The sequence below is a fragment of the Macadamia integrifolia genome, unplaced genomic scaffold (genome assembly GCF_013358625.1).
Source record: "Macadamia integrifolia cultivar HAES 741 unplaced genomic scaffold, SCU_Mint_v3 scaffold275, whole genome shotgun sequence".
Classification (NCBI taxonomy): domain Eukaryota; kingdom Viridiplantae; phylum Streptophyta; class Magnoliopsida; order Proteales; family Proteaceae; genus Macadamia; species Macadamia integrifolia.
This window is the reverse complement of record NW_024868933.1, coordinates 19,195-91,283: the sequence shown is the minus strand read 5'-3', so window position 1 is coordinate 91,283 and position 72,089 is coordinate 19,195. Positions and strand designations below refer to the sequence as shown.

At 37.7% G+C, this 72,089-nt stretch overlaps 3 protein-coding genes and 1 pseudogene across 3 annotated transcripts; 3 read left to right on the top strand and 1 right to left on the bottom strand.

The window, feature by feature from the left end:
* The first annotated feature begins 1,364 nt into the window (after positions 1 to 1,364).
* LOC122067189 (copper transport protein CCH) lies at positions 1,365 to 3,076 on the top strand. Its single transcript, XM_042631033.1, has 3 exons — positions 1,365 to 1,546; positions 1,660 to 1,735; positions 2,606 to 3,076. The coding sequence occupies exons 1-3, from the start codon at positions 1,538 to 1,540 to the stop codon at positions 2,731 to 2,733; spliced, it is 213 nt and encodes a 70-aa protein (XP_042486967.1). The 5' UTR covers positions 1,365 to 1,537; the 3' UTR covers positions 2,734 to 3,076.
* Positions 3,077 to 17,124: 14,048 nt separating this feature from the next.
* LOC122067181 lies at positions 17,125 to 28,560 on the top strand (annotated as a pseudogene).
* Positions 28,561 to 37,396: 8,836 nt separating this feature from the next.
* On the top strand, positions 37,397 to 40,182 carry LOC122067170 (WRKY transcription factor WRKY24-like). Its single transcript, XM_042631014.1, is given in 7 exon segments — positions 37,397 to 37,751; positions 37,882 to 38,070; positions 38,229 to 38,842; positions 38,952 to 39,113; positions 39,550 to 39,894; positions 39,896 to 39,947; positions 39,949 to 40,182. Coding segments are annotated over 7 exon segments (1,749 nt in total). The 5' UTR covers positions 37,397 to 37,415; the 3' UTR covers positions 40,000 to 40,182.
* Positions 40,183 to 63,390: 23,208 nt separating this feature from the next.
* LOC122067172 (protein EARLY RESPONSIVE TO DEHYDRATION 15-like) lies at positions 63,391 to 64,119 on the bottom strand. Its single transcript, XM_042631015.1, has 2 exons — positions 63,817 to 64,119; positions 63,391 to 63,732 (listed from the first exon to the last, which is right to left on the bottom strand). Exons 1-2 carry the CDS (start codon positions 64,052 to 64,054, stop codon positions 63,578 to 63,580), a joined length of 393 nt encoding a protein of 130 aa, XP_042486949.1. The 5' UTR covers positions 64,055 to 64,119; the 3' UTR covers positions 63,391 to 63,577.
* Between the last annotated feature and the right edge of the window lie 7,970 nt (positions 64,120 to 72,089).

Here is a 72,089-nt window from a genome sequence, read left to right as displayed (position 1 = left end):
TTTTGTGTATGCGTGAGAGGGTTGAAAATTTCATGCTTTTTATTCTCTGACAGCGAGTGATGAAACCATAACTGCCGTTCTTTAACAAAGCCATTTTTTTATTATTATAGAGAGAGAGAGAGATGGGACCTACAACATTGCAGCTGGAAGCACGAGCATCACACAGTGAGTATAACAATATGGAAAAGGAAATTTGCATGGCTAAGCTACATGGCTTATGGCTCAGTTGATATAATCGAATTTTCTTTTTCTTGATTGCTTTGTTCCTAGATTTTTTTTTTTTTTTTTTCCATCTATGTGATGCTTGTCTGGCTTTTTATTAGACTATGTGACAAATAATGAAAATTATCTTTCACTAGGTACAGCATCTGGAATGAAATCTTTAACAAGGAATGAAGAATGTTAATTAGTCATGTTATTTACAGCCTCCAATGGGAAAAACACACATAAGTATCCACCAGAGAGCACATTAGGGGCAGGGGTTATTTCACGAAATCCTATGAGAGGCGTAAGGAACATGACCAATTAGAGTTTTTTTCCCTTAATTAATATAAGAATATTATAATATTATTAGATTAATATGAGGCATAGCTCGCTCATTTCTTAGTCCTCAAGAAGAAGATGTTTACCAATTATTTATTTATCAATGGACCCTTAAATTCCAATGACTGAAGAAACTGTCATTGCGTAAATGTTAGTAGATCAAACAGCAATCTTAAATTCATATCAAACCCTCAGCAAATTTGAAACCATGAAGAGGAAAATATTTGACAAGTGCTTAAAAATTAAGAATATTCTTTATAACAACAACTGCCTGGTTGCTGAAGCTTTGGTGCACTAAAATCCATGCTCATCAAGAGGTTTCGAGTTCGAGTATCTAGACAGTTACCTCCCTCCTCCTCCTCTTCTATAGATTAGGTATTGATCAAAAATATATTTATACATATATATATATATATATTCATAAATTCTTCATATGAAAAATGAAAATGGCATTAAAGAAGAATGATGAAGACTAACCCTGAGGTGGTAGCCGAGTTGGTAAGGGACCTTCGTCTCAAGAAATGTGTAATTCTGAGTTCGACTCCTCTTAACACCATGAGGTCACTCGCACGAGGTGTTTAGTACTCTTCATTGCATTTAGTGAAAATTGAATGATTCTCATTCAATCTCAGTTTGAACCCACAAAAAAAGATGATGCAAAAGAAAGAGTCAAGCCAAGAGCAAAGCTAGAGCCAAGCATCCAATGATTATCACAACAAAGTGGCATCAGGTCGGTGCCCTTTAGGACTTTACCTTCTCCCTATGAAATTAATTGTGGACTACTTTTTGCTCATCAACAAAAGAAAGAATTTGGAAGGGACCTTTCCTTTGGTTTTTTCTATTGTGTATATAAATCAATTGGTAAAGGTCTTTCGAGACCCAAGCAAACACCAGAGATCTGTTTCAATTCCTCTAAAATTCTTAGCTTCAAAGGGGTCTTCCAGACAGCTCTTCAAATTGAAGCTTTCATTTTCTCCCCAAATCATTAATCTCAATGGCTACTGTAAGTTATCCCTCTTGTGAAGTTGTTCACTTCATTTTACCTCTCTCTCTCATTCAATCAAAAGTTCTAAAAGAAAATAATTAATGAGTGAATAATCTCTTGCTCTGAATTAGGTGGTGGAACTGAAGGTAGGTTTGCATTGTGACGACTGCATCAAGAAGATCTTGAAAGCCATTAAAAAGATTGAAGGTATTCTCAAGTTTCTCTCCTTTTATTCTCTTCCTTGTTTTGTCCTTATATAGTTGCAGTAGGCACCTCAAAGATCTTTATAGCCCCCTCTTTCTGATTCATTTGTTTCTTTCTGATCCACATATTGTGAATACCACCATTTTCCTCTTCTTGCTTTGCATTGAACTTCCAATGCGCTTAACCCAATAGAATAACATGAAGCTTCTCTCTCTCTCTCTCTCTCTCTCTCTCTTATGTTGGGGTATGATGTCTTGAATTCGATTGTTTGCATTTGTGGGCTGATGCTGAAGGGCCATTAAGAGGTTGTAGGCCTTGAGTCTGGAAGAATCCGCCCATTTTGCATCTTTATTTTCATTATTGAGGCCTTGACGAACTAGTGGGTCCATAATAGGGGTTTGGGGGCAACAACCTCCGAGAAAATCTTTTTTAGGGTTATATGAGTATTTTGGTAATTACTTGTATAGGGTTTTGCGATGCAAAGGTTATTTCTCTGTAATCAATCTGAGAGAGGTGTGAGGATGAACTACTGTAACCCTATTCTCCATTGATAGTGAAGTATATCTCATCTCATCATGGATGTAGGAAATCATGTATAGTATATCTCATCTCATTGTGTAGGGTTGCGCTATGCAAAGGTTATTTCTCTGTATTCAATTTGAGAGAGGTGTGAGAATGAACAACTGTAACCCTATTCTCCATTCATAGTGAAGCATATCTCATCTCATCATGGATGTAAGAAATCATGCCAAATCATGTATCTCTTTGTGTGCATTATATGATTTTGAGTTCATTTTTTCTGCATTATTTTAAATTCTCGTTTTTTACATGTGTGTTCCTATTTAAAAAAGTTGATTTTTTTTTGGGTGACAGATATTGAAACCTACAATATTGATACAAAGCTGAACAAAATCACTGTGACGGGTAATGTAACAACAGAAGAAGTGATGAGGGTCCTCCAAAAAATTGGGAAGACCCCAAGTTGTTGGGAAGAAGAATAGAGATACCTTACATTGGGATAATAACTGAAGATCACATTCCATGGCCAATGGATCAAAGTTGTATTAATTGGACCAGAACAGGGGGCAATGGCTATGTTTGAATTCATTGTCAGCTGAGAAAGGAAAGATTACAGAGAATCATGATTCATCAAGGTGTAAAGAAAGCACTGGTCTTACATTTCTTAATGGAAGTCTTTTAAGTATCCTCTGTTCTGAAGTTGTAATAAGAATTAGCAACTACTTGTACTGAAGCAGCCATGGCTGTACTAAGTGGCAATGGTGGACATGAACCCAGTCACTTTTGGTGTATGTACTAAATCAGAGTTCTCAAAATTTTCGCCAATCGAGCATGTTGTGTAGGGGGGCATCTGAGGGGTTTGATTTCCAAAATACTTCATAACCTTGGGATTTTAAAATGTACAGGTGTCGCACAGAGAGAGAGAGAGTTGGGAAAGAATTGGACAATTAAGAATATTGGAGAGGAGCCGGATCCTCCCTTTTCCCTTGAGTAAATATGAGAAGGGTGCAGATTTTATTTGGATTCCAATCTGACAGTTAGAATATTGATGGGACTGTATTAGTCCCCACCCACCACCTTTGGGTAAAGGAAATCCATCCATTCAAAGAAATGGAAAATGACAAATACAACCATCTATAAATGGTTCGATATTGGTTGATTTGATCAAAAGTTTGAGGAAAGGAGTTAGATAGAGCAATAGAAAATAGGAAAATTTATAGTGCCACCTCCTGATGTATGCTACTATTAATGAAACACCCTTTTCGGCATTACTGACAGTTAAACCTGAACCTCCTATCCTTAGTCTCCATTAGGGAATATCTGTTAAGGTATGACAAATCAGTTGATTAATATTTTTTAAAAATACCAAAAATATTCTTATAAAAACATACACTTTTATTAATGGGAAGAAGAAGTAATGGGATGGATATTTTATGAACAAAATGTAATCAGCCAATGTCTTGTGCTCAAAGAAATGTGGCAAACATCTCCATTAATGAATCAAGTAAAACAACCTCTCCATCGATCTCTGTTGTTCCTTCATTTTCAGAATAAGTGATTGATACAGAGATCAAAGACTATCAATTCAATGGCTGAGGTTGTCAGTAGTTAGGGTTCTTTCGTAGGTTGATGCATCTTTAGGTGGCCAGAGTGAGTTGCAACGATGGGTAGTAGCTCACTCCAGAGAAAAAGATTGCTCGATGGTCCTTTGGTCTTCATGGTAGGAGGGTTAGGATAGTTTAGGTTGAGTTTTGTGTTTTATGCAAAATGGTAAGATAGTTAATTCAACTTTACACTTGACAGCTACCCGATGATAGGGGGTTCGAGTTTAATTGTCAGTAATGTAAAGAGTGTTCTATTAATAATGGCATACACATCAAGGAGTGACACAATATAATTGCCTAGTGGTTGCTCATTTGGCATTAAAAATTTGACGCACAAAAAAGAGAAAAGAATATAAACATGGTTAATCCTATACAATGAAGGTTGTGGATCATAAGATGTAGTCCAAGAAGGGGCATTGGAAATGCTCAAATTTTGCACTCAATTTGGAGGATTGAAAGAATGTGAAATACCAAAAATATTGTTTTACCTTTTACCTGGAGTCACAATCATGGATTTAGTTCTCGGTATTGGTATTGGTATCTATCTCTGTTGATAACGATCTAATTCGGATTGGTATTGGAGAGGATTGGTGCGTATCATTCATTTTTATCTCTTGCTTTTAAGAAAAAGTATGTTTTCTTTTACTATTTCACTCCTAAAACAATACAAATAATCAATTCGGATCGGTTTCAGCCAATACTTAAAACCATGGCCACGAGAAACCCAATGGTTTTGCTTAGGAATACCACTAGGACCTAAGTTCCGCTCCTAGGTGGCACCAAACCTAGCTATTTCAATGACAATAACTATTCTTTTAAGTACTTAGGACTTCTATTGATTTTTGCAAACTCAAGATCATGATTTTTTAGTTCAAGGTATCAAGTACGGGGTTGTTAATCGATCGGGCGGGGTCGATCTTGGTCGATCCTAGTCAGTTTTCCCCACTTTAGGACCTTACCCCGTAACCTGCCCATTTAAGATATCAATCATCATATGCTAGGCATGATCTCATTTATAAATGATTTATCATGTATCGATCTTTTATCGGGTTAAACGGTTCTTAGATGGACTTTAAATGAGTTAATGATACATTTATCCCTAAACGGGCTTTAAATGTGTCAAGCTCAATAAATGAGTTATGAATAAGCTCTAAGTGGACTCTAAATAGGATTTAAAGGTGCCTGACTATTAATCCATTGGTCCCAATTAGGCGTCCATTGGATACCACCTTGTACTGAGAACGTGCGTTTACTATCGAACTAGGTTAGAGCTCAATACATTTATTAATCGGGCAGAGTTAATTCAAACTTTAAATGGTCAAGCCCTCAACCTAGAGCCCCTTGTAAGAAAATTTTAGCAATAAACGCTATAAAGGGTCTTCGGTGCCATTTGATAACACTTTGCGAGAATGTTTCTGGTGTTCTTTTATCTCTCTATCTCTCTCCTTTTTCAATCATATCCAGTCCGAACCCTCAATGTCTATCGCCATCTCCACCGTCGGAGCTGTTAACAGAGCACTGTTACTGTGTTTTTACAACCCTTTTCACCCTTTGTTCCAAGCCTTGCTTTCTTTCCTTCTTTCTTTCACTTGAATCGTTGAGTTACTGTCCCTCTTATATTCCTTACCTACCCTTTTCATATTTTTGTTCTTCTGGTTATTTCATTTTCTCTGCAATTTAATGTATACGAGATCGGAATTACAGACGATTTCCACCCGTCCCTCTTATATTCCTTACCTGAGGGGGGGGGGGGGGGTAACATGGGAGCTGGTCGTGAAGTTCAAATCTCATTGGACGGGGTGAGAGATAAGAACTTGATGCAATTGAGGAAGCTTAACACATCTCTGTCCCTGTTCGCTACAATGAAAAGTATTATGTGGATGCCCTCGCTTTTGGTGAATTTACAAAGGTTCGAATACTCTTCTAGGATTTTACTATTTCTTTTGCCTCGTTCTGTTGTTGCTTTCCTTCGGTTCGTTTCCAACTGTACTTGATGGATCTTTAGCTCAAATTGGTAGAGCATTTAATATATGGCATGTGTCAAGCATGTTCCACCTTTTTAACATTAGCATGACTACTCTTGCTGACATGCTAAATAATTTGTTTGTCGTGCTAAGATTCTCATGATGCTTCACTATTTTTAACCACATGGACAATTGGTTTTGCCAATTAAACTGTCCATTTTATTAATTGTACAATTAATAAATTAGTCACATAATAAATTTGTGACTCTAAGTCAATCAAATAATTATAGGGTAATTTATAACGCCACCCTTAGAGAATGTCATTATTAGAGAGACACCCCCTGCATAATACCAAATTATATTTAGACCATCTGCCGTTACGAAATATACCTTATATACTGATATCAACTAATATATATATTTTTAAATACCAAAACACCCTTGCAAAAGGTGAAGTACCTAATATACCCTCTCTCTCTCTCTCTCTCTCTCTCTCTCTCTCTCTCTCTCTCTCTCTCTTTCGTCTCCTTTCTTTGAGTTTGCCCAGACCACTCCTCCTCTGCCGGAGATCTCACTCTCCACCTCCATAAACGTGACCCTCCAAGTGCTCCCACCATCGTCGCCCCTGACAACTCTTGGTGTTGCGTTGCTTCCAAACCCAATCCCTTCTCCTCTGTTTCTCCTCCACCCTCAACTCAGCAACGTTGTACGATTGCCACAACTGTTGCTACTACTCCCAAAATCCCTCCTCCATATCAGATATTTGAAGCTAGCCGATTTCATCGAGGCCGGCATTTAGGGCGGCCTCTTAAACTCCATGTTGCCTCCCCGCCACCACTCCAAAACATATGTTGTCTGCCATGTGTTGCTTTTGGATTTAGGGGAATGTGAAATTTTTATCATTCAATGCGTCATGTCAGTGAAACTCTATAAACTACCCTTAGTAATTTGAACTTCCAAGGTCAAAATGAAATGCGAAACTAAGAAATACAAGTCAGAAAATTATGACAGTAGAAATAGTTCCACAATTTGAAACGGAGTTGGAAGTCATACCGATTGAAAAAGGCAAGGACTCAAAATGTTCACAATGCACAAGCTCGCCTCAAAAGGAGTCGAAGAAAAACAAACAAAAACTCGAAAACTTACAAGTGTGGTTTCAGATAAGACTCAAGAGCAACAAGGGGGCAGAAAGACACTCGGAATCGAGAAGCTATTCTTCAAAAGGAACTGCATGTTACAAAATTCAGAAATTTCCTCAGAGAATGCAAAAAATCATCGACTGGAGACCTTAGATCTACTATTAGAAGGCCGGAGTCCGGAAAGTTGAATCTTAAAACTAAGCGAAGCTTGACGAGGAATACAAAGACACCAAAATTGAAAACATCAGGGAGGGGAGAGGAAATTGATGCCCACGATTGAAGAGGAGCTGGAGAGGAGATCCTTGCTGTACAGCCTTCTGATGCCGGTGATAGACCAATTCTATCCTGCGTTAGAACATGGCAAAGGAGCGATAGGGGCAAAAGTTCAATTGGACATGTGTTCAATCAAAAGGTTACAATAGTCATTTCAACTCTTCACTTAATGAATGATGACAGGGGGTTTGAGTATAATTTGGTATTATGCAAGGGGTGTCTCTCTAATAATGACATTCTCTAGGGGGTGGCGTTGTAAATTACTCATAATTATAATCTCTATATGTTTAGAACTTTATTTTTTTTCATTTGGTGAACTATGCTTGGCTGAAACTTAACATGTATCAGAGAACCCTAAGATTCACCATTCCATAAAATTTGGATTGTCATGAGAAACTTATTAAAACATTGTCATATGAGATAGCTTAACTATTTGCTATATCATTATTAGGGTAATGTTTTTTGTGGAGGGAGTGAGTTCCCAGACTTTCATAAGGGCCAACGGGACTGCACAAAGATACATCTACGGAAGAGCCCTTTTTTCTTTTTATGGAGGCAGTTCGGATCATTTTGTCCTCTATGTGTCTAGACGTAGAGGCCACACTTCCCCATAGAGAAAAGTTTCTCATTATTATTTCATAGATAACTACATAAAGCAATCAACATCAATAAGTGTAACTATGAGTTATTTCTAGAAAAAGTAATTCTTTAATCCAAATATTAAATCATATTATCATTTCGTAAAAGCTTGGGAATACTGACCTATTTAGTTGAATGATGAAATATGTTTTGTCTTTTGTTGAAATAAGTTTAGTTATAATTAATTTTTTTAACAAAATAAAAATAGTTTTAAGTTGATAATTATATCCCTTAGAGCTAGAGAGGTTCAACTCGACTGCCTTTGCCCAGTATCATTAGTGCACATCTGTGGTCAACTTTAATGATATGTATATAGAAAGATATATATTATTTTCATTTAATTTTCAAAACGAATTTAGTTTCAAGTTGATAATTGTACCTCTTAGCTATTACAAATAAATTTCTAAAAAAATAGATTTATTTTTATTGAATGTATAAAATGGCAAAAAATGTAAAAAGGGCGTATTCAGTGCATTAGGTTTCCACCATTGTGGGCTCCGGGGAAGGTATTATGACTCTTATTATGCTTCGCGGAGAGATTGTTTTTCGACTTGAACCTATGACCATTAGATCGCAATGGAACAATCCTGACATTTTGCCACACAAACAATATTTATAAATATGCAATTTAATTGACTTGCACATGTAAAACATTGCTTCAAAATAATTTTTAGCATATCTATTATTTGCGGAAGTGGCTTATCTATTGTTAATCAGGATTTTATGTTTCTAATATGGATTCTTTTAGGTATCACTCTGCCTAATGAAATATAATGCTTCACTATTTGTCACATGGTAGTACAAGATTAATCCATGTGATAGAGGACCCTATATACATCTTAAAAGCCAAATTTAGTCAAAAGTAAGCAATGAAAGTTACTCAAACTATGATTGAAAGTTTTAATAAAATTACTAAAATGGCATCAAATGGAGATGAATATAAAATACAAAATGGCATCTTTTGTAATTTTTTCTTTTACTCATTTTAAGCTGAAAATTGTACCAATGAGATGCTTGTTAAATTGGACCTCTATCACAAGACTAACCCATGTGCTACCATGTGGCACAAAGTGAAGCATTCTACTTCACTAAGCATGGTGACGAGAAAGAAACAAAACTTTTCTAATATACATACGGGGAAAAAATTCTCCAACTAGAAGTGCAGCTAGTGGATAGGTCAATCGAAACACACTTGAAAACATCAACAAGGTGAGCATTTTAACCCATGGAAATGGGGTGCTAATTTCACCGTCCCTCTATGTCTGTGCACAGACCCTACGGTACCCGACAGAATCTATTTTCTCTATATATATTTGCATCAACTTTTCATTTTTTTGATTATTTTCTTAAAATTTTTCATGCTCTTAAGTTGAGGTAACTAGTGGCATCTCTTTTTTTTTTTTTTAATTTAACGGGGGAAAATGAAAAGTATGTGAGAGAGAAAGAGGGAGAATTTCCTACAACGGCTTCCCATCCCAGAAATTCTTTTTGCTACTTGGAAGTGACTGATGGGCCCAAATTAATCTTTTCAAAATAAAGCTAGAAAAAAAAATCGATTTCTATCGAAAAAATAGGGATAACTTTGTGTGATATGAACCAATATAAATTGAAATATTGGTTGAAATCAATCTCAATCCTGATATTAATTACTAAAATCATGCCCCGAATTAGAGGAAGTTAATAATCAAGTGACGAGAGACAATGTAGCGATCCATATAACTATTTTAAGGTAAAAATTAAGTATTGACAAAATGAACTATGTCTAGAAGCACAATGTATGCTAACGTTTCCCTGAATCTACCTCTTTCCTCTTCCAGGTAGACTCAGGGAAGTGCTAAGCTTACACTCGTTCTTGGATAGAAAATTACTTCCCTTAAAATATTATAAGATTAAAGATTTTATTAACAACTATGGTGCAACACAAAATGTTGATGACGATAATAGGGGGTTAAAATGACCAAAAAACTCCTTCATCTATTTGAGGAATGGTTCTTTACCCCTGCACGACCGTGGATGAACCCCTTTCCAGTGTAGCCGTCCCTGCACTAGCGTGAGGGCCTATGAGAGCACGCATCGAGACATACATGGATTGGATTTTGATTTCATAAGGAGTGGGGTGATAATTTCTTTTTTCTGATAAGAAGGGGGTAATTAAATGCGTTCATATATCTAGGTGCATAGACTACAACCAGAAAACCTTCTTTTTCCTTGTAAGAAAAATATAAGGGACTCTCAGCCATTAGCGGCTCACTGTATCAATGTAGTGGCTGCAGAGGATCTAGAGGAGTTAAAGGTTGCCCTAAATCAAAATGTGCTTGACGGAAGATTTCGTTGGAGAGAGGATCTAACATAAAATCATACTTCTTAGGAACAAGTATAATATGTGATTTAGGAAGTGAAATTCAAATTTCGTAAAGTTTTTAAGGGAAGAGTTTCCCACTGGGGGAGGCCATGCAATGGGAGCACATGCAAAAGCATCATGGGGTAGTCATTTTGCATTTCTTACGGGTGGGGCAGTACTCTCTTTTCGCCCCCTCCTGTGTCTTGGTGCAAGCACCACGCTCCCCCATAGAAACCGTTTCCAATTTAAAAAAAAATCATTATATTCTATTAGGGAAACAAAACTTTGTCAAGGAGCGTGGGCTATTTCAATACTCTCATGAGTCTACATCTCTCTTCTTTCTATTAAAGATAGGGAGAATTAAGTGATTACCCACTTTTGAGTTTCCTTTTACAAAATTATCCATTTTATGTTTTAGTTAACAACAATACCCAAAATCGAGTTTGGGTTTACAAAACTACGTAAAACAGTAACCTTGACCCAATTAATGATATATTTTTCCATTTTTACTCCCAACAATCCACCACCTCCCCTTTCCCCTATCACCCTTCCCTATAACCATTAACCACCATGCCAAAATCCCCCTGCATGTCTCTATTCTACCTAATACCTCATCCGCTACCCATTGTCTTACGCATCATCACCAGCCGTCGCTAACACCAGCCAGCCCTGTGCAGTGCCGCCTCTACCCCTGCGCATCGTACATATGATGAGAATCTCTCAATCTTCACTTATTTATTCTTTTTTAAATATAAGTGTTCAACTTAATGCCCCTCAAAATTTGAAGATCTCTGGAGAACGAAACCTCGGCAACAACATATGGATTTGTTTCGAAAAGAATGTTCAGATTCATTAAATCCCACCGAGTCATAAACCCGAGACCATAACTTTTATTTTATTTTATTTTATTTTATTTTCCTTCCTTTGTAATTTCATTAAATCTTGCAAAACCCTCTCCCAAGAAGGTCGTCTGAGAAGCCAGCACTCAAAACCCCTTGAACGAACTCACAAGCATCTACACGGCTACACTCACCGCACAAAAAATTGGTGCAAAAATTACTGGGGTAAGTCAATCATTGGTTGAGTGGAGTTACTGTTTTGGATAATTTTGTAAACCCAAACAATAATTGAGTAGTTTGGTAATGAGAAACCCAAATGTGGATAATCAAGTAGTTTTCCTTTAAAGATATCTCTACCCCTTGTTTGAGGGAAGAGAGAAAGAGACAAAGGGAGCATTGATGTAGGTAGCTCTTTCAAACAGAGAACCATTTCTCATTCTATTATCATGAAATGATTTTTATATACTTCTACGAAAACTAAGGTTTGAAGACACCTTTATGGGAGATGGTTTTATTTTTTATTTTATTTTTTCAGTCGAAGGGATGGTTTTTAATTTCAAAGAAACTAGATATTATTCCCTAGTTTGGATATTAATTTGTGCCAAATAAAATGTGGCATAGCAATTTTGACCCTTAGATATCTCGACAATGTTCTAGATTGATTTTTTTTTTTTTCAAAAGCGAACAATATGGGGGGTTAAAAGTAAAAGACTTTCCCATGTATTTCTCTTTTATCTTTTTTTTCCTTTTTCTAGCTATCCATGTATTGACATGCACCATCCCATAGTTTGAGATTTTTCAAATAATTTTTGGCCCTTGGTATGATTTTTAACCATAAACCTTAAAATTTAATCGAAAAGTCTAGTCAAACCATTGGTTCAAATGAATTTCTTGAGAACTCATAAATTTGGATACAAAAATTTGATCCTTGAGAATGGGATCGAATTTCTAACAAAAAAAAAAAGAGAATAGGATCGAATTAATTGACTTGAAATTTAAAAAAAAATGGATACCAATTCAGAATCTTTTCAAAAATATTATAAAAAATGTTAAGGAAAAAAGTAGGCACAAGGCTGTTCAATATATGCCCCCTTCATAAAATCTCCCTCCTCTCTTGCCCATCATATCTTTTTTTCCTCTAGAGTAGGGGTATCAATTGCAGGCCCGCACTGGCAGGGTCAATTAAACCGACTAATAAGAAATTGAACCGACCCAATTAATTTATAACTATGCCAGGTTTAAGAGCCAACTGATTATGAATGGATTGTTCCTGGTGCGTAGTGAGCGACCAACTGTTACTAGACTGACCTGAGTCACCCGATCAATGTCTCACTGAAATTTACTTAAAAAAAACAAAGGGCCAATGTCTACTGAATGATTTTTCAAGTTAAATTTGATTTAACCATTAAGATATTAAACACCATTGGTATTTGGCCCTGTTTTTCAAAAAAAAAAAAAAAAAAATCTTAGCCCGTTGTTCCCTTATATTTTACCAGTGAACCGATATTGAATCAGTCAAAGATTGAGATTGGTTGATCCGATCCGAGTAATCTTTGCTAAAGTTTTAAAACTTGGGCTCGGTCTTCGATTGATCAAGGCCGATTTCAATCCAATATTGATCCGAATTGAACAAATTTACCTTTTACTAAAAAAATAAAATTTTATTATATTTTTTACCTTTGGACTGTATCATTGTATCCGAGTTGAAAATGTCAAGATTGAGAATCGTTAAGGGCTGAGAGGGGAGAGGGCTTGTTCAAAAAACCAGCATGTGAGCCTCTATCTGAATGAAAAGCAAGTATTTTCCATTTACTGATTTTACTCATGCTTCATGCCTTGCATATGCTTCTCGGGGCTTTAAGTCGATTTTTCATCAGAGAGAGCTTATCTTAAAAGGGATGTTTTATCGAGTTGGTCATGAGCATTCTATCAATCCATGGACTGACCCCAAGATTCCCAATTTTTCCCTACCCACTGTTGTTCCCTTTCCCTTGCCAAGAAATTTCTTTCCTCAGTATTAAATTTTATTAATTTTTCTTCTCTATCTTGGAACACCAGTCTTGTCAACTTTTGGTGGCGTTCAGAGATAGCTTCAATCATTCTTTCTATCCCAATTCCTATATCTTCCCTCACCAAAAAAAAAAAAAATCCTATACCTTCCGCATCTAACTCCATCATCTAAAAGCCTACGTCATCTGAAAAATTCTGTCTCTTCAGCTTATAGGGTCTCCTTACATGGTTCAGAGCCTCCCATTAATCCTCTTTGACAGCAGATTTGGCACATTTTTATAGCTCCAAAAATCAAGGTTTTCCTTTGGAAGCTAATGTCAGATAGAGTCCCACATGCTGGTTTTTTGAATTTCAGAGGCTTTCATTTGAATCCAATTTGTCCTCTTTGCCCTCAAGAGGAGATAACAAGTGATCATTTGTTTCTTCTCTGTCCATTCTCTAAATCTACTCGGGATCCTTTTGGTTTCTCTCATCTCGCATGTTCTATCATTCATAATTGGATTACATCCTTACTCAGTCGCAAAGCCCCTTCATTTACCAAGAATTGGATACAAGCTCTCATGGAGAATATCATCTAGCACATTTGGCTATCTTACAATGATAAGATCTTCAGAGATGTATCTAACTTCCCCCATTCTATCTCATCATCTGGCAAGTATGTTGCCCAAGAGTATTTCACTTGTACTCAAAAGCAATTTCGCTCTACTTCTTATCTCCACATTGCCTGGCATTTTCCTCCTGAAATTTTCTTAAAGGCGAATGTGCGGATGATGCTTGTTTGGGGTCTTCAGGCCCTACCGGGATTGGCAGTGTTGTTCGTGATTAGACTGGCCAATTTTCATGGGACTTTTCTGATTATATCGGTTATACTTTCTCTTATGTGGCTAAGGCATTAATTGTTCTTCTTACTATGATCTTGACTATTTCTAAGGGAATTCTTAATCTCATCGTCGAAGGGGACACTCTGATTGATCATTAATCTTCTTCAATGTAATTATCAAGAAACTCCGTAGAGGATTACTTTGATCATTGAAGATTGTCGTATGCTGAAGTCACAGTTTCACAATATTACGTTTATACATACCTTTCGTGAAACCAACTTTGTTTTCAATCAATTAACTTCTATGGAATTCTGGCTGTTTCATTGTTTGGGATTCTTCCCCTCCATCCCCCCCCCCTCTTTTTTGCTGCCAAATCTCAATCATTGACTCGCCCTCGTGTTGGAACTTCCTTCTCTTTAATATGGGGTATCTCTTTCAACCCAAAAGAAAAAAAAAAAACCGTTAAGGGCAATACCTTTGCGATTCAGCCGATAGTGACTGATCCAATCAGCCAATCCGATCCGATTTGATTTTTAACTATGATTGTGATACATAATGTTTCAAGGTGGAAATGATAACGATGAGGCCTTTGATTTTTGTCGAGGAGGGAGAGAGAGAGAGAGAGAGAGAGAGAGAGAGAGAGAGAGAGACAGAGAGAGAAGAAGCAGAAGCGAGGGGGAGTGGACTGATTCGGTGGAGAAAACATACGCGGAAGGGACACCTGTCGTCAAACGTATGTGAGGAAGTACATATTCGAGTGCAGGAAGTACTACGATCACCTTCTCTCTCTCTCTCTCTAATGATATAACTAACTTGTTTCCAATTCTAACGTGACTTGTACTAGAGTGGAAAACGACCTCCTTGCCCCAACCCTATTTTATCTAATACCCAGACTACCCTTTCGTTTCGTCGTCCTCCGTAAGGGAAACTGGGGAAGTAGTGAAGCACCACTGCTTCCCTTCTCAAATGACTATAGTACCCTCTACCAACTATTTCATAAGAATTAGAAAGTATATGCAAGATTAGTAGGAATTAGATCACATAGGAAGTTTCTAGTTTTTAATTTGGAGCTGCGTATTGTGTACTTAGTTTTTAATGCGGAGTTGTCTATTCGAGTTACGGGTGTCAATCCTAAACTCGCACTGGTTAGACCGACTAGGCCCGATTGTTTAAAGATCGGCCCGATTTGCACAGATAATTATACGTGTCTGGTCTAAGCCCAACCCATTTATAAATAGGTAGTATACAATGCAAGGGGTAAGCTTGATGGGCCTCCTGATCGGCTCGGCCCATTTACAAGCTCGACTTGGACCGACACGTTTGGCCCAACCATTTATATGTATATTTTGATTTTTTTGGGATAAAATAGGGTATATATTAATATTTTTATCAATTATTGATTGTAATTAAGTGTAATATCTTTTCAAATTTGTTGATGATTTAAGAAAATGGATTAAAGTGGTGCGTCCCGCTTGGTAGAGTAGCTTAGACGTCCACCCCTGAATCCTGTTGTCAAGACAGTCAAGGAGAAATGAGAAAGCAGCTTGTTTGGATTTGCCAAAAAATAGAGGGAGGCAGTTGAGTTATTGGGTCCTGAATACCTAGTAGTGGAACTCCCATCTTAAATTTTAAAAAAGTAAAGACCGTTTAAGGCTCGTTTTAGGGTTTATTGGTACATTATCTTGTTTGAGACATGATTATAACCCGATTAGGAGATGCTTGATTAAAGCCCGAAACCCGATCGAGCCCAACACTAGACCGACTAAGACTGACTCATTCCTTAAATAGTTAGGTCACGGTTAGAGGACATAGGCCTGGCAGGCCTGGCTAAGCCCAACCAAGATTGACCCGAACCGATCGATTGACACCCCTAGTTTGAGTTGTTATTTTTGTGCTAAACGGGGTTGTCAAGATTTTGATATCTCATTCCTCCTTTGACAAAAGTAAGTTGGGTGATTGATTTTTTGGTGGTGGACATAATGCATTTAGGACGTTTTGGCTTGAACAATCTATATCGTATATTAGGTAGACAGTCGATACTTTATTATAGTCTGTCATTATAAATCTGTGGCAAATTTGTAATGGTGTGTCAGCTTATAGCGGGCACTTATTATAGTTAGTCATAACCCGTTAATCTTTTTGCATGGATCCTTGTGTTTGTCCTTACTTGGAATCTCCATGTAACCTATCCCATTAAGTTGGGATAAGGTTTTGGATGATTGTTGTTGCTGTTATTATATGCAAATTTAGTTGAAGTATTATATTGGACTTACTATTTGATACCCACAGTTAAGACAATTTTACATTGAGATCAACAAATGAATAAAAATTCAAATAAATAAATAAAGGGAGAAGAATAGGCGTTTTTGGTATACGATGTCTTGTATTCCGTTGTAGTTTAATCCAGGGAGCACTGGTGCAAACCCCACTCGAATTTTTTATTTAAAGGTAGTTTTGTACTTTTCGATATTAGGATTTTTTTTGCTATATATTTGTAGCGAGAGTTACTTTCTCTGTAAGAAATTCTAAGAGGTGTGATGACGAGCGTTGTAACCCTATTCTCCATTGATAGTGAAACAAAATCTTATCTCATCGAGGATGTAGGCAATCTTGTTGAAACATCATAAACCTATGTGCATTATTTGTTCTTACTTTTTCATTACTTTCTGCATTGTTTTTAAGATTGCATTTCTACAAGGCACGCTATTCGTATGCCTCACACTAAAAATGGCACCAATGGGTCATGAGAAAGGGGATCATATAGGAAAGGCAAAGAGGTCATTTTAAGTGGAGAGATCGAGATAGATCCATCATACCCAGATTTTTTTCCATTAATTAAATAAAGAGAATATGGCTCCTACATGTATGAGAGGAATCCATTCTTGCACACCCTTAATGATTGTATGTTGGGCCCAGAGTTATCAATTCGGCCGAATTATTCGCGAATAATTCGGCCGAACCGAATTTTAAAGAATTTTATCAAAAATTCGGACCGAATCCGAATTAAAAATAAAATTCTTTAAAATTCGCGACTTTTTCAAAACTGAATATAAATCGCGAATAATTCGGACCGAATCCGAATTAAACCGAATTGTTCGGTTTATTTAAACATATTTAAAAAAAAAAAAATGTACAACAATTTTACCACTGCTTCAATGAGAGATTCTTCCTTAAATAGAATCCAAGGTCCACCCTTCATAATCCATAATGATATACTAAAATATCCACTTTACAAATCATTTATATATATTTAGCAACTTGATACAAAATCATGAATAACGGCCCCTTATGGTCTACAGTGCTTTCTTCCTTGGGTGCTAACCTCCTCGCTATAACCAGAAATGCAAATCATCTTCTTCCCCACCACCCATTGCTTCCCCTGCAATGCAAAACTCAGCTCCTTATCTCCATACTCAAGATCCCAAAATGGATTCTTACTCAGCCTCTGCAAGATATTCTTCTCATTTTAACTCAGTTCGTCCATGGACACGAATCATCAACCCAACAATGAATCTTAATCAAAGTTTCTATCGTTCTAGAGAAAAAGGTAGGAGAAACAGAGAGAAAAGCTTGGATTTGGAATCTATGGAAATACCCAGATACCTGGAAGGCTTGGGCTTCAACCTTTTCGAACTCCTCAATGAAGAAATTCTCTTTACGATTCTTGACTTCCTCGATGAAAACCTTCTCGACAAGAAATCATTCTCTCTGGTCTGTAAATCCTTCTATGAGGCCAAAGCTCGACACCGGAAGACTCTGAAGCCTCTCCGTTCCGAGCTACTCACTACAATCCTTGATCGATATCCGTTTGTTACGCATCTCGATCTCACGCTCTGCCCTCGAGTTACCGACAACTCCCTCATCCTCATCTCTTCGGTCTGTAAATCATATTTGCGTTCCATTGATCTCTCTAGGTCTAAGTGTTTCTCCCACGTTGGACTCTCCAATTTGGTTTTGAATTGCTCGTCTTTGGTTGAACTCGACCTGTCTAATGGTACTGAACTCACGGACTCTGCTGCCGCTTCGATAGCCCAGGCGCGGAATTTGGAGAAGTTGTGGTTGGCGAGGTGTCAATTGATTTCTGATATGGGGATTGGATGCGTTGCGGTTGGATGTAAGTTGCTGAGACTGATCAGCTTGAAGTGGTGTTTGGGTGTTACTGACTTGGGGGTGGGTTTGCTTGCCATCAAATGCAAAGGAAATCTGTAGTTTGGATCTCTCTTACGTTCCGGTAATTCCTCTTCTAATTTCCTTTCTTCTTAGATTTTATTGGGGAAAGTCAATATGTGTCCCTACCCTTACAGATTCTTTGATGCTCCATTTGTGGATTAGATTCCATTTTACCTCTATTTGGACTGATCTGATATAGGGTAAGATGCACTTTTGTTTGTTGAATAGAGTGAGGAGTCCCTATCTTCTTCTATGTAAGTTTAAGGTTCCAACTTGATTGATGCTTTTATCTTTCCTATGGTAAACTATGTTGAACAGTATTGCAGTCACTGGAATACCTGTTTTTTTAGCTTGATGTTATTCCTGTAGCTTTATCTTTAATTGATCAAATGGATTGCTTGTTAGGGTCATACCTGGAGTTGGATGGATGCTTGTGTATGATCACCATCCTTTAGTTTTTGTCATACTTACATCTGTGTATCGGTTTTAATTTCTTGTTGTAACTTTTCATAAAGAATCTTATTTGTTCTGTTGAAATGGCCAAACAGTGTTTAGTTGAAGAAGAAATTGGTCTGAAAGGTACAGTTAGTTGCAAATAGTGCATGGAAGCTTTTAGACAAGTGAATATTTATTATGTTTGCTTTACCTCTTTAATTTGGTTGTTTATCTGAAGATCTACTTTTGAAAGTTAAAACTTGAAGCAGGGTTACTTAGGTGGACCTGAAAAGACTGGGAATATAACAGATGTGTCTGCAAAGAAGTGCTTTCTGATCACTTTATTTTCATTCTAATTTATTTTTTTCCGACTCTCCTGTATGTGGGTCAGAATTGTGTTAGAACTGTGTCTGCACCAATTTCATTTAATTTAGGTTTGAAACATAGTTGAATTTGTGGAATCAATAGAACTGGCCCTTTAGGTAACGGGAAATTCTTGATCCCTTGTTTTTTAACCTGTTCTCTGATGTTGGATGATGCTCACTGAGTTTCTAAGGTTTCTTTTGACTAACTTTATCCACTACAAATCGTTCATTTTACTGGGTGGAAAAAAGTCCTGTTTATTTTCTTTCATCCTTTTTTTCTGCTTCAAAGAAAGCATTTGTCAGTTTAAATCATAATGCTGTTATATTTTGCAGATCACAAAGAAGTGTCTTCCATCTATCTTGAAACTGCAAAAGCTTGAAGATTTGGTTCTTACGGGATGCCTTGGTATTGATGATGGAGACCTTACGACCCTTAGACATGAATGCGCATCATTACAGGTAATTGTAACTAGTGAATTTATTTTGGCTTCTCTGTTATACATCTACCTTTCTCATATTAAGACTGTAAAATAAAGGAAACCGAGAGAGAGAAAGAGAGAGTCAAACTTAGGAAACAGAAGATCCAATCGTGTATTGGATTCTGCCCTAATCCTCTTATTAAATAACTAACAGTCTTGTTAAAATTACAATAGGACAGCTGTCCTACTGTGACTAGGAATATAAAACAGAATAGAAGACTACCTTATTAGTTACTGACTTATAGGAAACTAATATCAGTCCTAGTACAACTAGGACTTCCTATTTACTAGCAATCTTGACTAACGAAGGGAGGAGTCTGCCCAACTTACAGACTCCTCCTTTCTTCTCCTAAGATAACTTATAACACTCCCCCTTAAGCTGGAGGATAGATGTTAATCATGCCCAACTTGTTACAAATGTAGTCCACTCTACTACCCCTTAAGGACTTAGTAAAAACATCTACAAGTTGTTCTCCTATACGAACATGATTTGTCGAAATAACTCCTTGTTGTAGTTTTTCACGAACAAAGTGATAGTCAACTTCAATATGTTTTGTCTTCTCATGAAACGCTGGATTAGAAGCAATATGAATAACAGCTTGGTTGTCACACCATAACTGCATAGCATAAGTACAATTAAAACCAAGTTTAGTCAGGAGCTACTTTATCCACATCAACTCACAAGTAACATGAGCCATGGCTCGATACTCAAATTCAGCACTAGACCTTGCCACAATAGCTTGCTTCTTGCTCTTCCAGGACACAAGGTTTCTACCAACAAAAGTACAGTACCCTGTAGTTGACCTTCTATCAATAGGAGAACCAGCCCAATCTGCATCACAAAAACCTTTAATACGATCATGTCCATGATCTTGATATACTAGACCACGTCCAAGAGCTTTTTTAAGATACCTTAGAATTCTAACAATGACATCCAAATGTGAAGTACGTGGAGATGACAGAAACTGACTCACAACACTGACAGGGAAGGAAATGTCAGGTCGAGTCACAGTTAAATAATTTAGCTTTCCCACCAACCTCCTGTATTTCTCAGGACCATCTAACACATCACCTTCGTCAGGCATAAGCTTCACGTTTGGATCCATTGGAGTATCAACAGGCTTGGATCCTAACATATATGTTTATGAAAGTAGATCTAAAACGTACTTTCTCGGAGATAAAGAAATTCCTTTTCTTAACTGAGCAACTTCGATTCCTAGGAAGTACTTTAATCGTCCTAGATCCTTAGTTTGAAAGTGTTGCTGCAAATGAGCTTTCAAACTTTGGATTCCTTCAACATCATCTCCAGTAATGACAATATTATCAACATAAACCACAAAAAATATCCTCTTTCCTCCGGACTTCCGATAGAACACAGAATGATCACTGTCGCACCTTGATAGTCCAAATGCACATACCACATCAGTGAATCTTCCAAACCACGCCCAAGGAGACTTTTTAAGTCCATAGAAGGACTTCTTGAGCTTGCACACCTTTCCACACTCTCCCTGAGCAACAAACCCTGGCGGTTGTTCCATATACACTTCCTCATGTAAGCCACTATGAAGAAAAGCATTCTTCACATCAAGTTGAAATAACGGCCAATGAGAGGAAGCCGCAAGAGAAATTAGAACACGAATAGAAGCCATTTTGACAACAGGAGAGAAGGTATCCAGGTAATCAATGCCTTAAACTTGGGCATACCCTTTTGCCACTTGCCGAGCTTTCAAATGAGCAAGAGAGCCATCAGGGTTCACTTTAACTGCATATACCCAGTGACAACTGATAGTCTTTTTACCAGGGGGCAACAATACAAGATACCAAGTCTGGTTTGCCTCTAAGGCACACAGTTCCTCAGTTATAGCAGTCTTCCATTCAGGACTAGATAATGCCTCTGCAAGGGTCTTAGGAACAGGATGACAAGAAATAGTGGAAAGACAGGAATGAAAGGTAGACAAAAGACCAGAATAGGACACAAAGTCAGCAATTGGATGTTGGGTACAAATTCGTACACCCTTACGCTGTGCAATAGGGAGGTCTAGGTCAGAAAGAGGAATACCTGGAGGCGGATCCACAGACTAAGATGATAAGGTAGGTGCCGCAGGGAGAGGGGGGGCTGCTGCATCCAGAACACGTCGTGTATACACCTGTAACGGGGGTAGTGGTGGTGGGACCTCTATCTCAGTGGCAACCTACGGATTAGAGTGATGGATAGCATAAAGGGGAAGATCATCATCCAATTTAGACACATTAAATGACTCATTAGGATATGGGGTGGATTCAAAAAAGGATACATCAACAATGACAAAATACTTATGAAGAACTGGGGAATAACAACAGTATCCCTTTTGAGTACGGGAGTAACCCAAAAAGAGACACTTAATGGCTCGAGGATCCAATTTGGACAACCTTGGACGATGATCACGAATAAGGCAAACACAACCAAAAACACGAGGGGGAAGAGCAAAAAGTGGGTAAGACGAAAATAATAAGGAATGGGGAATACTACCACACAAAATAGAGGAAAGCATATGATTAATAAGATAACAAGCAGTGAGAACAGCATCAGCCCAAAAAACTTTGGATTCCTTCATTTCAAAGATAAGGGACCTAGCAACCTCCATCAAATGACGATTCTTTCTTTCAGCCACTCCATTTTGTTGGGGAGCGTTTGAGTAAGAAGACTGGTGTATCATACCACACTTAGCCATAAACTCAGAAAATGGACCAGAAAAGTATTCTTTGGCATTATCACTTCGTAGAATTTTGATAGTCATGCCAAATTGATTTTGCATTTCAGCAACAAAGTCACAAAAGATGGTAAATAACTCGGAATGATTTTTCATTAAATAAAGCCAGGTCGTTCTAGAATAGTCATCTACAAAAGTAACAAAGTACTTAAATTCTAATGTGGATGTAACAGGACAAAGGCCCCAGACATCTGAATGAACCAAAGAAAAAGGAGATGCAGACTATTTATTAACTTGAGGGGAATAACTAACACAATGTAGTTTTCCAAACTGACATGACTCACATTCTAGACTAGAAAGAGAATGAAAACTGGGATCAAGTTTCTGGAGACCCTATAAAGACGGATGGCCCAACCGACAGTGAACCTGATGAGGAGTCAGAGTACCTAAACAAGCTATGGAAGGTGCAGTGTCTTAAAAAAGGTACAGTCCCTCAACCCGACTACCTCTACCAAACATCTTCGTCATAAGATCCTGAAAAACACATAAGTCAGAGAAAAAGGTTATAGAACAATTGTAAGCTTGTGTAAACTTGCTTACAAACAATAGGTTGAATGGAAACTCGGGAAAATAAAGCACAAATGATAATGATAAGGAGACATTAAGACGAATAGTGCCAAAACCATGGACTTTAGCGACTGAGCCATTGGCCAATGTGACAGTAGTAGAGGACTTCTTAAAAAAAGAAAATATACCTAAAATACCAAACATGTGATCTGATGCACCTGAATCGATTATCCAGGGGCGAGAAGAAGCGGAGAGACATAAAATGCCATTACCTGTCTGAACAAGAGTAGCGGTGGGAGGTGAGGGTGCTTGATTCTGAAAGCGTGCAAATTCTTCATTGGTCATCCTGACCATCTTACCCTCAGATTGTCCAGGCTGAGAATGTTCATCAACTGTGGTTGAGTTGGCAAACTGCTTTTGAGAAGGCTTGCGATGATGTTTCCAATGAAATCGTTGGATGTGTCCTGGTTTACCACAATGATGACATGTACATACTACTCCTGAACTGTCTGAAGAGTTCCTAGTAAATTTTCCCTTATTATCACTATTACTTATGCCACATGAAGTTCCTTGATTATTACCTTGTGCTGCAAGTGCGGAGTTTTCCACTGGAAGGAATCCTAAGAATTCTCTCTAGATACCTGTAATACTCGGGAAAAGGTATCTGCAAGAGATGCCACCTTGTCACCTCCAAGGATCTGAGAACGAACAGAGTCATATTCTGTTCCAAGACCTCCCAAAAAACCCATAACTGCTAGTTGCTCTCGCTGGTCTTGCATCTTCTTCACATCACTACTAATAGGGAGAAGAGAATTCAGCTCTTCATACATCCTCTTGAAATCAGCAAAGTACTGAGTTAGAGGCCGACCCTTCCGATCAGTCCGATAAAAGTCTTGAGATAGTTCATAGATACGAGAAAGGTTGTTCTGTCCAGAATACAGAACATTCAAATAGTCCCACAGCTCTTTCACAGTATCAATGTGAGTAACAACATCAACTATGGAGTTAGCCATTGAGTTCAATAGCTGTCCGAGAATACGTGCATCAATCGTATCCCATGTAGTATTAGCAGTTTTTTCCTTTGTTAGGTGATCCTGCTGATCTCGACCAGTAAGAACAAGCTGCCCAATTTTTTTCCATTGGTAGAAATTGACAGCTCCTAAGAGTTTCTTTTTTGTAATTTTATGTGATGATGAAGACATCACCTCAGTAACAACTTTCTTCCCTTCTGTGTCAGCCATTAGTGCACACAGAACGAATTAATCGATCTAACCCCCTTTGTTAGATCACACAAGTTCAAGAAAATAGCAGAAAACAGTACCCAAAAAACAGCAAGATAGTGCTCAAAACAGTGCCCAAATTAGCACCCAAAGCAGTACCAGAATCCACCAAATATAGCCCAACCGAGGAGGAGAGAGAAAAACCTATGCAGGGTTTTAGAGAAATACCTGCGGCTTGCTGTTCTGGGCTCAAAATGGGCTGAGCTTCTGATTGAGTGTAGGTCTTCCCAAGGCGACAAAAACCTACAAATTCGGTTGACTTCTGACAGCCGGTGTGTAAGTTTCTTTAATTTTTGATGTTAGTTCCAGGAGAGACAAATGTCAGCCAAGAAACCAATCTTCAATCCAAAAATCCTAATCCAGAAATTTTCTTCTATCAATTTGAGTCAAATCCCTTCATACATGCGACTGATTTCAACCATCAGTCCTTCATATACATCCAAGAAAAATAGGGGATGAAATCATCCCCTCTAAAAGAGCCGCGACCTTCTTAGGGAGAAACCAGAAACCGAGAGTTAATTTTACCTTCTTTTCTAAACAGTAGGCTATAAAATAGGGCTGGTTATTAATTTAAGGATCAGACCAGCTCTGATACCATGTAAAATAAAGGAATATAGAGAGACCGAGAGAGAGAGAGAAAGAGAGTCGAACTTAGGAAAACAGCAGATCCAATCGTGTATTGGATTCTGCCCTAATCCTCTTATTAAATAACTAACACTCTTGTTACAATTACAATAGGACAGCTATCCTACTATGACTAGGAATATAAAACAGAATAAAAGACTACCTTTTTAGTTACCGACTTATAGGAAACTAATATCAGTCCTGGTACAACTAGGACTTCCTATTTACTAGGAATCTTGACTATCGAAGGGAGGAGTCTGCACAACTTAAAGACTCCTCCTTTCCTCTCCTACGATAACTTCTAACAAAGACAAAAGATCTATTCATATAGTCCAGTCCAATTAAGATCTGGCCTGATATACCTTGTTCCACCCCAATTAAGGCCAATTATATTATATTATATTGTGATATGATGCATACATTTTTATTATTTTAAAGATATAATGTGGACATATACGCATGATACTCTGTAGGGAATTATAACTTAATTGGATCAATTGTATTATAACTTAATTGAATCAATTAAGGCCAAATAAATTATATTATACTATAATATGATGCATACATTTTTATTATTTTAAAGATATAATGTGGACATATATGCATGATACTCTGTAGGGAATTATAACTTAATTGGATCAATTGGCAGACCGTTTAAATGAATTGCCTGGTGTGGATTCATCTGCCAATTGATTGGATTTTGGATAATCTGATTAGAAAATGAATTTCAATATGGATCCTCTATGGTCTGCTCTGAGTTCAACCTGTTTAAAGCCTTTCTCGATAACTGACTAGATATAGCTTATGTAATGGCGGTTATTGAGGGAGAGGGGGATAGAGTGACCTGAATTACCTCGTCAGGGATCTCATATGTGGATGATGAGGCATCTTAATACTGGCTTTCGAGAGCATATCAGCATACAATCATAAGATGGTTATAATGAATTACAGAAAGCAGATGTGTAAAAATTATTTGCAATTTTCACGCTTCTTGAGAAACATGCACGTAGCCATGTAGGTCATATGCAATGTGCTGTATCAGAGATCCAAAAAGTTTCCAGAAACGTTTTGTCATAAACCAATCAATTTCTACCAATCCTATTGAGACAGCTGGAACATTGGTACAGTATAACATATTCTTGGTTCAAACTGTTATCCAACTTTCTGATCTCCAACTGAATTCATAGTTAACCGTGAGCTCATATACATCGGATTTTCTTCTACCCTTCATGGATCGTGAAAGAAAGTGGATGGAGCTCTTAAATGTTTCAAAACCACACATATCAATAATATATGGTATGTACTATATAGCATGAAGTGATAGCACAAGAAAGGAAAAGTAGACTGGTATTTATGGTATATATCAGTTCCGTACACTACCATCAATGGTGGATATGTGCTAGAGATCATATTGTTAGCCTGTACAATGTTTAATCATCATTATACAAATCAAATGGCCCACTAAAGAGATTTTTTTTTGGTCTCTGTTTACCAATTCATTCATGTTGATAGAATTTCCTTTTTTCTGATTGCAACAGACACTCAATATGTCATGTTGTCAAAATGTGACACATGAAGGTTTGTTTTCCCCAACAAATGGAGCTGGAAGTCTTCGCCAAGTAATCATAGCATATGGCTCTCCTGTAAGTCTGCAGATCTTCTGTTAATATCTCCTAATATCTGAATGGTTTCTCTGATGGCTCATTCTTTAGAACCGGTGTTTTTGCTCTCTTTAGGTTACACTTGCTCTGGCTGGAACCTTGCAAAAGTTCTCAAAACTGCAGTCCATCAAATTAGATGGTTGCCTTGTCACTATTGATGGGCTAAAAGCCATTGGGAATTCCTGCAGTTCACTGAGTGAATTGAGCTTAAGTAAGTGCTCAGGAGTGACAGATGGTCTATCTTCCATCATGACAAAGCACAAAGAGTTGAGGAAGCTGGACATAACATGCTGTCGCAAGATAACCCGTGCCTTCATTTCCATCATCACAACTTCATGCACCTCTCTCACTTCCCTCAGGATGGAATCTTGTGGCCTTGTTTCGAAGGAAGCCTTTGTTTTGATTAGACAGCATTGCCCTTTCTTGGAGGAACTAGATGTGACAGCTAACAGCATTGATGATGAAGGTATGTGTTAGAACCTACCTTTACTTGTAGCTTATCTTAATAATTGATGAATGTGACTAATTCATATTATTCATTTTTGCAGGTCTAAATTCCATCTCAAGGTGTTCAAATCTCTGTAGTTTAAAAATAGGGATTTGCTCGAACATCACCGATGAGGGACTTACTTGTGTTGGCATGTCTTGTCCAAACTTAAAGAGCTCGATTTATACAGGTTTGTGAAATTTTGCCATCTTATTTTGTCTCCATATTATTTGTTGTTTATCGCTCAGGTGCATGGTTTATATGCCCCAAGATTTCTGGCATGACCTTCATAATCCTGCATTTTCTAGTATAAAATAAACCACAAGAGATACATTCAGAAAACTGAGAAAAGTATGGTCAGTAAACTAAAAGCATACAAATGATTCAACCTTCATATTGAAACAATCACATTCCACTACTGGTGGTTCCAAAGGCCTTCGATTGAAAAACTCTTAACATGGAATATAAATGGTCGCCCATATCCTGTACACAATGTTAATTACTATGAGAAGTGCTGGCAAAACTTACTCCTTTTGTATCCATGGCTATTTCTCTCTTTCTACTTCAGGATACTTGTATAGAAAAAAAAAATTAATAATCACCGAAGTGATGATAGGTGTTGGGCATCTAACTTGGAAGTCTTCATTTTATGTTTTGCAAGAATTGCTTTCCATAGTCTGCATTGGACAATGAAAAATTTGATACCGAACTTTCACTGGAGCTACTGCATTTTTTGTCTTACTTTTTCACTATCCTTGCCGTGACTACAAATATATGTGCATAGAATAATGATCTAGACATCCCAAATGGTGTGCTCTATATATACAATTTAATGAGGGTTGTGACGAAAAAGTGTCCTGATATTGCGGATCTTGTTCAATAGTTTATAGTTCGTAACTTCATTTCCATTGTGATGTTTGGTTGGATGCTCTCTGTTTCTGTTGTTGCTCTTGCTGTTATTCTTCTCTTTTAGGCGTCGCACTAGCTTCTCCTCTTCTAAGCATTGCACAAGTTTTAACTCATGTATTGTCACAAAATTCTGTTCCTAAATAACCCATCATATTTCTTTTGTTCAGGTCTTTGGGGATAACCAATTTAGGCATTGCAGCAATTGCTTCTGGTTGCTCTAGGCTGGAGATGATTAACATAGCCTATTGTAAAGATATAACCGATCACTCCTTAAGATCATTGTCAAAATGTTCGAGTAAATACACTTGAAATTCGAGGATGCCTTCATATTTCATCATTGGGTCTTTCAGCCATTGCTGTGGGCTGTAAGCAACTGACCAAGCTAGACATAAAGAAGTGCTACAATATTGATGACGCTGGAATGCTTCCTCTAGCTCACTTTTCCCAAAATCTCAGAGTGGTAATTTAATTAACTCTTGTTGCCTTGATCACCTGTTGTTGATACTAAACTTTTAACCATTGACCATGGTAGTACATTATCCTTTGCAGTTAAACTTGTCATATTGTTCCATTATGGATGTTGGACTTTTAGCACTAGCCAGCATCAGCTGTTTGCAGAGCATGACCATCTTGCATCTAAGGGGTTTGACTACAAATGGCTTGGCGGCAGCACTACTGGCATGTGGTGGGCTAACAAAAGTGAAGCTCCATGCATCCTTCAGACCCTTGCTCTCCCAATCTCTTCTCAAACACATTGAAGCTCGTGGTTGTCTTCCAATGGAGGGATAAGCCATTCCTGGTAAATGCTTGCTTCTCCATTACAATCCCAACAACCCCCTTTCCCTCCACTCTCTCTCTCTCTCTCTCTCTCTCTCACACACACACACACACACTCACACACACTCACACACACATGTAATTTACATATGTGGAACATTAACTGGTACTAAGTTGAGCCATGTGTGCTTGGCAGTGTGAAGAAGATGGGAAGGGATGGAAATTTCGGGCATAAATGGAATGGGGAGTTCTGGTGTAGGAAGGATGGGAGCTCCTAAGATGGAGTTGGTCCCAAGCTGTACATATAAAGCAAGTTAGTTATCTCTTTGGGTAATATTCCCTTTATATTCATAATGGCGGATGGCTGGATTCATTTCATTTGCCTAGGTGGTTCTTTCAACAGCTAGTTATCATCTCAAGAATCTGGGAATAGATTTTATGAAGAAGAAAGTTGTGTTCTATTTAATTTTAGGACTAAGTCTTCTTCATCCATGGGGTAGAGAAATCTCTTTCTCATGGGATGTGTTAGGGTAGAATAGTCAATTTATAGGAATATGCACATATGTGTATGCTATGTTGTATAAGGGCATTGATGTAATTTCTCCATTTTAGTTAGTGTTAGTGAATTTTGGCCCTATTCTAATTCTTTATATAATATCATCTTTTATTTCTCCTTCTTTATTCATGAGTGAACCTGGGTTTCTGAAGTTACTTTGTTTATAGAATGGTTATACAATTAGCAATGACTTATGAGGCTAATGTTGGGTAGTAAATAAAAAACATTTAAAGAAACTCAATGTGGCGGAAATGACGATGTTGCAATAGATAAGTGGTAAAACTAAAAAAGATAAAAAAAAAAAAAAAACGAATAAATAAAGAAATAACAAAGTAGTGCCAATTTTGACATTGCCTCTATTCATGATAAGTTGCGAGAAACTCGTATGAGGTGACATGGTTTTGGGTCTTAATCCTTGTTTAGGTGTGTGATAAAGAAAGAGAAATAGAAGATATAGTTAGGTCACCAAACTTAGCATACAAAAGCATATAATAATAATAATAATAATAATAATAATAATAAAAGAGAAGTACAAAATATATTCCAAGTACAGCAATAGTCTAACCGAAATTAAGTTTGCACTTCCCCGACAGAGTTGCCACTATGAGAACGATGGGTAGAACATTATGTTTCCTCCACTTCACCCCTCTTTGGGAAGGAAGGAAGAGAGAGAGAGAGAGAGAGCAAAACTAAAATCACCATATACATTAGGATTTAAGACCCCACATAAAACAGAAAGTTGACTCCACGACTGTCGAATAGGGCCTGATCAAAACATCGATTAAGGTACAGGTCAATGTTATGCTCGGGGAAAGATGTTAAGACTCCTCCAATCTACATGATTACCGCTCTTGCAATTATTTTGTCGAATTAAGTATAACATGCACAAATAAAGTTAATATACAACTAAGACTGCGTTTGATAGTCATTCAAAAAAAGGTTTTTGGTGCTTTTACGTTTTACGGGAACAAGAAATAGAATCTTTCATTTGGTGTCCACGGTTCGTTTTTTTGTTCTTTTGAAATGAACCGGGTAAAAACAAAGTTAGAAATGAGAAATATCAGAACATGATAACCATGCTCCAACATTTGAGTTTCATTCCAAAACAAAAATTTGGCATAGAAACGGAAAATTTTGGTTTTGACACGAAACATTGTTTCTAGAACAAAATGACTACCAAACGTAGCCTAAGAAAATAAAATATAAAAAGGAAAATCTATGGTTTAAAAAACAAATACCTCTGGAACCCAAGGGGGTAGCGCAGTTGGTGAACAATGAACTTGGTATGAGTCGTAAACTCGGATGTCCTAAGTTCAACTTCCACTGAGCACACCTTGGGTCACTCACACAAGAGTGTTTAGTGCTCTTCACTGCTTTCAGTGAAAGTTGACTGGTTCTCATTCAACCCCGATATGACCCGATTTGGTCAATATTGGCTCAAAGAATAGTCAGCCGCAGGCTTAGATACTAAAAAAAAAAAAAAAACAAATACCTCTGGGGTATTTAGCTACAAGACACAATTAGTGTACAAAATATACAACAAAATTTTATAATATAACATTATGTACAAGAAGATTCATGATGAAATAAAACTTAAAAATGTGCAAACCATAAACCCGTAGTGCATGGATGCATGGAAAACCCAAGAAGAATTCTGAAAATGCAAAGATAATCAAATATAATAAATAACCCTAGATACCATGATGAAAAATAAAGGAAAAAAAAAAATTTGAAATTCGTGCACGATAAAACATAATTGAAAATATGAAAATTCCCCTAGGGTAAGAAAACAATTAGGATTTATAGATATATATATATATATATATATTTGAAAATTCCTAAAAATGGGGAGAAAAAAGAAAAAAGAAAAAAAAGAAACACATTTAAACATAGAGCGATGGTGAAGACTCGATGGAAACATGTATTTTGAACATGCAGTTATGAAATCAATATAAGACCTAAGAATCATTGATATAGACACATAATTCAATGGCAAACATGAAACAAAAGAAAACCTCATACAAGAGAAATCATAAGTGGAATCAATGATGTATAAAACATGAAAAATATGCATGTAACATAAGGAATATCATGTGAAGTCCTAAAGCTAAACATAAGAAAACATAAAATAAATCATAAAAACCTATAGTCTATGCATGCATGAAATTATATAGGTGTGTTAACATATATTAAGAATGGTAACAAATCATGACATATCTAAATACAAATATTAAAAGGGATCATCATAACATTACTATGGAAAAGATAAAACTAAGGTTTAATGTGTAATATGAAATATACAACCCTAGAAAAAAAAAAAAAAAAATCATGAATATAGAAATTGTGGGTGTCACCTCTACCTAGAATGGTATATCACACCCTTGAGAAGCTATGCCAAAAACAAAGGTAAAGGAAGAATCTACTTTAACTAACAAAGGAAGGTGCAAGGGACCTTACCTACTTGAAGAACCTTGAATTAAAAAGGTAAAAAATGAGATCATTTCAATTAGAACTAGGTTCGGTCAGGTCCATCTAGGGTATGTTGGTCGTGGAACTTTTGAATGCCCATATATTAGGCTCTGTATGTGAAAGGGATAATTTTAAAGCCTTTTATCTTCGTATTTTAAATACTTTGATTTTGGAAATTGAGGGCAATACCGCTCAATGTGGACTATATGTAGTGTGGGTTCCTACTCAACAAAATAAAATCTTTCCCTAATAAAAGTAAAAAAATGAGATCATTTATTTTCCACACCACAAACTATGACAAAATTATTCCTCATTCCAACTTCCCATAAAATTTTTGGGATGGATAACTACTTCTCATCATATTTTTTCGTCCAAGGGTATTTCAATCATTTTATATGGATGATTTGTGAATGTGTCAAGGACCATGAGAGATTTCTCAAATATATATATATATATATATATATAAGGTCTCCAAGCCTTAAGGGATATAAATCATCTCAGAATAACTTATGCGATAACAAAATGAATCTTATATAGATAATTTTTTTTATATCCTCAATAATGTTAAATGTTATGGGAATATCAGTAGAGCTTCCGGCCAATAGGCCCAAGGCCGGAGCCTAGCATTGAATCTCATATGGGGGTGAGGGGGCGTAGCTCCCGCGGTATGGTTCGACCTGATTGACTACGACTCGATGGATTGATGCGCGACTTGGAGGAGTATCTAATGTACTATCGCCTTGTGGAGCATGTCTTTGGGGATTTTTGAAGCTAGGATTTCATGACAAGTTTTCTCGCCGCTGCTTGGGTGTAATCTCTTTTCTACATAGTGAAACATCTTCTTCTTCACCCGAGAACATGGCACACCATATCGGTGTGTGAACCTCGTTAAATCTCTGTGTTATGTGGACATGTTGGTTGTTTATTTCCGTATTTGTTGATGTTTGCTCTAACATATTCTTCTTCTTCTCCCCCTCCCCCTTTCCCTTTTTTATCTTAAGAATGAGAGGGGGGAGGGGTCTTATTTCTAGGTATGGGAAGTGGGAACTAGGAAGGCATCCACTTGTCCAATTTTTCCGATCTAGGTTCCATTGGAAGGGTCTTGACATGTTCGATCTAAAGTTGTGAGAATTATAGGCAGTAATTGGCAAAAAAAGTATTTAGGAGTAGTCCCAAATTTTAGGTTCAAATAGACAACAAATTAAGCAAAGAATGGCTAGATCAAATCATTGTTGCGCCATTTTTTGGGATATGGTTTATACTGATAAAACACATTGATTTATAAAGTTTAGGGCCAAACTTGGAAGATTCACAGGTCAAACTCAACCTATGGGAATTTTGGTCATTTTACCAAGTGAAACCCTAAAATTTTCCTAAACTGAGATTTCCAAGGAAAGGGTGACGAAGATGGGGTAAGTCGTAAGTTTGTTGATAGGGATGATGAATATTTCTTATTTACTAACTCATCAGCCTTATCCCTACTAAAAAGGGTCCGGTACATAGATCCTATTTTTCTAAGCAGTCCTATTCAAAGCCATAAAAGATTTCAATCCAAAGTTATACAAGTCCTTCTTCACCACTTTAGTTATTTTAGGTCTACCTTTAGCTCTTATGACTCATTTGATTTGCAATAAATCACTTCTCCATATTAGAGCATTCAAAGGCCTTCATTGCATATATCCACGCCATCTCAGATGAGTCTCTCGTTAGTTATCCTAATTAGGGGCATTGCCCAGATTTGCTCTTTTTTTTTTTTGTTTTTTACACATCCATCACAACATGCTCATTTCTACCACATTAATCTTGTTTGGACTTCACACATGTGGGAGTCTCATGCATCGGGTACGTCCATTTTTTTATTCAGCCCCATAACGCAATCGCTAGTCCTATAACCGTTTTATAGAATTTTTCTTTGCTTTGTAAAGGTATACATCAATAACAAAGTAATCATTTTATGATAATTTTTTATTATCAATTTTCACTTCACTCTCTTTGCTATTGTTACATAGGTTACACATTATGTGCTCTGTTTTTGTTCTACTTATCCTAAAACCTTTTGATTCTAGGATTAATTTTCATAAATTTAACTTTACATTTATCCCAACATTTATTGTTTTGTCCACAAAAAACAATATCATCTGTAAAAAGAATACACCATGGAATCTGATCCCTAATATTCTAGTCAACTCATCCATGATTAGTGCAAACAAATACAAGCATAGAGCCAAATATTGGAGTAATCCAATTGTTATTGGGAACTCATTACCTTGTCCCCTTGTTCGCATACGGGTCAATAGATCGTGATACATATCTTTAATTACGTCCAAATGTTTACTCAAAATATTTTTCTTCTCTAAATTTTGCTAAATTAATTCTCTAGCTAGAGACTCTATCATAGGCTTTTTCTAAATCAATAAAGACCATATGAAGATTTTTCTTATATGCTCTAAATCTTTCCATTAGTCTCCTAAGAAAATAGATAGCTTATGTGGTTGATTTTCCTGACATACAATCAAATTGGTTTTCGAAAATATTAGTTTCTTATCTTAGACAAGCTTCAATTGCTTTCTCCCAGAATTTCATAGAATGGCTCATGAGTTTAATTCCAATACAGTTATTATAATGTTGAATATTTTTTATATTTTTATAATCGGCACCACAATGCTTCTTCATTAGTCATCTAGAAATTTCCTTGTAATTAAAGTCTTATTAAATAATTTAGTTAGCCATGATAATCCACAAATTCCTAGACTCTTCCAAATCTATAATGGAATCAAGGGTTTCAATTATGAGTCGGGACGGTTTGTGGTATTTGGGATGGGTCTGTGCCAGTATCGGTACCGATGATCGATGTCCAGTACCGTCCCATTTAATTAACATGATTGGACGATACCGGTTCTGAAACAATTCTAGGCACCATAAATGATTGCTAACATGATAGTTCCATTATTAGTTTTGTAGATTTTTCATTATCATACGATCTAAGGTGTCCCATACTTTAGAAAGCTTATTAGAATACAAAATTATGATGAATTTCATGGTCTTTAAGATCATATATAAGCTTCTAAAAAATATCAACTAAGAATTAATGATAACCTAATAAACATGTCCTTTGTTGTTTTAGTGCTATCATCAAACAAATTTATAGCAACAAAACTAAAGGTCCATCAACTGAAACCTCCACATGAGAAAATATCACTCATATACATCACACTATGGCCATAAAACTTGAAAACGAGAACAAAAAATATATCTTTTGAAGAGGTACTGGCAGTTCCGGTTCCATTCAATACATAATTGGTATTGGTATCATTGGGATTCCAATCTCAGAACCGTCCCCCGTTCCATTTATTATTCGGTACCAAAATCAATACCATTTGGTGTATTAATGAGATGGTCATGTACCGGTTCCTAAACAATTCTAGGCACCGTAAGCATGATGGTTCCGTTATTAGTTTTGTGGATTTTTTATTCTCATGAGATCTAAAGTATCCCATACTTTAGAAAGCAAACAAAGCCGTGATGAATTTCATGGTATTAATTCTTCAAGCTCTCTAAGATCACATGTAAGCTTATAAAAAAACCAACTAAGAATTAATGATAACTAGATAAATAAGCCCAATGTTATTTTAATGTTATCACCAAACAAGTTTATAGCAACAAAACTAAATGTCCATCAACTGAAACCTCCACAAGAAAAAATACTATCCAAATACATCAAACTATAGGCTTAAAAACTTGAACAAGAGAACATGAAATATATCTTTTAGAAAGGTACTGACACTTCTGGTTCCATTCAATACCTAATCTATTTCGGTATTAGTACCATTGGGATTCCTGTCCCAAAACCGTCCTCCGTCCAACCGTCCTCCGTTTATTTATTATTTGGTACTAAGATCAAATTCCAGTAACATCCCATTTTCTAATGGGACAGTTTGGTTCGGTACCAGGTTTTAGTGGGATGGTTCTTAGATGGTTCTTCATTTTGGTTCCTAAATTGATACCCTTAAATGGGATACCATCTGAACTTACTAATTTACTTATTTTCATCTTTTCTGATACTTCTTTTATTTCAACCACCCTATTTCTCAATATATATCTAAGATATATAGGTCCTTGATTGTTATTATAAATTTCTAAAGTACTAGTATTATTTAATTTAGTAAATTATAGTAATATTTAGTCTACCTCTCTCTAATCTCCTCATTATGTATTAAAATATTATCATTTTAACTTTTAATACTCCTAATATAGTTGCAATATCAACTTTTCTTATGAAATAAAAAAATTTATATTTCTTAATAAAAAATATTATTTACTAATATATTTTCTAATTTAAGAAAGCAATTTATAGTGGTCAGCTACTTAGAACAATTGTTAGGAGGTCTTGGGTTTGAAACACTCACTCCACATCTAGTCCCCACCTCCTGTACCCCTTACTTCGCAATCCAAAAAAAAAAAAAAAAATTGTAAAATGGAAGCTTAAAAGGCAGACATGACACTTCTACGCTTATACACTAGTGGTGAAAGTTTGGCCCTAACAACCTGAACCTACCATGAACTCGAATAGGGCTTGGGCCAAGTTTTTTTACTCTAAGGGCGGGTTAGGGTTGAAAAACCTCAATCCTAGGTCAAGGTTGGGTCGGGCTCGAGTTGAAGCCTTAGCCCGGCCCAAAATTTAACCCTGAATTTTTATATTAAAATTTAGGATTCCTATTGGTATTTTATTTCTTTATAATTTTTTAATGTATAAGATATGAATGGCAAAAACATGTCAATCAAGGTTAATCCAACAATTGCAGAAGTCATGTCAACCCAACCCAAACTGGTCCTGATAGGGTCAATTAGGACTGGGTTGGGCTGTATAAACCCAGTAGGATTAGGCTTGAACATGAACCCAACAGAATTGAATTGGGCCTTGTTGAATTTTGAGGAACTAGAATTGGGTTAGAATTTTAAGAAACCCGTCAAACCCGGCCCTATTTCACCCCTCCTAGAGACTGGTGAGAGGCCCATCCTCTATGAAAAATAAAATTATCACCTTCATTGATGCTTTTATTAATACTAGCATTGGACCCACATTAATGTAGGCCATGCTACCTTCTAGAAACCCTAATCCTTGATCATCCAATGATAATAAACACATGGATAATAATGTATTAATTGCAATGTTCTTTTCTATGTAAAATATTAATGGGAAAATTACTTGATTACCCACTTATGGGTTTCCCTTTACAAAATTACCCACCAAAAGTTTCAGTTAACAAAAATACCCAAAATTAGATTTTCCTTTACAAAATTATCCATTTAAAGTTTAAGTTAACAAAAATACTCAAAATTGAGTTTGGGTTTACAAAACTACCCATTCAAATTTTCAGTAATAAAAAAATACATGATTATATGTGGGAGATGAATACTCACTATTTTAGGTAGTTTTGTAAATCTAAACCTAATTTTGGGTATTTTTATTAACTGAAACTTTCGGTGAATAATTTTGTAAATCCATACCCAATTTTAAGTATTTTTATTAATCAAAACTTTTTGTGGATAATTTTGTAAAAGAAACCCAAAATGGGTAATCTTATAATTTTCCCAATATTAGTTGGAGTGTACACCGCAAGGAGACAAGGCAGCATCCTTAGCCGCCGTTGATTGCTGAGTATTGAGTGCTGATGAGGAACACAGCCCTGGGCCCTACACCACAAACTCGGAAACAACTTTACCGCTTCCTCACGAAAATGCAGCTCCCCTTTGCCCTGACGTCTGCTCTCTTCTTCTAGATAAAACTCCCTCTTTAAATTACTTAATTACCCCTACAGTCTCACCAACTTTCCCCTACATTTCAAGATATTATTAGGCTAAAATAGTCATTTCATGCCAGATAGAGCCCGCCGCCTCTCCCTGACAGTCAAACCTCAACATTTGAATTTTCCACGGTCAAACCTCCTCTCACTTTCTGAGAAGATGCTTGCAAGACATGAACCTCTCTCTCTCCTCCTCTCTCCCTCCATATGTAATACAAGCTTCTCTCATTTCGTACCTTTATTACTCTCTCTCTCTCTCTCATGGCTTCTTCCACGGGTAGTTTAGAGACTTCAGCTAATTCACATCAAGCTTTCTCCTTTTCAACCTACTTCATGACTCCTCCTTCCTTCTCTGATCTTCTATCGGGTGATGATGACTCACAGACTCACAAGCGAGAACGAATTAACATGAGTCAAGGGTTCTCTGATCGTATCGCTGATCGAATTGGTGCTGGAGTCCCCAAATTCAAGTCTTTACCTCCTCCTTCTTTGCCTCTCTCCCCTCCTGCTCCTTCACCTTCTTCTTACTTTGCAATACCTCCTGGGTTAAGCCCAACTGACCTTTTGGACTCACCTGTCCTCCTTTCTGCTTCCACTGTAAGTTTTGATTCTTTGTTGAAAGTAGAATCATAGATTAATTTGTTTCCAATCATTTTTTGGATGATTGGGTTGATGGGTTTTCTTTGTTTTTGTGTTTGATTGACTAACTTGCTTGTTTTGATTGCAGATTCTTCCTTCTCCAACTACTGGAACTCTGCCTGCCCAGGGATTCAATTGGAAGAGTAGCTCTTTTAATTTCCAGCAAAGTGTGAAAAAGGAAGATGGAATTAACTCCAATTTCTCTTTCCAGCCCCAAACAGGATCAACTATGTCCTCTGGTTCGATTTTTCAGACTTCTGCAACATCATCTTCTATGGTATGCTGATTCTCTCTGTTTCTCCTCTTTCCAGTTCTGGGTCTCTTTTAATTTTGGCCTCACAGCTTCATAATCGATTCTGCTTTCGATACCATTTCTGGGTCTTTTCAATTTCGGTCTCAATGCTTGAAAATTGATTTTGGATTCAATGAAAACAGGTGGCAACCTTGAAAGGACAGCAACAAGCATGGAACCTGCAGGAAGCGAACAAGCAAACAGATTCAACGGCTGCAATGAAATCTGAATTCGCCCCAAACCAGAGCTTCTCTCCTGAGATTGCAACAATTCAAACTAATAATACCCAAGTCAGTGGTGGATTTCAATCTGATTACAATCAGTACCCTCAGAATACTCTTTCTATCAGAGAGCAGAGGAGGTCGGAAGATGGCTATAATTGGAGAAAGTATGGACAGAAACAGGTGAAAGGGAGTGAAAACCCACGTAGTTATTACAAGTGCACCTACCCAGATTGCCCAACCAAGAAGAAAGTGGAGAGGTCCTTAGATGGACAGATTACTGAGATAGTCTATAAGGGTACCCACAACCATCCCAAGCCTCTGTCCACAAGAAGGAATTCAGGTTCTTCAGTTCAAGCTTCTGCAGCCCCAACATCAGAAATACCTGATCAATCAGTCCTTACATATAGTGGAACACAAGCAGAGTCTGTTGTAACTCTAGAAAACTCTTCAATCTCTATTGGGGATGAAGATATAGACCAGAGTAAATCAGGTGGAGATGAATTTGATGAAGATGAACCTGAGGCTAAAAGATGGTAAGTAACAATTTTTATTAGTTTTCACAAAGTCTAATCTGATTGTTCATTTGTGTTCTGAACAAATTGTGTAATGGGTTTTTGATTTTCTGGTTCTTTATTTTTCCAGGAGGAAGGATGGTGAGCTTGAGGGTATCTCAGTTCCTGGAAACAGAACAGTGAGAGAACCAAGGGTTGTAGTTCAAACTACAAGTGATATTGATATTCTTGATGATGGGTACAGATGGAGGAAATATGGGCAGAAAGTAGTAAAGGGGAATCCTAACCCAAGGCAAGTAATCTTTTTAGCCTTCTATCTTTACCTAACATTTGAAAAGATCTTCACCTTTCAGTTTCTGTTTTGTTTTTCAACTGTTGTCTACCATAGGTAGTTCTTCAAATTGCTCAAACTTTAGGTTCTGTTTGGCTAATGTGAAATTGAGTGGAAAGCTGCAAAAAGTGATTGAATGAATTGTGAAGCATATGAGTCTAACTTCATAAGGGGTTTTGTTGTGGGTATGATGTCTTGTACTCCATTGCTTGCATAAGTGGGCTAATTCTGAGGGGTTGTTAAGATGCCTCGAGGGTTATATGGGTATTTCAATTAATTACTTATATAAGGAGTGGGCAATCTTGCTGAATCACGGAAATCTTCATGTTTGTATTGTGTGATTGTTTGTTTGTGATTTCCATTTTTTTCTGACCTGGGTTTTTACCTTGATGTGCAGAAGCTACTACAAGTGTACTCATGTGGGATGTCCAGTGAGGAAGCATGTAGAGAGAGCATCCCATGATCTGAGGGCAGTGATTACAACTTATGAGGGGAAACACAACCATGAAGTGCCGGCCGCGCGGGGTAGCGGCAACCACTCAGTCAATAGGCCCTTACCTGATAACAACAATAACAATTCAACAGTGGCTATAAGGCCTTTGGCCACAAGCAATGGCTTTAACCACAACTCAATGAATGCCCTTCGGAGCTTGAAGGTTCCGGCGACATCGGAAGGTCAAGCACCATTCACACTAGAGATGTTGCAGTGCCCAGGTAGCTTTGGATTCTCAGGGTTGGGAAACTCTGATGTCCTGCATGAGCCAACCACAGAACACACAATCTTTGTTCCCTAGAAGCCAAAGAAGAACCCAGGGATGAGATGTTTTTTGAGTCATTGCTATGCTGAAGGCAAAAACAAGAAAAAAAAAAATGTAAAACAATAAAGATACTGATTTGTTTGATTATTTAATTTTTTTTTTGGTATATTCCATAGTGACTGTTGTTGTAAAATTCAAATAGAGGTACAGATAATAATGTCATTTGTATGTTCAAAGATAAATCAATGACCCATAATTCTTTTCAGTTCTAATTTGATTTCAAAGTTCTTAAATTTTTCTTTACTTCATTTTATATTTTAATCAAAGTGGATGGAAAAGAAATTTTGGCTTTTGAACCTTTATGGAATTCTACAATTCCTCTTAGAAATTTTGATAATGTTGGGTATATGGGATTCTAGAATAAGGGATGTTAACGGATTGGATACGGACGAATTCGAATCGGATGTATTTGGATTTGAATATTTCTTGATCGGATTTGGATATTCCTAAACGAATATGGATTTTGATCGAATTTGGATTTTCAATTATTCATTTATTCTCTAACTTGTGTAATCCGGACATTCTTCTCTTCTATTGTAATGAATATAATTTGCTCTTAATCTATCATTTTAAGTTGTTTTAATTTTTTTTCTCATTCTCTAGAATCTATTTGTAGAAAAGCAACCTTAAAACGATGCAGAAGATAATAGAAAAACAAATACAAACAAAGCATACAGATTTACGAGGTTTGATAAGATTGCATACGTTCTCGATGAGATAAGATCTTGCTTCACTATCAATGGAGAATGGGGTTACACTGCTCGTCTTCACACTTCTCAGTATTGCTTGCATTACAAAAAAGGAAAACGTTCCTACAAATATAAAACGAAAAAAACCTAATCCGAAAAGCACTAAACTGCCTTCAAATAAAAAATTTGAGTAGGGGGTTGTGCGCCCTACACCCCCGCTATGCAAGGGAGTCTTTTGCCTCCGTACAATCTTCATGACATCGTCCTACTTGTCGAGACGTTTGCATCAGTACTCTCTAAATTAAATTATGATAAAATACAAGACATCGTATACCAGCAGTTTAAACTTCAAGAACTCTCAAAATTATTAATTAATTATTTAATTAAATCAAATAATTATTTTTCGAATAATTCCAATTTTATTCTGAATACCCTTTAACCAAATATGAATACCCCTATCTAGAATCCAGGTGTTCATTAATCTAATTAAAAAAGCATATGATTGCATTTAATAATGAGAGCCATCGTTATCCTTTTTTTTTTTTGTAATGAAAGAAGGGTGCTCCATGATAGTGATCATAGCCCCCAAAACAAGTCGAACCAAGACTCGAACTCAATCATTTTTTTTTTTATAATAAAAAAAAGATACTCCATAATAATGATCATAGCCCCCAGAATAAATCAAATCAAGACTCAAAGCCATAATCAACCAATTCGAACGATGATTAATTGAGATTATTTTGACCACTAGGCTACCAACCCCATTGGTGAGAGCCATCGTTATCCATTCACGTGTAAAACTTTTCTGAATGAGTCAAGGTATTTTGATGGGGCTTTACCGAACTTGGTGAACACGCTGACCAGTCAATTCTTAATAGTGACCTCACCCTCAATAAATTATGGTATGTAAGAAGATCAAGTTACTGACAAATGACGTTTTAAAACATGGAGAGTGGACTAGGACGCCCTCCTGAGGTTGTGGCTAATAAGGCTTTAACTAATTTAAAATTTAAAAGAGAGATGAACGCATTAAAAAATTATTGAATAATTATAATTTATTTTATTTTTCAAATTTTGTATAATTATTCTTTATTTTTCTTCTGTCGACTTACAAACATAACAGAGTTTCTTAAGACCCTGTTTATTTTGTAGACATCATGGCGTGGAATTTTCATGAGAATGAGATCCACGAATTTGGAGTTCCTTAAGGTCCTGTTTGTTTTATTTTTATTGATAAGTGATGTGTGTGTATTAAGAAGAAAATAATATATAGAATAAGGTAGCTTTAATTTCCTTCTTTAGACACACCAACTAAAAGAAAAATAGACCCCTTGAAACCAAGCAGGATATGTTTGCATTACAGAAGAATCAAAATTAAAGATTACAATCTCTAGTAGACTTTAAACTCCGAATTTTTGGCCCTATTTGTTTTGTTTGTTTTGCAGGCATCATGGGTGGGTGGTATTCTCATTGGAATGGGATCCATGTGTTAGTGGGGTGATGAATAGGAGAAGTAAAATAAGGAGTCGGCTCTTCTCCTTGGTGCCCGTCTTCCAGGTCTTGCTCGTAGTTACTTGAATGAACGTCACATGGCAAGGCGATGATCCATCAGTTCTTGGCGCTTCAATTTTCGAGCCTTTGTCAATGCCTCGTTCTCCATGCCTTTCTCAAACCGTTAGATCATTGCCTCGCCACGTGGCGTTCGCTCAGGTAGTTATGGATCAACCTAGGTGATGGGCGCTAAGGAGAGGAGCCGGATCCGTAATAGTTTGGTTATATTGTACAAAGGGGTGGAATGTTCAAGAGGAGAGAGAGAGAGAGAGAGAGAGCATGGAAGATCCACGTAGCGGAGTGGATTAATGTAGGTTTCATGGGGTAGTGTATTCCAATTATAGGTTGCAGCGTTTGGTGGCTATGAAAACTCACAACGAAGGGGGCTCACGGTTGAGGTTTGGAGGTAATGGTCGTTCAAACGAAGAAGTAGAAGGAGCCTCATGGGTATATTGGGGTTGGGATTCAGTTTCATCCCTTGGAATTCCATAAACTAATGAATACCTTGATGATTGATTCCACTTGGTCCATTGAAAGCTGGTCGACGGCAAGATTAGGCTAAAAAATTAGAGTGATATTAAGGGGTAGATTCGCTCTCTCCATTAAGGGGTTGGTTTTGACGGCCGGGATATTTGGTTTTGGTTTCCTCTTCGTCTGTGTAGTGTGTAGTGCATTGGGGTGAGCTTTAAGGTTGTGACGATGTTGCAGTGGTGGTGATGTCCGTAGTAGTGCTACAGGCTGTGGGAGAGGTGGATCCCATGGCTTTTGTTATTTTGTTTCTATTTTAAATGCAGCACAGACGGAAAGAGGACTGAGGAGGGAGAATGAGTGAGATAAACGGAGGAAAGGGGGAATGAGTTGTAGGGGACACTAATCTTGGGTCACAGCGAAAGTAGTTGCAAAGAACTTGCACCATCTCCAACAAATTTTCTTTGGATTTTAATAGGTGGGACTTTATGTTGGGGTGGGGTGAGAAAACTAAGTAACCTAATATTTCATCGGGTGAGAAAGTTTATACAACTATCCCACCTAGGGGTGTCAATTTTGAGTCCGCACAAAAAGAGAAGAAAACCTCTAGGAGTTCCAAGAAAGCCTCTCCCCGTCTCCCTCCCACTGTTTCTAACCTTCTATCACTCCACTCCATGAGTACTCGAAACATGTATGCCCGAAAACCCAAATAAACTTAGCTTGTGTCTTTCATCCTCTCTTCCATCAAAACACTTCCTTCTGCCCACCTCGGTTCTAAACGGAAGCTCTGGTTCTCTCCCAAATCTTCAGGATAGTCCAAGGATGTTGAAACTCAGACAGTGTTAAGTTTGTCTCAAATTCTTGACCCGTTTTGAAGATTGACACGATCCGACATATTTTGGTGGCGACCCGAATGGGAAATTTTCTGAGATCTGTGATGGCCCAAGCCCGGAGCCCATCATTGATCTCGTATGGGGGTGCGGGGGCTATGCCCCCGCGGTATGGTTCGACCGGATCGACCGCGACCCGATGGGTCGAACCGCTATTTGGAATATATATAATGTACTGTTGCTTGTTGAGAGTCATTGTATTCTAGGGTTTTCACGAAGCTAGGGTTTCAGGGCGAGTTCTTCCTCGCCGCTGCTAGGGTGTAATCCTTCTTCTGCATATTGAATCATCTTCTTCTTCGCCCGAGGACGTAGCACACCACCCTGGTGTGTGAACCTCGTTAAATCTCTGTGTCGTACGGATCTATTGTCTTTCTTTATTCGTATTTCTTGGTGTTTGATCTAACAAACTGGTATCAGAGCTCTTGGTTACTTCGATCCATGGCTTCAACGAAATACGATATTGATAGGTTTGACTGCAACATCAGTTTCAGTTTATGGCAGGTCCGAATGATGGTTGTTCTCACGCAGCAGGGTTTGAAGAAAACCCTATTTGGGAAGGCAAAGAAACCTGCAACTATGTCCGATGATGATTGGAGCGATTTGGATGATAAAGCCCTTTTAGCTATTCAGTTGTGTCTTTCGAATGATGTTCTACAGGAAGTTCTCTCAGAGAAAACGGCTGCAGAGTTATGGGTGAAGTTAGAGAACCTCTACCTTACCAAATCCCTCACCAATAGGTTGAGATTGAAGCAACAACTGTATACCCTTCATATGGGTGAAGGTACTTCTATTAAATCTCATATATCTGAGTTCAATTCTATTGTTACTGATTTGAAAAGGATAGATGTTAAAATAGACGATGAAGATTTGGCCCTATTATTGTTATGTTCTCTGCCTCCATCTTATAAGCACTTTAGGGATATCATGATTTATGGTAGAGAGACAATCTCTATTGAGGATGTCAAAACGAATCTACAAAGCAAGCAGAAGATTGATGATGAATTGACAACTACCAATAAATCTGATAGTATTGGTTTGGTAGCTAGAGGGAGAACGAATGAAAGGGGTTCATATGGTGACAAAAAGAAGGCTAGATCAAAATCTAAATACAAGAATTTAACCTACAATTACTGTAAGAAGAAGGGGCATATTAAATCTGAATGCTATAAGCTTTTAAATAAGCAGAAGGCAGGTGGGGGAGCTCAAAATCAACAGAAAAGAGATGATTCTGCAGAAGCTAGTATTGCTAAAGATGAGAGTGAGTCTGATATGCTTTTGGTGACTGATGATAAAGTTAGATCACAGGATGAATGGATTCTTGACTCTGGTTGTTCCTACCATATGTGTCCCAATCGTGAATGGTTCTCCACATATGAATCAGTTCGAGGTGGAGTTGTGTTGATGGGAAATAATGCTTCTTGTAAGACTATTGGAATGGGAACGATCAATATCAAGATGTATGATGGCATTGTCAGAACCTTGTCCAATGTCAGGCATGTCCCTGATTTGAAGAAGAACCTCATCAGTTTAGGCACTCTTGATTCAAATGGGTGCAAGTATACAGCTGAAGGTGGAGTCATGAAAGTCAGCAAGGGTGTTCTCTTATTGATGAAAGGAATCAAGGTTGGCAGTTTGTATGTGCTGCAGGGTACTACAGTCACTGGGTCTGTTGCAGCAGCTTCATCATCTATGTCTGAATCAGATGTCACAAATTTATGGCACATGAGGTTAGGCCATATGAGTGAAAGAGGGATGGCATCATTAAGTAAAAGGGGCTTGCTGTGTGGTCAGAGTATAGGAGCAATGGAGTTCTGTGAGCATTGTGTGTTTGGGAAGCAGAAAAGAGTTAGTTTCAGTATTGCTATTCACAGGACCAAGGGAACTTTGGACTACATTCATTCAGACCTATGGGGGCCCTCCAGGGTTGCTTTAAAGGGGGCTGGTGCAAGATACTTGCTTACTTTCATTGACGATTTCTCTAGGAAAGTTTGGGTCTATTTCTTGAAACACAAAAATGAAGTATTTGTCACTTTCAAACAGTGGAAGAGTTTGCTTGAGAAGCGGACCGGGAAACAAATTAAAAGGTTGAGAACCGATAATGGCCTAGAGTTTTGTGAAGGTGACTTTAATGAGTTCTGCAAAAATGAAGGTATTGCAAGACATCATACAGTTGTTAAAACACCCCAGCAGAATGGAGTGGCGGAGCGTATGAATAGAACCTTGTTAGAAAAGGCAAGGTGTATGTTATCAAATGCAGGATTGGGCAAGGAGTTCTGGGCAGAAGCAGTTAACACAGCAACCTTGTTGGTGAATCGATCTCCTTGCACAGCTATTGAGTGCAAGACTCCAGAAGAAGTTTGGTCAGGTAAACCTGCAGACTACTCAAATTTAAAAGTATTTGGATGTCCTGCTTATGCACATGTAAATGAAGGGAAGTTGGAACCTAGGGCTAAGAAATGCATTTTTCTTGGGTATGGATCTGGAGTAAAAGGATACAGGTTGTGGTGTTCTGATCCAAAGTCTCCAAAATTTCTTATTAGCAGAGATGTTACTTTTGATGAATCTGCTATGTTGCATCCTAGGAAAGAAGTTCCTATTCATTGTGATGAAGGTCAAGAAAAATCTAGAGAGAAGGTAGAGTTTGAAATTGGTGGTTCATCTTCAAACAAAGCACAATCTACTTTAGTCCAGTTGCCTACTTTTACTGAAGGAGATGATGCTCAAGAGAATCAAGAAGAAGAGCGGTACAGCATTGCCAAGGATAGACCAAGGAGGAATATTAGACAACCACAAAAGTATGGGCATGCTGAATTTGTTGCTTATGCATTGTCTGTTGCAGATACAATTGAAAATAGTGAGCCTGCAACATATTCTGAAGCTGTTGCTTCAATTGATTCTACAAAATGGTTGATTGCCATGAATGAGGAGATCGAATCTTTTCATAAAAATCAGACTTGGGAGCTTGTGAAGCCGAGAACAGGGAAGAAAATTGTTGGTTGCAAATGGGTCTTCAAGAAGAAGGAATCTGCCTCAGGTGTTGAAGATGCTAGGTACAAGGCACGTTTGGTTGCAAAGGGCTACAGTCAGGTACAAGGAATTGATTTTAATGATGTTTTCTCACCTGTTGTTAAGCATAGTTCTATTCGTGTCCTACTTGCTTTAGTTGCTATGCATGATTTGGAATTGGAGCAACTTGATGTGAAAACAGCATTCTTGCATGGTGAACTAGAAGAATAGATTTATATGCATCAACCTGAAGGGTTTGTTATTGAAAGTAAGGAGGACCATGTATGTTTGTTGAAGAAGTCCCTATATGGTTTGAAACAGTTTCTTAGACAGTGGTATAAAAGGTTTGATTCAGTTATGGCTAGTTTTAGATACTCCAGGTGTCAATATGACTGTTGTGTTTATTTCAGAAAGCTCTCTGATGGGTCATTCATATATTTGTTGCTTTATGTTGATGATATGTTGATTGCAGCAAAAGATAGGAATGAGGTCAATAGGTTGAAGGAACAATTAAGTTCTGAATTTGAGATGAAAGATTTGGGGGCAGCAAGGAAGATCCTTGGTATGGAGATCAAGAGGGATAGAAAAGCAGGGAAGCTGTGGCTATCTCAACAAAAGTACACTGAGAAGGTATTGAATCGTTTTGGCATGAAAGATGCCAAACCTGTAACTACTCCTCTTGCATCTCATTTTAGACTTTCAACTGCTCTATCACCTAAGACAGATGAAGAGGTGCAGTACATGTCACGCGTTCCATACTCTAATGTAGTTGGCTCCGTTATGTATGCTATGGTTTGCACTCGTCCTGACATTTCACAAGTTGTCAATGTGGTGAGCAGATATCTGTCATGTCCAGGTAAAGCTCATTGGGAAGCAGTGAAGTGGATACTTAGGTACTTGAAAGGGACCTCTGGTATTTGTTTGGAGTTTGGGAGGAATGGTGATAGTTTATCTGGTTATGTTGATTCAGATTATGCAGGTGATCTTGACAAGAGAAGGTCACTCACAAGCTATGTATTTACTCTTGGAGGAAGTACGGTTAGTTGGAAAGCTACTTTACAAGCTACAGTTGCATTATCTACTACTGAAGCAGAGTATATGGCAGTGACTGAGACAATTAAAGAAGCTATTTGGCTTAGAGGTTTGTTGGGAGAACTCAGCATGGATCATGGGGTGACTGTTGTCCATTGTGATAGCCAGAGTGCTATTCACTTGACTAAAGATCCAATGTATCATGAGAGGACAAAGCACATTGATGTTCGGTATCATTTCATAAAAGAGATAATTTCTCAAGGTAATATTCAAGTGTTGAAGATTGGTACTGAAGACAATCCAGTTGATATGTTGACTAAGCCTTTATGTGTTGGTAAGTTCGAGCATTGCTTGAACTTACTTGGTGTTTGTCATGTTTGAGTTCAGCCCTTTGGAGGGCTATTGGAGAAGATGAAGATATTAGCTATTTGTTTATCTGTTGGAGGAGAATTCAACCCAAGGTGGAGATTTGTTAAGTTTGTCTCGAATTCTTGACTCGTTTTGAAGATTGACACGATCCGACATATTTTGGTGGCGACCCGAATGGGAAATTTTCTGAGATTTGTGATGGCCCAAGCCTGGAGCCCATCACTGATCTCGTATGGGGGTGCGGGGGCTATGCCCCCGCGGTATGGATCGACCGCAACCCGATGGGTCGAACCGCTATTTGGAATATATATAATGTACTGTTGCTTGTTGAGAGTCATTGTATTCTAGGGTTTTCACGAAGCTAGGGTTTCAGGGCGAGTTCTTCCTCGCCGCTGCTAGGGTGTAATACTTCTTCTGCATAGTGAATCTTCTTCTTCGCCCGAGGACGTAGCACACCACCCTGGTGTGTGAACCTCGTTAAATCTCTGTGTCGTACGGATCTATTGTCTTTCTTTATTCGTATTTCTTGGTGTTTGATCTAACAGACAGCTATATCCATACCATTATGAAAGTGTACCACCTCTAAATATCTCTCCCTGAACCACAACCTCACCACACCACACCTCAACAATTACTACCACCAACCATTTTAAATAAAATACCTTTTGTCCCATCAAACCTTTACTCCCCACCAACCAATGAGAAAATCTAACCCATCTCCATCTCTGGTGAAAAACATTTTAACCCCAAACCATCCTAAACTGGCTACCAAACCTCCTCTACCCACACCCCGTTCCTCAAAGTCTGGTTCTAGCCGAGACTGTCGAAATATGGCAAACCCTCATCCTCCTTCTCCAGCTTTCAAAACCACCCCTTCATCTTCGGTTTGAGGAACCGGGGGTGCACTGGCGGTCGACTTTGAAGAAGATCTCAGATATAAAACTTGTTCTCTGTCAGTAGTTTCTCTCATAGGTGTTGTGGTTAATGCACCATTCCCTTGTTCTGTCGAACTCAAAGACAGATTGGTCTCTTTATGGGAACCAAAAGGTGCCATTTTCATTTGTTGCTCCAAAAGGGGATCATTCTTCGTGGAGTTCAACTTGATGGAGCTTGGCTTTCCATTTAACACTGTGAGAGCCAAGGTCACTGTGAAGAAGCACATACTAGTATGCCTGAACTCAACAATCCATCTTCCAAATGGAGAATCTGCAATAGTCAATTTCAAGTATGAACTAACCACTCTTTGCTCTTTGTGTGGCTCCATAACCCACCCTCTTGACCTATGCCTGCAACTTGTGAACTCGTCGAACCAAGCTATGCCTCTCCCCTTCATGGGTGTTATCACTAAACCCATTTTTATCAACTTGAGAAGGCCTTTGGTGACTGTTGATAACGAAACCCTTCCCATGCCAATTCCTGTCTCGATGGTTCCCATTGGTGGCACTATGTCACATATACAATCGGTTCCTTTGAGTGCAGAAGTAGAACTGCGCGATTCCAAAATCTTCCTATTGGCAATACCATTACCCCCATGCAGGTGGACCAAATATTGCCTTACCCACACAACCTAGCCGACATGCCTACAACACTGATACCTTTTCAAAACCTGGAAGATCCCCTTTGGGTAAAGAATTTACTATCTATGGAAACAAATTGCTTCACTTCCTTCGCACCTGCAGTGGTCCCCCCTTCGGTCTCCACCCTACCAAACTCAGTGGGACAGTTGGGACAATTAGTCGACAGTATCGGGCTGCCCCACTGTGCTCACTTACAACCTCTTCCTCCCATTTTCCCATCAATAGTGACTGATGCCATCCAAACCACCACCTTCCAAAACCCTTTGAAACCAAAGACTGATACTACCTCCTCAGAAAAATCACTCAAACAAACCCCTTTATTTTGTCAGCTCAACAACCCAAGCAATGTAACAATACAATATGTTTTTCCTCCACTGCAACCTCCACCACAAAAATTCCCTGCTGAAGAAGGGCCATCGAGGCTCAGACCATGTAAGAGACAATGGCTGGAAATTCAGGACAACACCTGTCACGCCCCATTCACACAGAACCGGACTGGTGACCGAGTTAACTCCGGTTAACTCAAAACCTATCAGGATCATCTGATACAGTAACTCACCACAGCATACTCACATCTAAGATAAGTGTTCAAAAGTTCAGTGGAAGACTTAAATTACCTATAAATATCCCTAATATACTTGATACCAAAATTGTAATATATAGCTAAGTACATATGGGCCCGCAGGCATGATATTTACACAAAAAGAATAACAATTTATATATTAAGTACACAAAAGGGGAGGTCATCAAAAATCAAAAATTGAAATCCTGTATGGTGTCATTATTGCAGTCCCGTAGCACAGCCCTCGCACATGCAATCAGCATCATGCTCATACTCCTCAGGGACCCACCAATCCTCAACAGAAAACTCGACTGTGAGGCCAGACTCTTGATCTTCAGGCGGATGACCTGTAAAATCATCTAAAAGAGATGTGCAAGTGGGATGAGCTCACTAGCTCAATAAGTAAAAAGAAAGACCACACAAACATTTACATCCATATGCACTATATGCAATGCAATTCATTTTAAATCTTATCCACCTAAACAACATTACTAAGTCTTAGATTATGTGCTACCCACAACCACAGTGCGCGTATGCCCCGGGTACAAGTCACGAGCTCCATCCCGCAATATGCCCATAGGGCTGTTAAAGAAGGTCCACCGTGAGTACTCAAAAGAGTAAAGCATGTCGACCATCGGCTCTCAACATAAAAGTAAATGATAGAAATGTAAAGGTACTGACCCCAATAATTTAAAAGCAGTACGATTGGCCTTCTTGAATATACCACTGAGGTTGCCGACTATCCTAATGACCAGTCGAATGTATGTCTAACTACCATAGTGACCCGACAACCGTGACCACTGCTTCCCCCCAAGTGATAACCTAACACCTCAATCCTTGTAAGGAATCGCAGCACAGGGAATGATAATCCTAAACCACATGCTCCTATATGACAAAGTACGATTGCATAGTGCCATCGCGTCCCATACCACGGGCCACCAATGCACTCGTTTTCAAATCGACTACGGCGTCTAGTCTAATAATGCATCACGCACAGTAATCCAATTATTAATCATATAAGTACATCAATCATTTAGCATTGAGAATGTAAAGTACAACACACATATCATAAATCATTTGTTTAGAATGCACAAGCAATGCGTGCGAATGGCATACGAGGATGACTAATCTACACAAAATTTGCATAATGACATGACTAGTCTAGATGTAATTTAATGATGTAAAAGCACACCTTAAAATAAAGTCAAATGTCTTCTCCCCACTTACTTGTTGGGTACAAAAGCTCACGTTCGGTACGGATGAGATCCAGTGTGAGAAACGTAAATTCTAGTGGAACCTATCATAAACGAATGAGGTTAGCATTTTACCACCTTAGGGTCATAACTAACGAGGTTTAATGTTTAAATCATGTTTAAAATCATAAAAAAAGGTTGTCCACTCATTTTGGGCCCATTCGGGCTCAAAAATCTGACTGGTGGGCCAATAGGTCGGCCAGACAGCCCACCTGTCTTCGTCCACCGATCCAACAGGCGGGCTAGATAGCCCGTCAATTCAATAGGCGGGCCCCTATAGGTGGGTGGGTTCACCCACCGGTCTTCACCCGCCTGTTGGAATTAAGGTTCTACCCAACAGGCGGGCCCCTACAGGCGGGAGGGTTTGCCCACCGGTCTTCACCCACCTGTCTGTGCGAAAATTAGTTTTCTCTTAAAACACTCCTCAACCTTGGAAAAATCAAATGGGGCTGTTCCAATCACATTTTCCACACATCTAAGGTCTCATAAGATAATTCTAACATAGATCTAAGTTAGATTTAAGGATTGAAAAACAATCTTACCTTCTTTGCTCAAGAACTCTTCCAAAACCCCAAATTCACCTCTTAACTCAAGAAATCACTAATGCTTCTCAAATCTTGCAAACATTTCTTTAAACCTTCAAAATCAACACATAGACCATCTATTAAACCTTAGATTCATCATCTCAAGTGGGATTAACAAGATCTCAAGGAACTCTACCCAAATCAAGGGTTTTACTTGAGGTTTTGTGAAAGTTTAAGAAGTATAGCCTTCACTCACCTCAAATCGTAGGTCTCGTGTTGGAGATCACTTTTTCGGTACTGGAATGAAAAGATCAAACCTCGGCGTCGCTTAAAATCATTTCTTCCTCTTTTTCTTTTCCTTTTTTCTTCTTCGTTCTCTTTTCTTCCTTTCTTTTCTCTCTCTTCTTTACTTTTCTCACCCATTTTTTAATGCATTAAATGAGAAAAAGAAAAACAATAAGTACTATTTATACTAGATCATATTTAGTAACCACATGGGTGGGTCACACTGGTGGGCAAGTTTACCCACCTGTGACCCCCGACCTGTTGGTTGAAATTTAGCCAAACAATTGAGATTTCGATGGAATTCGACTTTCAGCATGTATCTCACTCTCGGCACAAGATATATGATACGTATACACTTTAGGATACGGCTACATATCAGCATTACCCGTACATGGCCTTATGATACGTGCATGTACACGGCTTGGGTACACCCGTCTCCTCTAGCACTGACTCGAACTTGTCTAGCTAACCTGTGTTCAAAGTCACCCTTGCCATCATGGTCCATAGGAAACCCACCTTAACCCTCACTGGTTCGGGTTTTGCATGGTTAAACCGATCAACCATGTAAGTAAACCAGGTTTTAAAAGTAGGGTATCACAACACCTTCTTCTCCAACATATGTGACCTTATAGCCGAAACTAATGACCCCTCAAAAACCATTGACCTTATTATGGAGAGTTTCAAAGGGAGGGATGATCTAGGTAATGGTGGCAACCCAATCAATGAACCAGAACACTATGGACATATCAATGTCGAGGACTTGCCACAAGGGAGAGAACCGAAGGATTCTATTAGGAACCGGGTAATTCTTATTCATATTTTCCATCCTTTCTCAATTTAATTATCATGTTTCTTTTGTGTTTATCTAAGTCTGGTACTGTCTTGGTATAACCTTGAGAAGAAATACTGGAAGAGACAATTCTTCCCAAGGCATACTCTAATCTTACCTGCATATTTACCTTTCATTTACAATCCTTATTTTGAGGCATATATATATATATATATGTGTGTGTGTCTGTGTGTTTTTCTTTAAGATCATTCTTATGATAAAATTGTCCATTGTATTGGCTGAGGCTTGTTGCGTGATTAGTAAGGTCAGTATCATTGTATATAACTACCTCGGTATCTCTCATATTTCTTTGTTTCTTTTCTTTTGTTTCTTTGTTTATTGTCTCACAATGCATGTGTTAAGTTGGAATGTTAAAGGCCTAAACTTGGTAACTACTAGAGGTTGTCTTCTCTCACATGCTAGATCTGTGAACCCGGACATAATCTTTTTGTGTGAAACCAAAATAACTGATCACAACACTTGTAAGTTGCACCCCTACCTAAAAAATTATGATTGCTCTAGGTTTATAAATAGTACGGGGAAAAATTGGAAGAAGGGAGGTTTATGGCTACTATTGAAGCAAAACCTTTCTCTGAAATCTTCCTAGACAGGCGCATGTTTTTTCATAATAGTTTTTAACCCTACCCCAGGAACTGTTAGAGCCTGATTTCTTGCCTAAAATGCTTCACTAAGCTCACCTATAAATACCCAAACCACTCTTAATTAAATATGAATTAAGAAAGAGCATTAAGAGCATTGTTGTAAGCATTCAAAAGTCATTAAGATTATTCTATCCTACTTGAGTTGTTCAATTATTCTAATCCCAACAAAAGGCTCAAGTCTCATTCAAGTCCTTCACTCTCTCATGTGCAAATCAAAGCCATAAGAGAGGACTTTACAAAATGTGCATCATTCATCTCTCATTCTTATCATTTGCACCACACTTGAGGTATTCCTCTTATTTCATTACTTCTTATTTATTTCTGTTTTTACAATCCTAGACTGTACTTAAGATTGTAAGGATTCTCTTATCCTAAAAAAATGAATGTGTCTCTCTACCTCCAAAAGAGATTGTAAAGGCACCTCTCTGCCTGTAAAAGAGATTTGTAAGGATACTCTTATCCGTGAAAAAGATTGTAAATGTTTTCTTCCCTACTTATCGTACTGAAAAGGAGAACTAGTGGAATAAATCTTATGTTGTGTGATTGTGCCTATTTTATTTATTCAGCATTATTTTTAACTTGCAATCACACTTAGGACATATACATCGAAAAGAGTTAATTTCCACTAGTATAACCTATTCATCCCCCCTCTAGGTTATTTCAATTGGTATCAGAGTGAGAACTCAATTTATTTAAGACTATATCGTCTTAAAAATGAGTCAAAGACCATGGCCACATTCCAAGGACCACCAGAAGACATGAACGCCTCGAGACCCCCTTACTTTAATGGAGAGAATTTTTCCTTCCGGAAGTGCAGATTCAAAAACTTTGTGTGTGGTCACAACATTTTTGTATGGAGAGCCATAGAGAATGGACCATACACCATCACCAAAATAGTTGATGGAAAAACAGTATCGAAAGATGAAGGGGAATGGACAACTGAAGACATCACTCTCATCCAGTACAACTTTCATGCAATCACGTTCCTTCAGTGTGCCCTCAACGAACAAGAGTTCAACCAAGTCATAGCATGTGACACAGCTAAAGAGATTTGGGATATACTTCTTGTCCCACATGAAAGTACAGTAAAGGTAAAGGAAAGAAAGGTAGACCAACTCGTTTCTGATTACGAATCCTTCTTTATGAAAGAAAATGAGTCAATAACTTCAATGTTTACAAGATTTACTGATATTATGAACAGTCTCAAAAGTTTAGGCAAAACTTATATTAACGCTGAAAAAGTCAGGAAAATCTTAAGAGCCTTGCCTGCAGCTTGGAGACCCAAGAAAACAGCAATAGAAGAAGCCAAAGACTTGACGAAAATCTCTTTGGAGTACTTGCTTGGATCTCTACAAACTCATGAGGTAGAGTTGAACGTCGACAAACCAAATCCTGAGAACAAAAAGAGAATCATAGCTCTAAAGTCAACTCAAACTATCAAAGAAGTAAGCGATGATGAAAAAGATGAAGAATTCAATATGGAAAAAGAAATTTCACTCATCAGGAGGAAGTTCAACAAGTTCCTCAAAAAAAAAGGAAGATTTCAACATAAGAACAAATCCTACGGGGAAAAAGGTAAATCTAAAATTAAACCCAAGGAAATCTCTTCTAAAGATATAGTCTGTTTTGAGTGCAGAAAGCCTGTACACTTCAGAACCGAATGCCCACATAAACCAAAGAAGAACGCTTATGCAGCCACATGGGACTCAAATGATGAAGGGGAGAAAAATGAATTTGGAGAAGAAGTCACCAACCTCGCTTTGATGGCTATTGGAGATGAAGAACAAGAGGTATGTCGAACTCAACCTGAATCCTTAATAAGGGACTCTAATGAGGAGGTTCAAAAAGCCTTCGAGGCCTTGTATGAAGAAAGTATCAAATTAGAGTCTAATAAGAATGAACTTGAAAAAGAGGTCGATACACTAAATAACAGAGTGGATGCATTAACCTCAAAGGTGAGTGAACTGGAGGAAAAAAACTTCAAGTTGAACTCCACCCTCTACACCTTCACCCAAAGGCAAAGGAACCTTGAAAATCTTCTTGGATCTCAAAGGAAAGGTCCAAATGAAAGAGAAGGATTGGGTTACAATGGACAAAATCCATCTAGAAGTGAGAATCCAAGAAGGGGTGACCAAAGAAACCAACCATCCACCTTTTACATTAAATGTAGTTTTTGCAAAAAGACAGGACATTCCATAAACCAATGTCACTCCAAGAAAAAGAAGAAACTCAATTCTCAAACTGAGAGACCAAGAGTTAATCATGCCTACTATTACGCGTCCCTAAGAAGGCAACATAGGTCTCAAGAAGACTCTAGGCCTATGCCTAGGTATAGAAAAACCCAACCTCAAAGAGAATACTCTATTGAGAGGTCCCAAAGACAATACCAAGGGTATGAGAACTACCCTCGGGAGACTTATAGACCACAAGGGAAATACCAAGATCAAGGATCCTATAGATTTCAAAGATACTATACTCCTCAAAGATCAAATGGACCTTATGAACATCAAAGGACCTAAAGAAACCCAAAGTCATCCTAAAGGCAGAACCAAAGACTTAAAAAGTACAAAACCATTTGGGTTCCAGTAGGAAAGTTTGACACTAACAATAATGGACCCATGAGATTATGGGGACCAATGTACGATTAAATTTCTGTTATAGGTTTGCTTGAAGAATAAGGTGAAAGTTGAATGGGTCATCGATAGTGGATGCTCCAAACAGATGACATCTAACAAAAACCTATTCTCAAGCTCACGGGACTACGACGGAGGATGGGTCTCCTTTGGAGATGACAGCAAAGGAAAAATTCCTAGTATTGAAAAAATAAGACTTGAAGGCATTTCAATATCAAATGTTTACTTTGTGAAAAATCTGAATTATAATCTCCTAAGTGTGAGTCAGTTATGTAACATTGGATACAAAGTAGAATTTAATATCTCCCATTGTTGCATTAAAAATGCAAATGATAATTCAATACTAAAAGGGTCTAGGAAAAATAATATCTATGTTTGTATGCTTGACGAATCAAGTTCCTTGAATGCATGCTTGGTTTCTAACCATAATGAGTCTTCATTATGGTATAGAAGACTTGGACATGTAAATGTCAATTTGATTCAAATCATTGCATCCAAGGATCTTGTAAGGTACCTCCCTAAAATCAAGTATGAAATAGACAATTTTTGTGATGCATGTCAAAAAGAAACAAACCAAGGTCTCCTACAAGTCAAAGAATATTGTCTCTTCCTTTAGACCATTGGAACTACTTCATTTAGACTTATTTGGACCTATCAATATATCTAGTATGAGTGGTAAAAATTATACATATGTAAGCGTTGATGACTACTCTAAATACACTTGAACTGTTTTTCTGAAAAACAAAAATGATGCCTTCGATGAATTTACAACTCTATGTAATAGACTGAAAAATCAGAAAGGGTATAATGTAACCTCTGTGAGGAGTGACCATGGAGGAGAATTTGGCAATATAAGTCAATTTGACTTATATTGCAACAAGCATGGTATTAACCATAACTTCTCCGCTCCTAGAACGCCTCAATCTAATGGGGTAGCTGAAAGGAAAAACAGGTCATTACAAGAGACAGCTAGGACTATGCTTAATGAGTATTCATTGCCTAAGTACTTTTGGGCTGAAGCTATAAATATAGCCTGTTATGTACTAAACAGGATAATTCTCAGACTTTTACTTTCTAAGACCCCTAATGAACTTTACATTGGTAAAATGCCAAAAGTAGACTACTTTAGAGTTTTTGGGTGTAAATGCTTCATCTTAAACACCAAAAACTATCTTGAAAATTTTGATGCGAAATCTGATGAAAGAATATTCTTAGGATATTCACTCAACAGTAGGGCATATAGAGTTTTTAATAAAAAATCATTAATGGTTAAAAAATCTATGAATGTACGATTTGATGAATCATTACCTAATGACTTAAACAAATCTCCTATTTATGATGATGATATCATGATTGATAAGCTTAAGAACAAAGCTAATGATATTTCTCTTGAGGATTCAAATGATGTCACCATTGAAAAAATAGAAACACTTCCTAAGGAAGTCATCCCGCATAGGAATCATCCCTTAGAAAACATCATAGGGGATCTAGATGGAGAAATCCAAATTAGATCTAAAACCTGAGAGGTATGCAATCATACTGCATTTATCTCAAGGATCGAACCCAAGAACATAAAAGAAGCACTAAAAGACAGTGATTGGATTATCGCTATGCAAGAGGAACTTCACCATTTTGAAAGAAACAAGGTATGAGAACTTGTCCCAAGACCTGACCACCACACCATCATTGGTGCTAAGTGGGTCTTTCACAATAAACTGGATGAAGATGGGAACATAGTAAGAAACAAAGCGAGGCTAGTTGCCAAATGGTATAATCAGCAAGAGGGAATAGACTATGATGAAACCTATGCACCAGTAGCAAGGTTAGAGTCCATTAGAATGCTACTAGCTTTTGCATATCATAAGGACTTTAAACTATATCAAATGGATGTCCAAAGTGCCTTCTTGAATAGATACATTCAAGAAGAGGTATATGTAGCTCGACCTCCTGGTTTTGAAGACCCTAAATTTCCAAACCATGTCTATAAACTTGAGAAAGCCATGTATGGCCTCAAACAAGCCCCTAGAGCTTGGTATGAGAGATTAAGTACTTTCTTGATAGAAAGTGGCTTCTCAAGGGAAAGGATTGACACAGCCCTGTTCGTGAAGAACTTGAAGAATGACATACTCATTGTTCAAATCTATGTAGATGATATCATCTTTGGCTCAACCAACGAGAAAATGTGTACTGATTTCAGTAGCAAGATGAACAACGAATTTGAAATGAGTATGATGGGAGAGTTAAATTTCTTCCTTGGACTTCAAATAAAACAAATTGATAATGAAATTTTCATAAACCAAAGTAAGTACACCAAGGAGTTACTAAAAAAATTTGACATGAACAGTCAAAAATCTTCAAACACTCCGATGAGTTCATCCTTGAAACTAACAAAGGATGAGGATGGCACTTCTGAGGATGTAACTAGATACAGAGGCATGATTGGGAGTCTTCTATATCTAACAGCAAGTAGACCTGACATCATGTACAGTGTATGTGCATGTGCTCGGTTTCAAGCTAATCCTAAGAAATCTCACTTCACAGCTATAAAAAGACTTTTTAAATATTTGAAAAGCACATGTGATGTTGGGTTATGGTACCCCAAAAATCAACCCCTTGACTTGGTCAGCTTTTCAGATGCTGACTTCGCAGGTTGCCATATCGACAGAAAAAGTACCAGTGGTACCTGTCGCTTTCTCGGCTCTTGCCTTGTATCTTGGTTTAGTAAGAAATAAAACTCCATTGCTCTATCTACCACCGAAGCCGAATATATTGCAGCTGGTAGATGTTGTGCCCAAACCCTTTGGATGAAGTAAACTCTCCAAGATCTTGGAATGAGTTTCGAATCTTGCCCAATCATGTGCGATAACACCAGTGCCATAAACTTGAGTAAAAATCTCATTTTATACTCAAGGGCAACGGCACAAAGCACATTGATATTCGACACCACTTTTTACGAGACACCATTCAAAATGGTGATATTTCTCTAGAATACATTGAAATCGAGAAACAACTTGCAGATATATTCACTAAACCACTAGGTTAAGAGCGTTTTAGCTTCCTAAGGAAGGAGCTTGGCATTTGCAACCCATTTGGTTGAATGAATAAACATTCCTTCATGCATATTTATTCCAAAAGCCCAGACTTGAAAAACCCTTTCAAAATTCACAATTTTCTAGGTTTTCAGGCAATTTTGGAGTCTTTTGGCCGACCGCCTCAAATCTTTCGATCGACCGCCTCTGACCGAAAGGATTACCGATCGACCGCCACAATCTACCAGTCGACCGACGCCGCCGAAAAATTGATTTCGAGCTCCTTTAAAATTGATTTTTTGAACCATCGTGTCTCATTTTAAAAACCCCTTTTGGCCTAAAACCCTATTTCGACTATTCCTCTCCCAAAACCCTAGCTTATAACCCATTTCTAACATAGATCTCTCAAGATCCTCTCCCTTCCCTCTCAAAAAAAAAAAAAAAAAAAAAAAAAAAAAAAAAAAAAAAATCCTTGCATCTCTTCTCTTCTTACGCCCTTCATCATCATGGACTCTCATTGCCCCCATAGAGGCAAGAAGACGGTAGCTCAGAAGGGAAAAAGGAAGGCCTCTAACAAAGATATTTGGTTCTCCTCCATTGCTCAAGAATCATGGGATTTCTACATCTCTCGACACATAGAGCAAGGTAGAACCATCAATTTCGACTCTTTGTCCAGGTATGACATCAAAGACCTATTTGATGTTTTGGGATGGGGCAACATTCTCAAACTAGAGTTCAACTGTTATCCCCACCTTGTCAAAATGTTCTTTTGCAACCTTACTTTCTCTGGTGAAGGTGACAACCTTTTAGTCCATTCCTATGTTAAGGGAGTTCCTATAGATACAGACATTTTGATATTATGAGAAATCTTAAACATCTTTGCGGTAGGGGAACTCAAATACTACCAACCCAAGACCTATAGAACAATTCATGGATGTTGATTGTGTGTACTCTAGCATCATGAAGGAATATGCTAATACTCACAAGATTAAGGCTAAGGAACTCACTGATATAGGGAGGATTGTAAATTTCATCATCTCCTACAACATCCTACCAAAGAGTGGTCATAGAGATGAAGTCTCCCCATTTCATGCTTATCTCACCTACTGTGTTTGCAAGACTGTGAGCATCAACCTTCCTTACATTCTGTTTAAAACCATGATTATCCATGGTGATAGACTTCAAAAGGGAAATCTTCCCTATGGAATGATGATTTGCCAAATCCTGGACCACTTTCATGTGGATTTTCCTGGTGAATCATTTGAACATTTTCCTCAAGAGATCAATCTTTTCACTATTCGCAAGATGCACCTTCTTCCTAAGCAGACCACTGGCTCTAAAAAGACTGATGCTGGACCCAGCCAGCCACAGCAACAAGGAAGTGATGATACGTCAGCCTATGCGACCATTGCCGATCTTCAGAAGGTTGGGAACATCATCCTTGCCCAATTGGTGAAGATGGAAAGAAAATAGAATGAGATTCTCAAGCTCCTACGCAAAGACGAGGAAGATGAAGATGACGGAGGAGAAGAAGAAGAAGAGGAGGTCACAGAGGATGAGAATGCAGAGGATTAGGAGTCCTTACTCCTTTTATATAATCTTACTAAACTCTTACTCTGTTTTTATCTTGTGGAACTTAGTCTTTGTTTTAGTTTTTTATGTTACTTTTTGCTGAAATACTCTGAGACACAAAGTTGAACCTATGGTAATTTTCTGTGTTATGTTAGTTTAATTTTTCTTTGGCACATACTCAGGGGGAGCATTTTAATAACTTATGTAGTTTTGATTCCCTTTTTGTTGTTGACACAAGGGGAAGAAACATCTATAAACATCTATCTTTATAGTATCTATCTTTGTTGAAATGACAAATATCTGTCACTGAATTAAAATATCTTATTGAACTTTGCACTGTGCTACAGATAGTATCTATCTTTGTTGAAATGACAAGTATCTATCACTGAATTAAAATATCTTATTGAACTTTGCACTGTGCTACTGTCATTTCTTGTATTTGGTTATATTGCATGTGTTTGTTTGTCATCACAAAAAATGGAGAGATTGTTGGGAAACATGTCCACACTCCTTGCTATGTTTTGGTGTTAACAAACAAATATACATATTTAACTTGGTTTGATAAAATGTAATTAGCTTGAAGAAAGTGTAATTAGTTTGAAGAAACACTTAGAAGGTTGAATCAAGACATCAAGGTTTGAACTCATGCGGACATGATCTTGAAGCTTAAAGACATTTAAGACCCAAGATAACAAAAACATTCAATACCGAAGATGAAGACATCAAGACCCATAATGATGAAGACATCAAGACCCATAATGATGAAGATATCAAGACCCAAGATGAAGATCATAGGATAGAGAATATATTTTGTAATTTGTACACACATTGCATACGCACGCACCTCATGCATCATACTAGAATGACCTTAGGTGGTAGAGTGCAATATGCTCTAGTAAAACTATGAAAACATATTAACCTGACTCAAAGGCATTTTGGACAATCTTAAAGTCGGTATCAAGAGATGAAACCTTCATAGAAGTTGTAGGAAATTGAGATGTGATTCCAACACAACTGATCTCAGGTCAATCCGAGGTCGAACCGAAAAGTTATGTTCAAAACACTGACGACTGGTCAGTATGACAGCATTCTGTCAAAACAGTCTGTCATGTTGGCGGTCGACCGGTTGGAAGCCCCGGTTGACCGGAACTATTCGAGACCATAGTCGATCAACCAGTAGAAAGTCCCGATCGACCCGTGCCTCCCTGAAAAAGCTCCAATGGTTAGTTTTTGACCTCAATGGCTCTTTCCGGTCGATCGACTACCGATGGCTATCGGTGGTCCCAGAATACGACCGTTAGAGCCTGATTTTCTACCTAAAATGCTTCACTAAGTTCACTTATAAATACCCAAACCACTCTTAATTAAATATGAATTAAAAAAGAGCATTAAGAGCATTATTGTAAACATTCAAGAGTCATTAAAATTATTCTATCCTACTTGAGTTGTTCAATTACTCTAATCCCAACAAAAGGCTCAAGTGTCAATCAAGTCATTCACTCTCTCTTGTGCAAGTCAAAGCCATAAAAGAGGACTTTACAAAAGGTGCATCATTCATCTCTCATTCTTATCATTTGCACCACACTTGAGGTATTCATTTTATTCCACTACTTCTTATTTATTTCTGTTTTTACAATTCTAGACTGTACTTAAGATTGTAAGGATTCTCTTATCCTAAAAAGAAGAAGGTATCTCTCTACCTCCAAAAGAGATTATGTTATCCATGAAAAAGATTATAAAAATTTTCTTTCCTACCTACCGTACTGAAAGAGAGAACTAGTGGAATACCTTACGAGAGGATTCTTGTAGGGAGTGGACTAGACTCGAATTGAGTCGAACCATTATAAATCTTATGTTGTGTGATTGTGCCTATTTTATTTAATCAGCATCGTTTTTAATTTACAATCACACTTGGGACCTATACATCGAAAATAGTTAATTTCTACTAGTATAACCAATTCACCCCCTCTAGGTTATTTCACAATGTCTATCACTAATTGGGTGCAGAAAAAATATAAAATGATTAAAACAATGTTGGTATTGATATCTTTTGAGGAACAAAACGTTCAAAAAAAAAAGAAAAAAAAGAGAGAAACTAAATTGCATACAAAACAAGAAAGATACAATTTCGATAATACAATTTCAAAATTTTGACCCAAGAAAATACATTCCATCATTGAAATTACAATCCTCTGGATCGGTTCTTTGTCGTTCATTTCACTAATTTCAGCCATTAATCCCCCAAAATGACTATGCAAAACACATAAAAAAAATAAATAAATTCATTGTTTTCATAGAACTTTAGTGTTTTGATGGTTTCAATAGGAATAAAAGAGTTCTTAAACCTTGTAATTCTGAAGATTCAATCCCTTCATCAGTGGAAACCATGGTTTGAGGAATCAAATCGGCATTGGTTTGTCCATATTGATTGATAACCAGAATAGTCATTCTTTGATAAATTATCACTCTGAGTCAAACTAAACAGAATCTTCTTCATAATTGTTTTTTCTTTCCTTAATTTTAACTACAAACGAGTACAAAGTAGAGACTTGTCTGGATCTACAAGTTAGCAAACGATGATCGATGCACAAGCGAGTAAACAAACAAACAAAGAAATCAAATACAAACCAACCCTAAATCTTCAGTAATCTGTACATCAAAGTAACTCAGATCTCTCTACCGGGGCTGCTGAATCGGGCGAGGAAACATCTTCACGTTCACAAACCCAGGGACCTTCTGTGCGTACCTTGGAGCTTCCGCTAACCTTCTTGAATTCCTCCATTTCAACCCCGCCAGAGTCACTATATCTCTCTGCGAATCCTTCTCTTCTTCTACAAAAATCCCCAAAACACATACCTTTAGATTGAAAGAGAAAAAAAGAAAATTTAGGACTTTTAAGAAAAAATTTCACTCACGTTTGTCGTAGCCGTCGAAGAGTGCTTCGATTTCTGGGAGATCAGCCTCGTCAATTTGATCTTGTTCGAAATCGAGCTCCGATTGGGGATCTTGGAAGCATTCCTGCAACCAATAATCCCTGAACCACCCGGTCGACTGAACCAGCTCCCACCATTGATCGGAAAAGTCTTCCACAGCTCGATACGCCGACGGCACAAACAATGGCGCATTTGGATTCAACTTCGACATCACTTCCATTACTACTGGTTCTGAAGCTTTCTGATTACCGAAAAACCTAAAAGTGATAGAAGGGAGAGAGAGGGGTTACCTGTATTTATAACTGAATTGGCTTTCGTAAAAGTGTTTCACTGACGAAATTAGCCTCATTACGTGGTGATCAACGATTCGATGGATTAACAGTTTTAAGGATTAATAGAAAGGATGAAATGGTCTTTCTACCTTATTTCTCACTTTCCGGGAGAGAGCACACGGTAATGAATAATGCTTGCTCCTCCTCCCATTGTTTCAACTTTTAAGTCTTTAATGACCGTTGGATTTCATTTATGCCAAATGGGCAGTCCATTTCATATTTAGGTTTAATCAGTTGGGCCCACCCACTTGTAATATATATCAAGTATCAACGGTCGACTATTATGGTATACACTTAAGTGGCGGTCTACTATTTTTAAAACCGGAACCAGGGACAGAAGCCATATCTATGAAACGACCTCTTGGATATTAAGGAAACTTTTTTTTGTGTTTATCTAGAAATAGGTTGGTCTTGGCTACACGTCACTGTCCTCATCCACTGGCAGCGACGTGTGGGTGAGTGATTCACTACAAACGATAATACGTAGTAACCATAGTACCATTGGTAATCAACTATTGGACGGTCATGCGGAGTTGTACAGGCTACTTTTGTAGAAGACGCTGTTAAGATTCTTAATCAATAGCTTGAAGCTAGTTTCGGATTTAAATTCTCTCCAGAGCCGTAGAAATACTAGCAGGCGGTTGGGACCCGGTGCGTGCTTGGGTGTCGTCAGCTGTTCAATGTGTGTTGAATGCACTAGGGCATTAGAAAGGATCTTAATCCCTTGGGGTAGGATTTATATCTCTTTGGCGTTTTAAGAAGCCCAACGCATATCCAATGGTTGGGAGACCTTTGACGTTCTAAGCCCCGGGTGCTTGCTCAGGTGCCACTAATCATCAAATGTGGTTAGGTTCCCTATGGCACTAGAGAGGTCCAGAATCCCATAAGGTGTGTACCTATGTATTGGTATGTGTGCCCATGGTGCTCTTATCTATCAAAACATTAAAGACGATCAAAACTAGTTGCATCTATACTACTTTAAAAATATTGGATCGGATATTGGTATTGGATCAAGGATAAAATTGTAAAAAAATACATTTTTCATGAAACAAAAGGTTAAAACCAAATTGATCCAGATTGGTATTGGTGGAGACCAATATCGATCCGATTCCCAAGATTTAAATCCCTACTACTCTCCCATATAGGATTTAAGAATACGTAATCTGGACCAGAAACGTCCCAGATCGGACAAGAAGACCCCTAGTTTTCATTTAAAAACCGTTTTACCCTTCATTCGTATCAATCCACCGATACATGATCCATCGATACCGTATCAGTTAAGAATTAGGATCATTCAAGGCGTATTTCGAGAACTATCTTTGAATGTGTTTTGTAATCTAATAGCTTTTTAGGAAGTTCGGATTGTCCATGCTCGTGATCCTTTGCAATTCTTGTGCGATGCTACTTGTAGAAGATACACCTGGCAGTGTTGACATGGACGACCTAGATGAAGAGAGAGAAGTGGATGCTATTCAGACCGCTTTATGTCCGATTAAATTGGATCGAACCGAAAGAGATGACCCAACCCAACCTGTACATAGGGGTAATTTCAAGTCGTGAAACCTTGTAAAGCTAAATTTCATTCATTTGCGAAATAAGATAAATAGCAAAACGCATATTTGACACATAATCCTAGCCCTTGTATAAAAAGTCCATGTTAAGTGGTGATTAAGAAGAATCGCAAAAATTGGGATGGGTAACCAAATAGTTTTCCAGAAAATCTTAAAAATAAATAAGATTCAACAAAAACACTCTCTATGGACTAATTGTCAAATTTGAAATAAAACTCCAACGAATTATGTAACCAATCACATTTAGACTTCCAAGCGATGTTGGACGAGAGGTATGTTGTTGTTGGTTGTACAGTATGGGAGGTAAGGATGTGAATTTAAAACTGAAACCGTTTACTGAAATCGAACCGAGTCGTTTATAGCGAAACCATATAATCGTTTAATAAATGGTTTGGTTCTGGTTTCAAGTTTTAAGTCGATTAGCTAAACAGGTTGAAATCAAACCGAGTCGTTTAACCCATTGGTTTCAAACCGAATTGAAACCATGAAAATCGAACCATTTAAACAGTAAAAACCGATCCGATTAACCAGTTTAAAGATTAAATAAGGTGATTGCAAAATATCATTAGTATCTCATTTGATTCAAAGATTGAGTGTTGCAAGCCTGCAAATAATTCGAGAGGTAGCTTGTTCATCATTTTGAATGCCGATTAAATTAATCCAACGCACTAAGTAAAATATATACTGATAAAAATGTAATTTTTGCTTACACCATGGCATATTAAATATATATTTTCTAATATTATAACACATTATTTGGAGTGTGGGAGAAGAAGAAAATCCTTGCTGTAAGCATTACTTATTAACTTGGTAGATGCGCTTGAGACTATTTTTATCAAAATATTTTATTTTGCTTAATTGTTTGGTTGTTTTAACAAAATATAATGGTTTGCATTTTACATTCTCAAGATTAAATAGTTTATCATCAAAAGCAAATTTTAGTAAATAAGGGAATAAACTAGCAAGCCGATTGCTAATCGTTTAGAAACCGTATGGAATAAATCGAAATTGAAACAATTTAAAACCGTAAAACTGAAACTGTTTAAAAACCATGAAAATTGATACCGTTTACTAAATTATCGTGATTTTAAAAAGTGCAACCATTTAGTAAATGGTACAGTTTTGATTTTAGTCAAAATATATGTGAATCGAACCAAATCGATTAACACCCTTATTGGAAGGAATTTACAAAACAATACTCCTACGACTTGTCAATGAGCAATTCAGAAACGCCAAAGCTTGCGTTTGGATCCGGAGAAATTCAAAGATGACGTTTTGAAGGAAAATTTGTCTTGTTCATCAGTAAGATCCCAATGAATTGCGGTTCCAACGTGAAGCATACCATGTTTTTTATTTTAACAAAGTGAGGTCCACCTCATTCTCTTCCCACCCCACAACCCAAAACACCCCCCCCTCACCCCCACACACACAGAAAAAAAAAAATGAGCCCCACCAACAAGCTACCTTGTTTCCACTGTCAGACCCGGTCTAAGTTCAAGTTGGTTTATGAGCCAACTAGCAAATATCACAAGAATTATCTAGGTCGCTCAAATCAATATATTGCAGTTTTTATGTATCTAGGTCGCTCAAATCGGAATTGGACGGGGGCTTGCTGGGCCACCCCAAGATAATCAATGTTTCACCCCTAGATAATTAAAAGCTTAGTTTCTTGTCCAAAAAGAATGGCTTTCTTAAATTGAAAAAAAAAAAAATTATAAATAAAAAACAAAACTAAGACAACGAAGGATAAAATAAAATTAATATACACATTAAAAAAAATGTTTTCCCACACCTGAATTTGTTCTCTCTCTCTCTCACCCCCCTGGTTGTGTACTAGTTTTGTTTTTTATTTATAATTATTATTTTTTTTCAATTTAAGAAAGCCATTCTTTCGGACAAGAAAGCCATTCTTTCGTTCAAATCTTGTTGGTCTAAAGTGCAAACCAAGAATTTTCCCAAAAAAAAAGTGCAAACCAATAATGGAAACAAAATGATTAGAAGTTAAATTGATTCAATAAAAAATAGGCCAAGAATGGAACTACATGCACCTACCTCCTATAATAGTATAACAATGTAAGCGATACATGAAAGTTCAAAGGGCATAATGTTTCGCTTGGAAGCATTAACTATGACTTTCGAAGGAAAATTTCAAAGATGTTTGATACTTTCAACTGTAAAACTTGTCTTTTCCTGCATCTTTCTAGATTCTATTTATTTTGTATTCTTCTTTATTTTTTAATAAAGTTGTTCTTTTAATGAGAAAAAAAGGTGGAAATTCCATTAGATAAACCATGTGTTAAATTATGGACTCATCTCAACCATATGGGTATTCAACTTATTCCTTAGATTGTTCAACTTAAATAGATTTTATAATTCTAGATATTTTTATAATAACAAATCCTAACATCATTCTTGACATTGTCTAAACTTTTGACTCTGCAATTAGATACCAACGGTTTCATTTCAAACTTGCCAAGAGTTTTCTTATAGATAGATGACAATGCTTAGCTCTCACAAAACACCATTCACAATTTAAAACACACAAAATTCATTGATTCGGCTGCCCAAAAAAAAAAAAAAAAAAAAAAAAAAAAATTCTACTCCGATGAGTACGGCTGCCTTTGAGTACGAGTTATCGTTTATGCCGGTTGGGCGAAAAGATCATTCATGGAAGAAGGCTCAGGTGCTCCTAAGGGCTTGCTCTTCTGAATCCTCTCTTATGTACTCTTGGCTATTAACAGACAAGTCATTCCGTATCATAACATATTTCTTGTTATATCTTTCAATAGTTATGATGGATACAGGTAAATTTTTATTCAATATCATCCATCTTCAACTACCTCTCTTTGATTAATGAAACTCAAAGAAATTTCATCTTTAGGAAAGATTAACTGATTTGTTGGTGATCTGATTTAGGTATTTGTTTGCAATTGGCGTTATTTCCACTATTTATACGATAGTCCAGATTTTGCGCCAAATTATCGAATTCATAACTGGCAAATATATATATATATATATATATTATCACATTGGAGATTGAATTTTCTGGATTATTTTGGCAATTTAGTGAACTTTAAAGTTATAATCATGATGATATAATGGTTGATTTATATGTTAATCTCTCTTTTCAAATTCAAATTTAAATTTTTTGTTTCTTTTATATTCATTTATTGACAGCCATTAATTGATGTCAAGATATGAGATTTTTCCACCACCATAATTAAGTGTCAAAATTAGGACTAGTTATTCAAATTGAATTCTTGATAGTTAGATTAGATGGAGAGTGGTTAACACTTGTATCGTTGAAGCAGGTCCCTGAACCACCCTGTTTGAGATTTTAAAATGTAACCGCAAGCGTATGGATCAGTGTAGCTACGAGTCGAACACAGGGAGAGCAGTCACTTTATTTTTTTGCTTTTTTTAATAATGCAAAAGTGAACCGATTAATGACTGTGATCTAATTCTAATTACCGTTCTAAACATATGTATCTAAAATAATGTCCTAACCATTCGTCATCTAAGAATTTAAATACGCAAGCCACGCAATTAAAATTAAATAAATAAATAGCTGAAAATAAATACCCCACGCAAAAGAAAAAAAATGCTGAAATAAAAATAAAGTAAAAGAAAGTGGATAAAACTAGAGAGAGACTCACAAGTAGTGTCACACCCCGTTCACACAGAATCGGACCGGTGACAGGGTTAACTCCGGTTAACCCAAACTTACCAGGATCATCTGATACAGTATCCAACCACAACATACACACAACTAAGATAATTTTCAACAGTTCAGCGGAAGACTTAATTTACCTATAAATATCTCCAATATACTTGGTACCTAAATTGTAGTACATAGATAGATTCATGTGGGCCCGCAGGCATGATATTTACACAAAAAAATAACAATTCACGTATCAAGTACACAAAAGGGATAATCAAAAGAATAAAAAAGTAACCATGTATGGAGTCACTGCTGTGGTCCCACAGCACAGCCCTCGCACGTGCAATCCATGCCGTGCTCATAGTCCTTGGGGACCCACCAATCCTCTTCGAAAAATTCAACTATGGGGCCCGACCCTTGATCCCCAGGCTAGTGACCTGCAAAATCATCTAAAAGGAAGACCACATAATAGTCCACACAACAATCACAACCATATGCACTATATGTTATGTAATTCATTTTTCATCACATCCACCTAAACAACATTACTAAGTCTTTGGTTTAGTGCTACTACAACCACAGTGCACGTATACTCCGGATACGAGCTGCGAACTCCATCCCGCGATACGCCCATAGGGCTGTCGGAGAAGGCCCACCGTGAGTACTCAAAAAAGTAAAGCATGCCGACTACCGGCTCTCAACATAAAAGTAAATGACAGAAAATAAAGGTGCTAACTCCAGTAATTTAAAAGCAGTACGATTGACCCTCTTGAATATACCACTAAGGTTGCCGACTGTCCTAATGACCAGTCAGGCGTATGTCTAACCGCCACAGTGACCCGAAAACCACGACCACTGCTTCCCCCCAAATGGTAACACAACACCTCAACTCCTGTTGGGAAGGGTCGTAGCACGAAAAGATGATAATCCTAAACCGCATGCTCCTATATGACATAGTATGATTGCATAGTACCACCACGTCCCATTCCACGGGCCATTAATGGACTCGTTTCCAAGCTGACTATGACATCTAGTCTATTAATGCATTATGCACAATGATGTCATCATTCATCATATAATCACATCATCATTTGACATTGAAAAAATAAACACAACACACATATCATAATAATATGAGGATGGCTAAGCTACATATAATTTGCATGATGACATGGCTAATCTAGATACAATTAAATGAATGTCAAAAAAGCCTTAAAATAATGCCAAACGTCCTCTCTCCACTTACTTGTAGTGTACAAAGACTCACGCCTGGTACGAATGAGATCCGACGTGAGAAACGTAAATTTTGGTGAATCTATCACAAGTGAATGGGGTTAGCATTTCACCACTTTGGGGTTAAAACTAACAAGATTTGATGACAAAATCATGTTTAGAATCCTAAAAGAAGGTCGCACGTCCGTTTTGGGTCCATTTGGACGAAAAAATCATGTTGGGAGCCTCTCGGGTGGGTCGGACAGCCCACCTGTCACAGCCCATCGGTCCTGAACGGCAGGCAGGTCGGCCCATCGGTAGCAGCCCACCGATGGTGGCCGAGGGTTGGCTAGGACCGATGGGCAAGTTGGCCTGTCGATCTGGGCCCACCGGTCTTGATCGGCCCATCGGTAGGGGCCCATTAGTTGGCCCCGAGAGCCTGCCCTCTCAGGCGGGTGCCCTCAGGCGGGCCGTTTGGCCCACCGGTCTCAGCCCACCTGAGAGGGAAAAAAACTACCATTTTTCCCGAATTTTTTTTCAACCTTTGAGGAATCAAATGGGGTTTTTTCAATCCCATTTTCAACACATTCAAAGTCTCATAAGATGATTCTAACCTAGATCTAGGTTAGATTTAAGGAATGGAAAGCCATCTTACCTTCTTTGCTTAAGAACTCGTTCAAAACCCCAAAATCACTTCAAATCACCAATGCTTCTCCAACCTTATAAACACTTCTTCAAATTCTTCAAAATCAACACATATACCATCTATTAAACCTTAGATTCATCATCTCAAGGGAGATTTACAAGACCTCAAGGAACTCTACCCAAATCAAGGGTTTTACTTGGGTATGGTGAAAGTTTAAGGAACATAGCCTTCGCTTACCTCTAAACGTAGATCTTGTGTTGGAGATCACTCTTCCAGCGTCGAAATGGGAAGATCAAGCCTTGGCGCCGCTTAAATCCATTCCTTCTTCCTCTTCCTCCCCTTTCCTCTTCTCCGTTCTCTTTTTTCCCTTCTTTTCTCTCTCCTCTTTACTCTTCTCACCAAACCTCTTAATGTAATAAATGAGAAATGAAAACATAATAATACTATTTATACTTTCTAAAACAACTAGTAACCACATGGGTGGGTCACTCAGGTGGGCGGGTGCGCCCACCTGTGACCGCCCACCTGAGGGTCAAAAATTGACCAACAAGTGGGATTTTGGTGGAATTCGACTCTCGGCATGAATCTCACTCTCGACACAAGGTATATTATACTTATGTTTTTTAGGATACGGCTACATACCAGCTTTATCCATACATGACCTTCTGATATGTGTATGTACACGGCTTGGGTACACCTGTCTCCTCTGGCACTGACTCAGACTTGTCTAGCCAATCGGTGTTCAAGGTCACCCTTGCCATCATGGTCCATAAGAAACCTACCTTAACCCTCTCTGGTTCGGGTCCTGTATAGTTAAATCGGGTCAACCGTGT

What these genes read in the sequence shown, in the direction of transcription:
- LOC122067189 (XM_042631033.1), top strand. An exon ending in AGCCATTAAAAAGATTGAAG is followed by an intron (nt 1,736 to 2,605) that starts GTATTCTCAAGT and finishes TTTGGGTGACAG; the next exon opens with ATATTGAAACCTACAATATT.
- LOC122067172 (XM_042631015.1), bottom strand. Translation starts at nt 64,054, where the DNA reads ATGGAAGTGATGTCGAAGTTGAATCCAAATGCGCCATTGTTTGTGCCG. An exon ending in CTTCGACGGCTACGACAAAC is followed by an intron (nt 63,733 to 63,816) that starts GTGAGTGAAATT and finishes GGATTTTTGTAG; the next exon opens with AAGAAGAGAAGGATTCGCAG.